This window comes from Micropterus salmoides, unplaced genomic scaffold (genome assembly GCF_014851395.1).
Source record: "Micropterus salmoides isolate LMB-PRFRI ecotype aquatic unplaced genomic scaffold, ASM1485139v1 Ms_hic_scaffold_6, whole genome shotgun sequence".
Taxonomy (NCBI): Eukaryota; Metazoa; Chordata; class Actinopteri; order Centrarchiformes; family Centrarchidae; genus Micropterus; species Micropterus salmoides.
The window spans coordinates 2388696-2459031 of record NW_024044348.1 but is presented as its reverse complement, the minus strand read 5'-3'; the positions used below and the strand labels follow the sequence as shown (position 1 = coordinate 2459031).

The following is a 70336-nucleotide window of genomic DNA, read 5'->3' as shown; positions in this document are numbered from 1 at the left end:
CTTTTATACAGTATTTTATACTTTGTTGTAAAGTAGAAAGATCCAACGTTACCAGATCATAACAAATGCTTCTGCCAAACATGAAGCTGAAAAGTGGATTTATTTTTACTTTGCGTTGAACTTTGAGTAACTGAATCGGTTTTAGTTATCTGTTGGTGATTCGGCCGCTTTGACCTCCAGAGGTTAAACAGCTCTCCGTAATCGTGTCTGAGAGTCGAGCTGGGTCTTGAGTTACACTGAGAAACTGAAGCTGCTGGCTCTGGTTACCTGTTACCTGTCAAATACCTGTGGACGTGACAGCAGCAGAGAGGACGGGACAAGGTTCACAGGTGTTTATCAGTTCTGTGGAAATGTGGTGTTGACTGTGACGGGGCGGGACTCAGGACAGAGGTGAAACAGGTGAGAGTCTAATACAGAGCGAGAGCGAGGGGATTATACAAACGCAGCACAGCCGATGAGCTTTGTTCAGCTGGGAGGAGAAATATCTGGAGGACAGAGTTCTGCTTCTTCACGCTGAATTTCAGCCTCACAAACTTTGAGGATGTGAACGAGACACCTGCGAGCTCCCACCTGCGCCGGATCGACACATCCACAGAGAACAACCTTCAGTCTGAGCAGTTCGACGTGAACTGGACGCGCGGGACGGGGTCATGTACGTCCTGTGCACCCTGGCGGTCCTGACCCTCCACAGCCTCCTGAAGAGCTGGAACAACAAGGCCGTGGGGCCGGGCGGGAGGTCGGAGGGCGCGGGGGAAAAGGTCGTCTGGAGGATGGAGCTGTCACTGAGGCGTTCAGGCCTCGGGGTAGTGGGGAAGACCGCAGAGGACCGAGGAGATGTAGAGCTGATGTGAAGAGGAGGCGACGAGGAGGTGGACGCAACGCCCCGACAGCAGGAGGCGAGTTCTTCAGGTGAGGACATGGAGATCACAGGATGAAGGCTTTTAATTAAAAAAACAACCTTAAAGAACGGGTGAGAAACTTCTGAACGATGGAGCGAGAAACCATCGAGGAAAATACATTTACTCAGAGATTGTACTTACATAAAATTTGAGGTACAATACGGCCAAAAATTGTGTCATGATAAAACATTTCATTTCATTCAGTATCGATTTAATTATCAGGGTAAAAGTCAAATTATTATTTCTTCAGTTTAAATTCAGATTTTTGCTCCTGAGTGAAAGTTAATGTAGTTTTAAACTTCTTTCTGGTCAGAACAAACACTTGATGCCAAACAGAGGATGACTTCACAAATCTGAAGCAGAACATTCATAACTATTCTGATAAAATCTGTTTTCAATAATATGCACGAGGAAAATTAAATAAAATCTTTTCCTTTTTATTTTTTTGTCTTTTTCCTCTATAAAATATCTTAAAAGACCAATTAAGTGCTAATTTGTTTGACTCAAATTATCAAAAATTTATTGAACATTTATGTTCAATTATTTTTAGTTAAATTATATCAATTATTTTTCCTGCTTCTAACACATCAACTCTGAGGACACAGTGTTCACCTGCTGCCTGATAGATCCCGCCCACTGACACAGATATTAAATAATCAGTGTTATTCACTTCACCTGTCAGTGGTCAGAGGGCTTATCGCTGTGTGTGTGTGTGTGTGTGTGTGTGTGTGTACGCACACTCCCATAACATACTGCATTCAAAATATTGGAAACAAAATGTACTTAAAGCATCAAAAGTTAAAAAACTCAATGGAAAAATTTTTTGACGACTGGGTCAGAACCTCTCCAAACCGGTCTGCAGGGGTCGGTACCTACGTATGTAGAATTCCCCACAGAGTGGCGGTTTTGTGTGGAGCGGTTTGTGGTGGTGTTTTCTTTGCCTGTGAAATACATTTTCTTTGCTTTTGGATGAAACACTGATTTAAAATGGAAACTCTGGCTGCTGCTGTCAATCTCGTTATTGCTGTGTTTATTTGCATATACAGTACTCTCATTCAAGGAAAGGGGAAGTTATGTCTAAACTTTTGACTGGTGCTGTAGTTTGGTGGTTAATTTTAAAAAAGTGGGTTCATGACCGGGTGTAGAACACGGACTCATGAATCCATGGGCGGGACTGATCTGAATAATAAGTCACTGAAACCCTAAACATATCGGCATCCGCAAGAATTAAGATCATCAGATTTGACAGTAGCAGTAAAAGTTGCACTGAACATTAAACCTTTCTATGCTTTCTCATTGGCTGGAAGCTTTATGTTTTTAAAATCATCTGTTAATGACAAACATGGTCCAAGTCAACAGTTTAACCAGCGCTCCAAATCAGAGCTAAAGGTGTGTTAACATGTGGGTGACCATTGACTGACTGAAGGGCAGAGACCCTGACGACGCTGTGTTCCCGACGGCCTGTTCGGAGACGGCGTGTCCCCTGGTTAGGGTCGCTGTGTTCCCGACGGCCTGTTCGGAGACGGCGTGTCCCCTGGTTAGGGTCGCTGTGTTCCCGACGGCCTGTTCGGAGACGCCGTGTCTCCTGGTTAGGGTCGCTGTGTTCCCGACGGCCTGTTTGGAGACGGCGTGTCCCCTGGTTAGGGTCGCTGTGTTCCCGACGGCCTGTTTGGAGACGCCGTGTCTCCTGGTTAGGGTCGCTGTGTTCCCGACGGCCTGTTTGGAGACGGCGTGTCCCTGTTAGTGTTGACGTGTTCCCGACGGCCTGTTCGGAGACGGCGTGTCCCCTGGTTAGGGTCGCTGTGTTCCCGACGGCCTGTTCGGAGACGGCGTGTCTCCTTGTTAGGGTCGCTGTGTTCCCGACGGCCTGTTCGGAGACGCGTGTCTCCTTGTTAGGGTCGCTGTGTTCCCGACGGCCTGTTCGGAGACGGCGTGTCCCTGGTTAGGGTCGCTGTGTTCCCGTTAATCTGATGTTTCTGGATCTCAGCGGTTCTCTGTTGGTCAGCAGAGGAACGTGAAACATCAACATTTAATCCTCCGACCTTCTGACACGTTGCATGTATACGTTTTGGTTTGAGTCTCTGTCAGGCAGATCAGGAGTTATGAACCAGAGATTATCATCATCTGATAATCTGACCACTGAGTGCCGACAGGAGAACTCTAACATACTTACCTGCTGCCGGACGGTTCAGTCCAAATGGTCGGGTGGTCAGGAAAAGTCTTCTTGACATTACTTTCAGCTCAACAAAAAAAAAAATCATTTGTCTTAAATTCAACATTTCATCTGTTATTGATTGGGGACAAATGTCCGTTCAGAATTTGAAAGATCTGGACTGTGTGAAAGTGTATTTGTAATATTTCCAAGCTAAAGGCTTTAATATAATTATAATATATTAAAGACAGCTGAGTGTGCATAAATTTACTTTTGAACCCTACAACGTGTTACTGAGATTTTAGGATTTGTTTGTCTTTATATTCTTGACTTTAAAAACTGCTCATTCAAGGCTGTTTTGGACTAAAGGTGAGAGGCGTGTATCAAACACTAACTCAAAACCAGTAATCAAACTGTATAAAAGTTTATTAAATCAGATTTTATTATTTTATATCATTGTTCCTTATTTAAGTCGGAACTTTTCAAACTTTAGACTATATTTTATTACACTTAGATTTATTTCCACCGATGCATTGATAAGAACGTGTATAAAAGTCATTGTTAAACGGACCCGCCCAGCTTGATGGAATGAAACGGGTGTCTGTTTTGTTGTCTGTCCACAGTGAAGTCAAATTTAATCTGCGTCTCTTCACCAGACAGTCGGTGCTAGAAGTTTGGTTGTGACTCCTCACAGGGTCGACGGCTAACGCGCCAGGCGGCAGGAATCGTGCTCGTTCAATAAGCTGCATCAGCGTGACGTCCTCCCGACAGTTTCTACTCTGACAGAGGAGCTTCATTAAACCCTGATGGCTAATAAGCTACGACAGCTGTTAGGACGGTTTGCTGAGCTGTTGGAGTTTGCTGTAGCTTTCTCTCCTTTTTGGCTTGTTTTATTTTTGGCTTTTTGTGTCTGGCGCCGCCGGCCTATAAACACAGGAAGTGTTTGTTGTTTCAGCACTTTCAGAAGCATTTTACCTCCTTTTAACCACAGTAGAGGGGGAAAAAAGCATTAAATAACATGCCAAAATCCTGCTGCTGCTAGAGTGGATGCACAGAAAATGAATCTGCAACTATTTTCATAATGAAATAACCTTTTGGAGCCAACACGTCCTGGCTCCAGCTCCTCCAGTGTGAATATTTACTGGTTTTCTTTGGGGTTTTTTTACAACCGTAAAATAAATACCTTTTTGCTTTTTAGACTCTGTTGGACAAAACAAACAATTTTAATGTGAGAATTTGAGCTGTGAGAAATTGGAGAATTTGATTTGGCATTTAGATCACTAGATTTTTTTTAACCCTAAAGGGAAACTGCAGTTTTACAGCTACATAACAAAAACACATGAAGTAGGTGTGATTTTTAAAAGGCTGAATTATGTGCGGTAACTAAAATAGACTGAATGAAATTTAGATGTTCCTTTTAATGATTAGATTTATTAGAGGACTGTAATGTTACATTTATAGACCATGATATATTGAGAAATAATTACACTCACTCAGGGCTGTTGAATATTTCAGTGGGGGAGGAGCAGCTCCTCACGCTCCAGTTGAGGCTGAAATATTTATCTGGCGACGGGTTGGAGGGAGGAGGGGCTGGAGGAGGTGTGATGCTGCTGTGCTGTTGCTAGGGGAACAGAGGGAGGAAGCTGTGTGTGTTTGAGGGGGTCGGCGGGCGGCGTTGACACTGATCCTGCTGCTGTGTGTCGCTGTGTGTCGGTGTGAAGCTGCAGCAGCGAGCGGCAGGATGCGGCATGATGCGGACGGCGAGGCCGCAGGGAGGGAGGTAAGAACCGAGCCGGCGGACACAAAGAGGGAGAGATGGAGGGATGGCGGTCGGGGGGGGGTGGTGGAAATAGAGGCTGCAGAGGGACAGACATGTTGAATAGAGACGGGGAGACGATCCCGTGGCTGTAACCTGATGCAGAGTGTCGCGTTTCCTCTGGTGACCTGAATACGTGCCGCCTCGTGTGAGAGGACGGCTGCCTGAAGCTTTATTTCTGTTTTTATTTCATTCCCTCACTCGTCCTGATAATCCTCTTTTGTCTGGGTAATGTGTTTTTCTGTTTTTATTCTGCCTCCTGTGATCATCAGCATCCCACAATTCATTTCTGCTGCAGGATTTAAAAAAAAAAAAAACAACCCAGCATGCAGAGGAGAAGGAGTTTGTCTGCACGCTGACGTTAGCAAGCTCCAAAGATTTTCATTGATGCAACATTTCAGTCTTCAAGGTCTCGGTCATGCAGCGCAGGTGTGGGCGGAGCTACAGGCAGGTACTGTTAGCGGCCAGCAGGCCTCAACATGTGTGCAGATAAATGAAATGTGAACGTGTGTTGCACCAAAAACTACAACGGATGTCATTTTCATTTTATAAACTGCCCACGTGAGTCCGAAAGGTGATGAATTTAATCTGACAGTTATTTTCTTCGTTAATCGTTTGGTCTGTTAAATGTTACCTAAAATCCAAGGTGACGTCTTCAAAATGACCAATTATTAATTCTCTGTCACGTAAGTCGTCCTCACAACTCTGCAGCCTGAACTTGTTGAGGATTCATTTTCTTTTCCTTAATCGACCGATGGTTTCATCTCTAATCAGAACCCAGGAAAGCTGCCGGAGCTCCGAGTCCTCAGGCTGGTCATATTTTGGTCCGAATGTTGTTTCAGAGGCCTTTTAACCACGAAACGATAAATCTCAAAGGTCCGTCTGAGAGGTTCCAATCAGGAAGCCGCTTCACACAGACGCATCGGATTTCTGCAGATCCTCTGGGAAAGATTATTTGTTTTTGTTTTGTTTTTTCAGCCTGATTTGATCGAACAGTTTGCTGCTGCAGCTCGTCGACGTGTCTGTGCTCTCAGGAGGAGGAGAGGAAACCTAGAAGAGCTTAAACTTCAGAGAGATATTAAAAAATAACACAAACCTCTGAATGTTTGACCTGATAATTATATTTAGGCTGTTTTAAAGAAACTTTATACAAAGGTTTAAATGGGATCATAAAGTGTCTGTGTGTATTACATTGCTGCTGGTTGTTTATGAACTTTTGTAAACATCCAAATCAGTTTACAATTTTTTTCCATCGGCGCAATAATGTCACACAAATACCCTTGGACATTTATGCGGCAAAACTAAACTGTAGTTGTGAACTTTACAGGACAGACGGAGGAAAGTCTGCAGAGGAAACAGAACAATTTAGAGGCACTAATGGAGCTCAGGATTGATCAGGAGGACGGCTGCTTAACTCCAAACAGTTTCTCTGGACTGTGTGTGAAACCTTGAGGATGTGAGAAGAACACAGAACATTCATTAATGTTAGATTCTGATTGATCCTTTCGGCGGTTCGGGAGATTTAAACATTGAGTTATTCTGCTGTGCCTCGTGCATAACTTCCGGTTCACGACAAACAACCAATGCAAAGTTGAGGAATAAGATGTATACACTCGTATTTGAATTTCCGATTTCTATCTATAAACATGTCAAAGAAAATCGGATAACGAAATTGTTTTTCGTTTTTCTGTTCGTTTTTGTGGTTCTTTTTTTCGTTTCAAACCGAAAATCCGTTTGCCGCAAAGCACACGTCCTATGTCCGTGTGGCAACTCGGAATTTACGTATGTTCCACACAAAACAAGCCTAATATATGAGGTTAAAGACGTGCGCACCGGACCGTTCCGAAAGTCCTGTACCGACTACTGTACCGTTACAGCCCTATAGACCTACAGATAGTCGTGATGGACGATTAATCGAAAAGTAATTCGAAAACCTTTAACCGACATAATTTTACCGTCCTGTTAATATTTCCCACACTGTGTGCTCATGTACTAAAAACAGGCTACGGCGTGTGTGGTCACGTGACTCGGCCCCTGAAGCTCGCCTTCACTTCCCAGCAGTTCGGGAAACGACACACAGACTTTTACTATCACACTGACAACTAACTTGCTCGCTCGCTCGCTCCAACCGCCGAATAAAGAGGGAACATGTCTCGGTTACGTGCACAGACCTCCTGGCGCTGCTGAGTTCAGCCTTTTACTTTCTGTTAACTGTACGTGATCAATTAACACAATCTCACCTTTTTAGTAGCTGTGAGCATATTTACAGTACAAACATGAGGGCGAAATAAACTAAAACAAAATAATCGTTCATCAACTGTAATCGAGGTAAAATGTTCAATTAATCAAGATTTTAAATTTTAGGTCATATTGTTTAACCCTAACAGAAATATATATCGTTCTGTACATTTCTATCTCATAAACTCTTATCTGTCCAGCTACAGTATGTTTAACCTAAAATGACTGTAATGCATCTCTCTGTGTGATGGTTGGTTGTTCAGTCGTGTGTGTTTGAGCACATGGAGACTGAAAACATAAAGAGCTGATTTGACCCAGTTTAGAGGAGGAGGATTGAGTCTCCCCAGGAGGTAAACGGAGCAGGAGAGGGTGTGATGTATTATCAGTATTTTAATACTGCGACGGGGTGTTTTTCTTAAGCAGCATGAGACTGTTGCTGCTGAATAAAAAAGATCCTCGACCTGCCTGCTGCTCACCATCATCATCTATCTGAAATATGAAGATAATTAATCATTAATAATAAAAAATATGATTGAGGGTCAAATGTAGCTGAAGACTGAGATGACTCTGCTTTTATTCATGGTTGTTTCCTCTTTATTTCTCTTAATTTTGTGGCGTTAAAGCAGAAATCAGCTGTAAAATATTGACATAATATTGACATTTGAGGTTTGTCCGTTTAAAGTGCTCCGCATGAAACGTGTAGCTCGATTTTTGTGAAGGGTGTGAAGCCAGCGTGTTGACTCAACGTCTCATTCAGTCGCTTTTAAAGTACAAAGGCGCTAATTGGCGAAAGCTAGCACGCTAACATTGCTAAAGCAAGGTTCAAAGGCTCTTTCTCAAACGGCTGGATCCTTCGCAGCCCCAGGTATCCCGACATTCATTGTGCGCCGGTTGATTGTCCCGGCGTAAATAATGGCGTCGGCTGTGGCGTTGAGCCCCCCGGATTTTACCTAAGTAAGTATTGGATTTCAACTAACTTCAAAAGCCAACTACACAAATGTAAAAACTAACAAGAGGCATAAAAGCGCAATGTGTCGTTTAAAGAATAGGATTTTGGAAAAAGTGAGTTAAGTGATTAGCTGGCGAGCTAACATTACCTGAGGTTATTGATGTGCTAACGTTAAATGCAACTCGGCTGGGCGCAAGTTACAGCCTAAAAAATAAAGCCTTTAACGTCTTCACTTAAAATCGAGTCAGACATACGTCGTACTGAGATTGTGGCGGTATTATACATCACTTATACTTCATATTATGTACATAAAAATACCGCGTAACGTTAGAATAATTTAACCTTAGACGGGTTGTGAACGTTGGTAATGGTTACAAAAACCTTGGGATGTAGTACACGGTTAACGTAACTAGGTACTTCTGTGATTTATTCTGCTTTTTGTTTGGTTATGTGAAGCAAAGGAGCAAACTGGCCTCTTTGATGGGGAACATTTATGCTTTTTGATGAATCAGTCTGTTGATTTACTCATTAGTGTAATTAAAAAAAATAAAAATACTCACGTGAGGTACAAAGGTGTGGTGCACCTCCAGCGCTTGCAGGAATATGGCCCAGAGCCTGGTCTTCTTCATCCTAAAAGCACGCTCTATAATGGAGCGTGCCCTGGAGTGATGGCTGTTGAAGCGCTGGGCTCCCACACCTTGTATTGGCCTCTTGTAGGGAGTGATGGGGGGGAGTGGGTGTTGGAGGCACGGGTACCCTCCGTCTGCTAGGATGAAGTGCCCTGGAGGAGGGTAGAGTGAACTCCTGTACAGTGGGCTGTAGCGGAGCACTCTGGAGTCGTGGTCCGACCCAGGCCGGCCCACGTAGGTGTCAATGAAGCGGCCCTGATGGTCACAGACAGCCTGCAGGATGATGGATGGAAACAGTTTCCTGTTCCTGTAGCACTGACCATCAGGGCCGCTCGGTGGCTTGATGCGGACGTGGCAGCCGTCGATTTCTCCACCTGCTTTAAAAAAGGCTCTGTGTCCTACCAGCCCTGCAAACCCACGGGATATCGGTTGTAACTCATCCTGGGTCTTCGGTAGGTGGATGACCTTGTGGCGAATGGCCACCACCTCCTCAGTGACTCTGGACGATGCGGTGGACAGTGGAACGAGGCATTGCAAACACTCAGGAGACCACCCTGCATGATGCCCCGATTGCCAGCAAGAAGAGAAACACCAGGGTCTCAATCGTGGTTTAGGAGGCCCAGTAACACTCCCAGGGCCTCCCTGCTCAACTGGATATCCGGCCGTGTGTCCTGCTGGCTAAAAAACCCGTCCAGCACAGGAACACTAAGATTTATCCTGCAGTACAGGGCCGGGCCTGGTTTAGGGAGACGAGTATGAAGTGTAGAGGCTTGTATATCTTTCTATTCAACTTGCTTTAGCTGATCAATGACAAAAAGTGTCAATATTTTAATATTAAAGTAAGGTTAGGTTTTCTTTAAATATGAAATTATGTTGTTAAAGTGAAATGGCAGTAGCAATAAACTACGTTAACTGTGGTTAACATCACTGTTGGCTTTAGGAAGCCTATAGTGCCTAAATACATATAAAATGTAACGTTTCTTAGTTACTTTCCCCACTATTTACCGCAGACAGTGGAGACAGTAGTTTGTGGAGATCTGCCAGTAACGTTGTTGTTCGTTCACTATAAATGTTCATTTCACCCCCCCCCCCCAGATCAGAGGCTTGGGTGCTAAGTCGATGCCAAAAATCTGACAGCATGATTCGTTTTTCTAGGTACCGTTAGTAGCTTTAATATTTGTCAGTTTTGGCAGCCGTTTCCTTCAGCAGCTCAGAGTCACAGCCTCGATCTCTCCCAGTTTTGGGATCTGTTGGAGACGTTTCACAGTTTGGATCAAATCTAAATCACCATAGATGACGGTGCAGTTTGCAGCACTAAGTACTGTGTTTTTTTATTTTTTATGCTCCTTTTTTATAGTGTCTCATTAGAAAATGTTGATGGAAATTATTGATTTTGCAAAAGTTTTTACGCTCGCTTGAGGTTGTTTTTGTTGAAAAAGATAAAATGGGAGATATTCCCATAATGTGCGGAGACATGGACGTTAGCAGTTTGCCCGCTTGAAACACATTCCTGAGGACCTCTCTCCATATTTCTCAGATCCTCGGTCCTCAGGTTCCTGCGACTGGTTTTGTTTCTGGTGTGGAACCCAGACGTCTTGTTTATTACAGCTATGTGTAACGGAGCTAAGTCAGCTTAAAATTTGCATGACGACTAGATGAAACCGTGTCTGTTCAACGCACCTGTCTCTGCAGGAGGAGTCGGGGACCGTCTGAAAAGATCACTGTGACCCATTTCAATCATCAATAACTGTTTTGTTTTCCAACATAAAAATCTAAAACCACTGCCAGTACAGATGGAGACAGACCGCCCTTGAACATTTCACACCTGTGAGTTTGTAAGAAAAAAAAAAGATTTAATTACCTAAATTACACCCTTGCACCGTAAGGGTGTAATTTAAACAGCCTGCTCACATCAAACCACCTCATCTGACCTGAACATCCTCTCACAGCTGTTTAGTTCTCTTTAATGTTTATTAAATGATTGCATGTTGATTTAATGTTTTTGTTTTTTACCGTGGGATCGAATTGGGTATTGAGAATCGTGGATTTTTTTTACTGGTATCGATTGAACCACTGGAGAAGAAGCGGCGTCTGTCGAGCAGTGTGTCTGATTATTAGTTACTGAGGAGCATTTTAAATTAAGCCAACAAGTCAGGTGTCATCGTTGGAGGTTATTTTTCTGATGCATCCAAATTTAAACATGCAGCACGACTCTTCTGCAGTAAAACATTAAATATTCTTATTGTTACTTGACTTGCATTGCAGAACACGCTGCTGTGTACAGAGACAGGAGGGTTCATGGACCGTAATAGGAGGCAGTTACCACAGGGGGGCGTCATGTTGCTCTGGCTTTCCCTGTTTTACCTGTTAACAGGTGTGAGCTGTGGTGTTCAGAGACCACAGAGGACGTCGGTAAACCGTGCTGAGTCGGTGTCGAGTTTTCCAGACGAGGCTGTTGGACTGTGAAGGCGTCAGACTGCAGCAGATGGCCGTCTGCTGCTTTTACAGCCAGGACACAGTCGGCTGCTGGAAGCTGGATGGAAGATTCACTTTAGGAAATCTAAACTGAGCTGTGAGACACAACTGGTCCTGCATGAAAACGCGTTGAAACAACACGTCGATTAACCGAACCAGGACCTGTTTCCCTCCTCTCTGCCGGAGCTGTGAGCGTGTGATCACAGGCAGTGTGAAAGGTTGACCTGAGCTCTGCAGTCTGCACGGACAAATGTGTCAGCAGCTGTCAACATTAATAATACTTTAATATACTGTGTGTGCAGCATGCCAGCATCTTACTCCGTCCTCTAATCCACACTTTCACAATGCTTCGTGTGTGTGTCAGCAGCTCCAGCAGTTTAATGCCTTCTTATCCTGGAGGTTTTTAAATATCAAAGGAACGTCGATGTGAGAATAAATCGCTGGTTGTGAAACGCAGAGAGCTCAGATTCCCTCACGTGTGTCTTTTGGACCGTTGGTCGGACGTAACGAGACGCTTGAAGACGTCACTTAAGACTCACCAAGTTAAATGAACATCATCTTAGTAAAAGCAGAATCTAACACGGGGGGGGAATCTAACACAGTGGCCACTGGGTTATTGGCATCAGCAGGGCAGTCTTTAAGGTGCAGTGTGCACGATGTGAGGTCACAGATTGCAACCAGCTGAATACCCCCGCAAATTACTGGAGCCCTGAAAACCGCAAAATCCTCTCACTAGTGAACGTCTGACCTTAAACCTGCGTCCTCTCCAGCAGCCAGCAGGGGGCGACTTAAACCTGCATCCTCTCCAGCGGCCAGCAGGGGGCGACTTAAACCTGCGTCCTCTCCAGCAGCCAGCAGGGGGCGCCTTAAACCTGCGTCCTCTCCAGCAGCCAGCAGGGGGCGCCTTAAACCTGCGTCCTCTCCAGCAGCCAGCAGGGGGCGACTTAAACCTGCGTCCTCTCCAGCAGCCAGCAGGGGGCGACTCCACCGGCTGCAGAAAGAAGTGTGATTGTATAGAAGTCTGTGAGAAAATGTTTCTACTTGTCAGCTGATTTATTCCCTCAGTAAACACTTTCCTGATGAGTTTCTGGTCTCAGTCGCTAGTTTCAAGTCTTCTTCAACACAGCATGATGTTCATTTAGTAAATTATGGTCCCATTTAGAGGAACAGAGACCAGGAAGCAGGGGAGGCTTTAGGGCGGGGCTACTGTGTACATTTAATGAGCCGTTAAACCCGTCTCAGGGTTTTGACCCTCTCGCAGCGTGTTTTCACTTCAACATCTCTAACTGAAACACTTTGGTCCTAAAAAACATCGCGTTCAGCAATCTGTTTGCACTAAAAGGCTTTTAAGTAGTTCGCTGGAAAGTTTTTTTTCCAGTAAGTACATTTTGTTTTAAGCCTGTTTGTCGTTTAACTCAAGTTAACCTTTTCCAAAATTAGCATTCCAGCTAACGTCACAGTTAACGTGAATAACGGCTGCACCTTGCTAACCAAGCTAGCTAGCTCCACCGCCTCCTGCAAATATGGTCATGTCTGGTTCCAAAAAAAACAAGATGGCCGCCAAAATGTCAAACCTGGCCTTAAAAAGAAGTCCACAAACCAACGGGTGATGTCACGGCGCCCACTTCTGTTACAGTCTGTGACGGGAGAGGATCTGCTCCCTCCGTACTCATTCTCATTATTTTCTGCTAATGACGAATGCTTATAAACATTATATTCCTTTTCTGCTAATAGATCTCCTGAATCCTCCTCACTGCTCCTGTCACACTCAAGAGTGACAGTTTCATTAACCACTTAGAGAGATCTGATGTAGGCGGGGCTGAACCTGCGTCCTGCAGAGGCCATCTGCTCTGAGGATTAGCAGATTACTTTCATCCTGACCGGCTCATCAGCTGGTCTGGGTTCAGGTGTAGGTAATCCTGATGTGAGGCAGCACAGAGCGTGCAGGTGGGTTAACTGACTCCAGGTCAGCGTCGCGGCGGGTTATCTCGGCTCAGCAGGTCACTGGGTCTGTGTGACGGGCTGAATGGGACTAGTTTGGAGGGCCGAGGATGTGAGAGTGCAGGATGCTGGGCTGGGTGGGAACTCTGATCAACAAGGGCTGGCTGGACAGGGAGCGCCACGGCCAGCCTTCAGCGCCAAAACCTCGCCGTGTGCGTGGACGGGTAAGAAAAGAGGGAACGGGCTCAGTTTAGAGGCTGTCGTCTGATTGGTGGGATCTTACAGGTGAGACCGGACGGGAGACCGTTGAGGATCGAGACTGGTGGAGAAATTAATTTCACAGCACTGACTTTACCTGGATCAGATGTTTGTGCTGCGCGTGTTGGCAGGTGATTCATCCGACTCAAAAAGATTTTCCTTATTTATTTCTGTATTTATTTTTGATTTTATTTTCTAAATAATTAAAGTTCAGGTTTGTCTGACCGAGTGGCGCGTTCACGTGCAGTCGTACCGTTTGTGGCCGAGCTGGCAGCTCTGTGAGGCCCGCAGAGTGACCAGACTAAACGCGGTGGTTTAATCTTCGCACCGCCAAACCCAACCTGCGATTTCTCACACTGTATGAACCAGAGTATAAATTTAATAGCAATAAACGGATCAAACTGATGCAGAAATAACTACAATGTAATGCAGATTTGTTAAACATATGATATTCATGCTTTGTCAGGTCTGTCAGCAGGACAACAACTTCTAAAATGTTTGTTTTCTGAAAGTTCGGATCGATCAGGGCTATGCTATGCTAACCTGTTCACAGTACAAAGACAGCTGGAACAAAGTTGGACACATATTTTCTGAACCTTTTCAGCTTCCTCTCTTCCTTTTCTCCCAGTAATGTCTGTTTTTATGTAAATAGAAAGTAGTAGTCCAACAGAGCTGTCTGGGTGCCAACCGACGCTAACAGCAACAGTGGAGGTTGGAAACAAAGCAGCTCGCTGCTGAGAACTGCGAGTGCAGCTAAATCAACGTTTTAATCCCAAAAGTAAAAAGTTAATTTATGAAAGCAGAATCTCCGTCACTCAGCAGCTGTCTGTCGGCCAACAGAGACTCACTCTGAAGCCGCGCAAATCCCTTTGCATCGCGGCCAGCGCGTCCTCCACATCTTTCATTGGCTGTATGTAATCAAACGCTTTGGTCTGAAAGCACAGTAAGTTGCAGAGCAGCGTGTTCAACCAAATGAAGGAAAATAAGAATATGGTTTGACCTGCAGAGGAGTCCTGCGGCAGGTTTTAATTTAACCTCCAGCGATGACGCCTGACCACTTGGTTTAAATTTAAAATGCTCCTCAGTAACAAACTACAGCTGACAGAGATGGGATTTTAAGACTGATACTGATTTTGATATTTGAGGATTTTTAAATCCGATATCTGCTGATCTCCTGGGGTTTTTTTTTTTTCAGAAACTTTATTTATGTGTAGTTATGAGATCTCACCAAGATAACATGCCGTTTTAAAATTAACTTTTCATTGTTATAAATAGCACTTAGAACTGAAGAACAGCTGATCATGTCAGCTGATTGCTGTGCTGCTGCAGAGCGCCCTCTGGTGGACAAACAGTGCAACGACAACACTCATAACGTGATTGAATTGGATCCGTCTTCGTCTCTGTTTTGTTTGTTGTCATTTTATCTGCTGTTATCAACACGATACTGATTTATATTTATGTCAGCCGATAATATCTGCACACTGATGTATCGGTCGGCTTTGTTCCAAACAGAAAGCATTTATGGAAACGTGTGATGTCAGCACGCCGTCTGGCGTCTGTACTGGTTGTCGGTTACTAGCCTTAGCGTCAGGTGTTTAATAGGCAAATGGACGCCTCAGAAATCCTACTGAACAAACTCGGTTGGTTAGTAACCGTCACGTCCGGATATGATGAGTCCAGTGTTTAGCTCCCGCTAACTTTTCAAAAATCAAAGTGAAAACTTTATTAAAAACTTATATTTGTAGGCTGAATTCGTCTTTTTTTGGTTCGCCATCTTGCCCATTCTCCGTGAGCTACTGTAGGCGCACAGATTTATGGGTAATAGGCAGCATCGATGCTGCCTTCAAAACTGACCGTTACAGGGTCGGTTTGAAGGCATCGCAAGAGAACAGCGCTCGCTGCCTCGCTGTCCTGTTAAACGCCTTCTGAGACGCCGTATTTATCCTTTTCGAACTCAGCCTAAAAGTCTGTCCCTGACTCCATGGCAACAAGACACTTCCTGTTTTACATGCACAAAGCATTGTGTGAATTGTAGTTGTAAGGGGGGTGACGGGAGGCTCTTGGGGGGACGCAGGTGTTGTGATTTTGTCGGACTTTGACCCCTGGCTCAGAGGGAGAAGATTCACTCTGCACATGTGAGCAGATCTATTTGCAGCCGGCTGATCGATTGATAATCCTACCAGGCTTTTCACAGCCAAGTCCTTTACGAGCACTTTCCCTCTTGGTAAATTGATTCCGGTTTTATTGTGAAAAGACGGGTCTAATGCTCTTTCTGCTTCCTGTGTTCCTGCAGCCGGTCCAGCGGTCCAGCGCTCTGCTCAGCCCGGCGGTCATGTTCAGCACAAGAAAGACCTGGGACCTCAGCCACGCCCCCTGCCTGCAGGAGCTCTGGAAGACAGACATCTCATTGGACGGTGAGTCAGACGTCTGTTGTCGCAGAGGAAGGGAAGGAGCTTTAAACCAAAAAAAAAAAAAAAACTCCACCAGCGTGGCTGCATTTTTGTTCTGACATCAGAGAGGGAGGAGAGGTGAGTCATACCTGAGAGGAATGAATGGAGCTCGGCACCGAGAGGAAGCAGGAGTGTGTGTGACGGTCGAACAGGTGAGCTGAAAACCAGTTTCTTTATTTCTGCTCGCTCTGTTTGCTTTTCTCAGCTGATCGTTTTACAGCCGGCGTCCCGAGAGACGACAGATCAGGTGAACAACACTGGAGCTTTTGTCAGAGAGAGAGAGAGATTCAGTGCTCATGCTTTTCTTTCTACAGCTGAGTTTCTTCTTCACGGTGTTTTTCTTACATCTGCAGTTTACCATAAAAACCACCAGCATTTATGCCAAAATTTAAGAAGTTCAGAGCTGCAGCAATTAGTCAGCAGCTGTTTTAGGAATCAGGTGTTTCTCAAATTTCTCGGATTTTCTACTTTTCTGTGTTTTATATCTCATTAAACTGAAACTGGTCTTTGGGGTTTTGGGCTGCTGGTCGGACAGAACGAAACCTCAATGGACGTTTCTCTCTGTTTTCTGACAAAATGATCGGTTTGAGACGATAGTCTGCAGAAAATAATCGTTAGTTTGAGCCCTCAGTTGGATTAGAAGTGGTGACAGAGCTTTACTAGAGGAACCTTTTTACATGTAGGGGAAAAATAAGAGCCTTATAGTTTTAGTTTTAAAGTTTCTTAATGAACTGAGTCTGGTTTATGATGAGGGATGAGTTGGTGCCTACATGTGCAGGTAAATGTTGAATTTGTTTCCTTTAGATCTTGGTTATATTTTGTTACTGTCCTCGTTGATTAATGAGCCGATTATTTTCTCAATTAATCAGTTGGTCGAAAGTGTCAGAAAGTCCAAGATGGCGTCTTAAAAGGACTTGTTTTGTCAGCTAACGGCGTCTGTGAGTCTGTTCAAAACACCAGCCCGTTACAGCGCTGCAGTACTGCTGACGCTGCATTGATCCGCCAAACCATCTCGCGCTCCACTTCACCCTCGCTGGTGAACCAGACCCCGAGATGCTTCAACTCCTTACTTTAAGGCTGCAACCACAGACTCTATATGAGAAGTGGACGTAGTCATGGTGACGTCACCTGTTGGTTTGTGGATTGCCGTTTTGAAGCCTCGAGTTTGGCCGATTGGTGCTGCTGGCTGCTGGAGAGGACGCAGGTTTAAGGCTCTGCAGCGGCTTCACTTCTGACTGGAAATATTTTCCTCTCGCCTTTTTTTTCATTCATCAAATGAAGCTGAAAGTGATTCCGTCAGTAGCAACCTGATCAAAGGCTGCAGACTCAGTTCATCCTCAACTTTTAAGGTCCCTTACCCAGCCTTGATTAGCCTTGAGAGTTATTGATCATTTGTGATCATAGAACAGTAGTTTCTTTAGTTCAAAGCGACGTCTTCACACCACTCAGTCTGGTTAAAGGTTGAGGAAGGTGACGGTGAAGAAAACTTTTAGAGAAAAAAAACATTCTCACATCCGTGTTTTTCAGCATTTTCTGTGTAACCTAGAAACGGTAAACACACAGCGTTCTCTCGTGTGTGTGTGTGTGTGTGTGTAATCCTGTGTGGCGGCTTAGTTCAGGTTTCCCCTCAGTTTGAGTCCACGTGTGCAGGTCTGAACACTGCTGGTAAGTTAAGTCTGTTTAATGCTCAGATTGTTCCCACAGAGGGCAGATTGTTCTCCGCTCGATAAGATTTGAGGCCTCGTAGAAAGCGTGTGACCACACACTGAAACACACACATACACAGCTTCAGCAGGTTAACGTGTCAGCGGCTGTTATCACCTGTTATCTGGTAGGACTGGTTTCCATGGTATTCAGGAGGAGTGCAGGTTTACCCAGGACCAGAAGGAGCTGGGAGCAGATTCAGGAACGGATCTCAGGTTGCAACCTCGCTATTCACTGATCACAAATCTGCTTATGGATTCTGTTGGTTTGATTTCTCCTTAAGAGACTTGCATTTCTGTACATCAGGAGGTCCGTTAAGTTCAGCACATTTCACCGACAACGCTCCACCAGCGTTTTTCTTTAGTATATTTTTAATACATTTTTTTATTCTCCTATTTTATATTCAAGTTCATATTTTATATTTAAAGGTTCAGTGTGTGAGATTTAGTGGCATCTAGTGGCGAGGGTTGTGAATTGCAGCCATCTGTCCAGCCTACCACTGCCCTCTAACCTTTCAAAGAGCGTAGGACAGCTACGGTGGCTGACACAGCACAAAATATGTCTCTTCTGAGACAGCCAGTCAAGAAATTAGGTTTCTTTAGGCAGATTTATTAAGAAATTATATTTACTCACTAAAACCATATGTTACTGTGACTTTGCCTCTGACAGTTAGCCAAGAGTGTGAAACACTGTCACTGTTTCTGCACCACAGTCCATCATAAACCACACGTTAGATAAAGTTTATACATACATTGACAATGGAAACACGTTCATTCTCTCTGTGATTATGGACCCTCGCCAAAACTGCCCGCCAACAGTAATATCAGGCCTGCTGCCAGATTACGTTACTTTGATAGCGGCAGAATATATATAAATATAAATAATAAATAAATACTTTGATGGCTGCTGAAATAGATCTCAGTCATGACAGCAACAGTTACTCACATAATCACTTCCTCTTTAGTGGTTTTGCCTACAAAATAAAAACGCGGGAAAGCTTGTTTTATTGCAATCTTCTATTTGAAGTTGAACTGAGCTTTTACTTTGAAAAACTCTGAACAACATTAAAAGAGTCTGTAGCTGCTTGACACACCTGTGAAAGAGCCCAGAAAACGTGATTCCTCTAAATGTCTGGAGACACTGGGGAAATGCAAAAGGCGACGTCCATGAAAGGGGGGACCCGCGGTTATTGAGATATAAATGTCTCCTTCTAAGGTAATGAAAACATAATGCTTTATTATGTAAGGTCTTTACGCACCACTGAAAACATAGTTATGGATCTTAGATTGCATTTCTGTCGATAGATCCTCAGAAATATTTCACACTGAACCTTTTAAGAATCTTTTTTAAGGTTATGAGTAAGAACATTTCTCGTGGCTAAGTGCAATAATTGATGACCAATGACCTCTGTACTATATATATATATATGTGTATATGTTTTACTCTATCTATTGTTACTATAAGCGGCTAAGATGAGATCGCTTCAACAGAATTTCTTTGTATGAACACATGCAATGACAATAAAGATCTACCAGCGTCTCACCCTGCAGTCTTTATGTTGAGTCGGCAGTCGGACGTGGTTAAAGGGCCAGTCTGTAATATTTCTGAGGATCTATTGACAGAAATCCAATATATAATATCCATAACTATGTTCTCAGTTCTTACACAATGACCCGTTATGTTTTTATTACCTTAGAATGAGACATTTCTATCTACAGACACCGCGGCTCCTCTTACATGGAGGTCACCATGCTGCACCGCCGTGTTTCTACTGTAGCCCAAACGGACAAACTGCGCCACAGAGCGAGTTTCGTAATAGAAGTCTTTCACTAATGTAATTGCAATGTGTGATTTCTGCAAAATCACACATTGCAATTACATTTTTAGCAAATGTGTATTCTGGTTGTAACGGTTAGTTCGCTGTCCATGCAGAGTGAACTGGATGTCTGCGTGTTGTTTATCTGCTCTGATCTAATCCAACACATCTTTGTAGCAGCGTCCGTGTTGATTCCACATTCTGACTTAAGAGCACATGAACACACACTGAAGTCAGACTTCACAACAGGAATTGGGACCATCCTGGAACCAGGTCTCTGTAGACAAATCCATCACATTTACACCGACAGTGCAAACAGGTGAAGGTCATCGTTGTGAACGTTGAAGTTATTTGGTCTGGAAACACTCGTCTGAATCTGAGGTCGCGACACCATAACTTGAACGTAGCGTTTCTGTAAAAAAAACAAAAACAAACATGTGATCAGAAGTACGTTAAATCTGATGGTGTAAAATTGGAACGTCTGCCTGGAAGCATGAAGTAGAAAGGTTAACAGGGTGGCAGCTCGCCGTGTAGGCAAACCGCGCTGTCTTTAGTGGCCCCTGGTCGGCCCTCTGTCAGCACGCCGACATTCAGGAATGTGGTGTTAAAACTTCAGTTTGTTTTGCTTTTGATTTGTGTCAGTTTGTTTGTGGAGCAGCTGATAACGGCACAGGACCGTCTGATAAAGCTGACGAGTTTAGACAGGTGTTTATAGATTATTACTTCTATGATAACGGCACGTAACGGGTTCCACAGCATCTCCGAGTCGTGTTTGAATGAATCTGAATGTGTTCGTGGGTGGAGGTCTTTATGGGTCCGCTCGGTTGCCAGAAATGGAGACTGCAGGACGGACCGGGTCTGGTTTTAAAAGAGTACTTCCTGTCTCCAGAGCGGGTTCAGAGGAGGAACAGTTGGTTTTATTGTTGCTATCAGAACCCTAAAAACAAACTCTTCAGGAACTCGCTGCTGCAGGAACTCTCCGGCTGTCGCATTCAAACTTTAACTGAAAGCTTTGCTGTCTCTGTGTGTCGCAGCGAGCTCAGTGGACTTCCTGATGAGTGATGGTGAAGACGATGGCTCTTTCCTGTCTCTGCCCACCGCCGCCTTCTCACAGCGCCCGTCTCTGACCGCAGAGCTGTCCGAAACAAACGCACCCAGCCAGCAGCTGCTCATCCAGGTAACAACGCGCACACACGCTGTTCACCCTGCAGATACTGTGTGTGTGTGTGTGTGTGTGTGTGTGTGCTGACCTCAGCACAAACTGTGTTTACCCCTCGGGACGACTTCCTGTCGACCTGCTCATCACATCTGGGACATCACTGTTGATCCGCTCTGATGTTTTAGTTACTCTGCATGATGTTCCTCACACACTCGCTGCTGCAGCACTCGAGCTGTAAGATCTGGTTCACGGTACCATGTAAACGTATCGGAGACCTACAAGCAGAGAGACGACGCTGAGTGACCTTCTTGCCAAGTTTACTGAATTGAATTCAGTGTCAATATTGACTTAAAGTGACCTCAGAGCAGCCTCGCACTGTGATTGGTCAGGTGATGTTTGTAGTAATATGTGAAACTGCTTATTGAGTCTGTTCCTTCTATCTGTCCATCTGTCTTGGTCGCTTCCTCTCTTTGTGCTGTCCTGCATCTCTTCACGCCGTCTGCAGAGGGTCACCTGGTCTTGCTGGTGGACTAATGCCAACGTAAAAACCTTCATTCTGCTTCTCGCTGCCTCGTAGTTTCTGCTGCTTTCACTCAGAGCTTCGTGTCCTCTTCCTTCTCTTTCTTACCGGCTGTCGTAGAGCTGTAGATGTGTGCTATCACAATATCTTAGCTCGTCAGTCTGAGATCCACTCGACTGAATAAATGTTTCTGTGTGTTCAGACTCTACAGGACAAAGTGTGTGAGTTTCAGGCTCGTCTTCGCTCTGAAGAAGTCGCTCGTCACCTGCTGGTCCAGCAGCTGCAGCAGCAGAGCGTTCAGGAGAAGACGTGTGTCGGTGGAGGCGTTCAGACGTCGACTTCACCCAACGGTGAGAGCAGATCCAGCTGTGCGGTCAGTCTGAATCCATCCACATGTTCTGTAGCTGTGTTGAGGACAGACACCGACAGGAGGTCTTCTGCCTTTGTTGGCGAACTAGTGTGTCCATCTGGCGCCAGCTCATGTCGCTCCTGTGTGCGCAAAAACACAGGTTACGTTGTTAAGTTTATTCTCTGCTAAACTTACTGTGAACTGTTGACAATAATGGTGTGTGCGTGTGTTTACAGGTGTGAGGGCGTTGCAGCCAGGTGACCAACCCTCAGCTCGTCTCAGCTGTCCAGAAGAAGAAGAGCAGCTCGTTACTCGGCTGCGCACACAGGTACGTCGACAGGAAACGCGTCTCACCTGTGTAGCTGCAGACGGGAGTGTGTGATGTTGGTTGTTCGGATTCTGTGAACAAACACTGATTGAACCTTGAGGCTGTGCAACAACTTTCACTGTGGTGAAGAATCACAGGTGATGCATCACCTGTCAGACTGATCAGCATCACATATGAAACCAGTTTGACAGATTTATTGTATTAGTGAAACCCGTCCGTCAGTCTGACCTGCAGCTACCTGTTTTAGGTTTAATTAGGTTTGTTGAGAAGTGAACTGTGTGTTAAAGGTTGAACGTGTCGGAGCAGGTTTACTGACGGCAAGAAGACGATGTTTTTTTCTAAAACTGCATTAATTAAGGTCAAATTGCAAACTGGAGTCCTACAGGTGTGATGAACTGGGTGAGGGTCAGTTAAGTACACAGCACGAGTAAGTTTTATTAAATGTTGTTATGTTTGCAGGTGGAGGAGCTGGAGGAGAAGCTGTTGAATCAGACTCAGGAGGTGGAGAGACTTCGCTCTGAACTGGTGAGACCCTGCTGGACCACATTCCTGAGGAACCCTGGGAAAAAAAACACCGCCTGAATATGAATATAAATACACACTCACACAGACACATGCAACTGCGATGCAAGAAATAAAATATATCTATCCGGCAAATAATTCAAGTCATACAAGACCACAGGTTGTTGTGTTCTGTTACGATGGTGTAAAAGGTCTTAAAGTGGAAACCAGTAAATTTAGAAGACTAATAAAGAGCGTGTGTCCTGTAGGGGGCGACAGACCTGGAGAAGCAGCTGGAGCTGCTGGTGGTGGAGAACCAGCGTCTGAAGCAGGAGCTGAAGTCATGCAGGAGCTCAGAGCTTCAGAGCCTCGACGCTGCTGCAGAGACCTGCAGCTGCAGCCACTGCCCTCACAGCCAGGTAACGCAGGCAGCCAGGTAACGCAGGTAACGCAGGCAGCCAGGTAACGCCAGGTAACGCAGGCAGCCAGGTAACGCCAGGTAACGCAGTCAGCCAGGTAACGCAGGTAACGCAGGCAGCCAGGTAACGCAGGTAACGCAGGCAGCCAGGTAACGCAGGTAACGCAGGCAGCCAGGTAACGCAGGTAACGCAGGCAGCCAGGTAACGCAGGTAACGCAGGCAGCCAGGTAACGCAGGTAACGCAGGCAGCCAGGTAACGCAGGTAACGCAGGTAGCCAGGTAACGCAGGCAGCCGGCAGCCAGGTAACGCAGGCAGCCAGGTAGGTAACGCGGGTTACAGGGGTAACGTAGCCAGCTGGGCAACGCGAGTTACGCAGGTATCGCAGGCAGCCGGGTAACGCAGGCAACGCAGGCAGCCAGGTGGGTAACACGGGTAACGCAGGCAGCCGGGTAATGCGGGTTACACGGGTAACGCAGGCAGCCGGGTAATGCGGGTTACACGGGTAACGCAGGCAGCCAGGTAGGTAACGCAGGCAGCTGGGTAACACGGGTAACATAGGCAGCCAGGTAGGTAACACAGGCAACGCAGGCAGCCAGGTGGGTAACACGGGTAACGCAGGCAGCCGGGTAATGCGGGTAATGCGGGTTACACGGGTAACGCAGGCAGCCAGGTAGGTAACGCAGGCAGCTGGGTAACGCAGGCAGCTGGGTAACGCAGGCAGCCGGGTAACGCAGGCAGCCAGGTAACGCAGGCAGCCAGGTAACGCAGGCAGCCAGGTAACGCAGGTAACGCAGGCAGCCAGGTAACGCAGGTAACGCAGGCAGCCAGGTAACGCAGGTAACGCAGGCAGCCAGGTAACGCAGGCAGCCAGGTAACGCAGGCAGCCAGGTAACGCAGGCAGCCAGGTAACGCAGGTAACGCAGGCAGCCAGGTAACGCAGGTAACGCAGGCAGCCAGGTAACGCAGGCAGCCAGGTAACGCAGGTAACGCAGGCAGCCAGGTAACGCAGGCAGCCAGGTAACGCAGGCAGCCAGGTAACGCAGGCAGCCAGGTAACGCAGGTAACGCAGGCAGCCAGGTAACGCAGGTAACGCAGGCAGCCAGGTAACGCAGGTAACGCAGGTAACGCAGGCAGCCAGGTAACGCAGGCAGCCAGGTAACGCAGGCAGCCAGGTAACGCAGGCAGCCAGGTAACGCAGGTAACGCAGGCAGCCAGGTAACGCAGGTAACGCAGGCAGCCAGGTAACGCAGGTAACGCAGGCAGCCAGGTAACGCAGGTAACGCAGGCAGCCAGGTAACGCAGGCAGCCAGGTAACGCAGGCAGCCAGGTAACGCAGGCAGCCAGGTAACGCAGGCAGCCAGGTAACGCAGGCAGCCAGGTAACGCAGGTAACGCAGGTAGCCAGGTAACGCAGGTAACGCAGGTAGCCAGGTAATGCAGGCAGCCGGCAGCCAGGTAACGCAGGTAACGCAGCCAGGTAGGTAACGCAGGCAGCCAGGTAGGTAACGCAGGCAGCCAGGTAGGTAACGCAGGCAGCCAGGTAGGTAACGCAGGCAGCCAGGTAACGCAGGTAGCCAGGTAACGCAGGTAACGCAGGCAGCCAGGTAGGTAACGCAGGCAGCCAGGTAACGCGGGTTACAGGGGTAACGCAGGCAGCCAGGTAACGCGGGTTACAGGGGTAACGCAGGCAGCCGGGTGGGTAACACAGGCAACGCAGGCAGCCGGGTGGGTAACACAGGCAACGCAGGCAGCCGGGTGGGTAACACGGGTAACGCAGGCAGCCGGGTAGGTAACGCAGGCAGCTGGGTGACACGGGTGACGCAGGCAGCAGCCTAGGAAATAATCGACGTGATAAAGTAAATAACTGTTAGCTGCGTATGTTGTTTTTGACCAGGTAGAAATGTCCTCGCGTCCTCACAGTGAGTGTTTTCCTGTGGTCCTGCAGGATGCGGAGGCCCTGCGGAGGGAGGTGTCTCGCTGGGAGAGCCAGGGCCGGCAGAGGGAGCGGCGTCTGGCCGAGCTGGAGCGAGAGCTGCTGGAGAAAACCTCCAGGGTGGAGAGTCTCCGCCGGCAGCTGGACGAGTCCACCCGGCAGCTTGACGACGGCCGGAGACAGCTGGAGGAGTCGAGGCGGAGGCAGGGGGAGGCCGAGCACAAACTCACCCTCCGACTGCAGGAGTGTGAGGAGGAGCTCGCCAGGCGGGTGGCCACTCCCCCCAGAGTCAAGGTGAGGAACTAAATGACAGGCGAGATATGAGGGTCATTGGGACAGACACTCGTATTCTGGTTCTGATCTGGTTTTGGGAGGATCCAGTTCCTGAACATTGTTAGTTGGTTCAGAACATCGAACACCTGAAACAACTTCAGCCGAACATCAACCTGGAGAGGAAAACAAACACCCGGGTTTCTCAAGTTCCGTGTGAAAACCACATCCCGAATACGATCAACAGCATGCACGGATTAAGCGGGGTGGTGATGGCGTATAGATAAGATGCCTGCCTTTGGTGTGGGAGACCTGGGTTCAATCCTCCACTGTGACCCATCCACCATTGTGTCCCTGAGCAAGACACTTAACCCCTCGTTGCTCCAGAGGCCTCTGACATGTACAGCAATTGTAAATCGCTTTGGATAAAAGCGTCAGCTAAATGAATAAATGTAAATGTAAGCCAATGTCTGCAGAGTCGTTCAGTCCTTCACGTTCTGGGCATTAATCAGACAGTCAGATGGATTTTTGGGAGATCAGAAAACTGAGAATTTGTGTATCAAGACGTTGAATGAACATGAAATCCAATCAGAGTTCTTGTTTTGTCGTTCAGTACGTGACTCAGGAGGTGGAGTCGGCCGACTCTCAGAGAGCTCTGGCCGAGCTGCAGACGAAGAACGCCGGCCTGCAGGAGCAGCTGTCCGTGCAGAGGCAGCTGCTGAGAGAGCTGGAGACGCAGCTGCACGAGTCTCAGAGGACCTGCGCTCAGCTCAGGACGCAGGTAATCAGTCAGTCTGCTGCACACCTGCACGTCTAATTTCCAGCCTCACAGGGACTCTGCCGCCGGGGACAGGAACTTAGCAGGCAATGCTTTTAGAAATCCTCCCGTTCGGTCTTCTCCAAAATCAGGTGTTTGTGTCTGTATCCAGTACAAACACCAGGTCCAAGATGTGTTTAGATTACTTAGCACAAAGACTGGAAGAAAGGGGAAACTACTATCCCAGCTCCATCACAAGAGAAAACCATATACTGTCGATGTTACAGGCAGACGCTCCCTCAGTGTTTTCACATCTGTTTCCTCCTGCTCAGACTCAAAAACCACAGCCGGCACATTTTGTAGAGCAGCAGCAGAGCTCAGGTTTTATTAGCTTGTTTCTAGTTTTAAGGAGAGTTTAGAAGCGTTTTGCTGTTGGATTAATGACGTGTTTCAGGTAAAAGGAGACGAGGAGAAGCAGAAGTACAGCCTCCAGGATTCTAACATGAGCACACTGTAGATTTTACAACGTAGATAAATAGAAAATTACGGCGCCCCTGAAGTCTCATAAGATGATTTTTTTAAATTAAATTTTTTTAAATCATCTTATGGGACTTCAGGGGCGCCGTAGAAAATAAATATTACACAGGTGCATCTCCAAAAATTTAAATAGCGTGGAAAAGTTCCTTGTGAGCCAGGTTCAGGTTTCGGAGACTGATGACGACCTAACGAAGCATAGTTTATTGAGCCCGGCCAAGGAGACACAGAGCCAGAAGACAACATGCCAACACCAAATCTGAAGGAGAACATCTTTTATGTTCCTGTAGGTTTCCCTCGTAGCTCTTCTTTAGCTGGCCTTTGTCGTGGAAATTATATTCCTGGTGAGGGGTTGAGCAATTGTTCTTTGAAGAATTTATTTAACAAAAGAGAATAAACAGAGAAGTGCTACAACAGAATCAGCTGCTCCAGAGGTTCTGTCTCCAAAGACAGTCACTAACGTCTGGCCCAGAGCAAAGGGCTGCATGATCATTTACACAGTCTGAGCATCTATGTTTTGGGGAACAAAAGATCCTTGACTGGTCCCAGATTTAAAACAATATATAAGGCATAATAAAAGGAGGAACAGCACTCTTTATAAGTACTTGCATAAAAGATTATAAGTGTAAGAAGAAAACTATTTTCTGCTGTCATAGCCTTAACCTAGAACAACAAATCTATCGGATGTTTGGACTCCAATGCTTCGTCGTAGTGGAATCTATTACAATCTGTGAGTTGGACTCAGTGAGTTCCCAGAGCACACAGAAATCTGCTCGCCTGAGCTGCTGTCTCAGTCTGTCCCAAGAAAAATTCTACAACAAGCACCAGAACCAGACTGAGTGTTTACAGGCAGGTGTTCTGAGCTAATTAGCTGATTAGAATTTGATATTTCTTCATTATAAATTCTTTATTCTAATATTTAAATACAGTTTGAGTTACTGGAGGTTTGATTTCCATGAGCTGGTTTGAAATATTTTACTTTAAATGTAATAAATCAGGAAAAGTTTCACTTTTTGACTTAAATTACAGAAGTTTAACATTTAAATTTAACTTTTTTTAAACGGTACCTTTATTTATTTAAAAAAATACTTAATGTTGGGGTCCTAGTTGTTAGTTTGGAGGTCAGAGACCCCCTCAAAACGGTTTCTTTTAGGGCGGGTTCACACCTAAAGGTCCGATTCTGACTCGAACCAATGAGAGGATGATGCCTTGTTTCAGATCTCCAGCTGCTCCAGTTTGCGTTCACAACGACAAAAACTCAAACGGTCCAGAACTTGTAAACAAAAGCCACGTCGTGGAAATATCATTCAGTCAGCAGGTAAAAAAAACAACAACAAATCCCTCCAAATACGCACATTCAATTCAGCTTTATTGGCATGAATGTCAAACAACAATATTGCCAAAGCTACAAATAAATTACAAAAGAGCAATTAATTTTATGCAGTTCATTAAATAAAGTAAAAGTTTGTGTTAATTAAAAAAAAATCTATCTCAAAACGGTAAGTAAAAAAACCAAATAAAGGAACAATTACTAAAATAACAAACACTGAAAATACTAACACATACTGCAGTACTTTGATGTGTTGGTGACGCAGTTTTCTTTCACGCTGCTCAGCAGGTCGCTGGAATCCTTTTCTTTATCACCTCAGAGTTAATATTATAAATAAATAATAGATATTCAGGAGGCAGCTCACCTCGTCTGAGTCCAGGTTTGTCCCCAGCTAGGAGACATTTTTAACCAATGAAATGACACACAGAACTCTTCCCCTGATTGGTTCAAGAAAAAATTGTAAAATGTTCCCTAAAGTAGGAAAAAAAAACATGGAGGGTTAATAAAATCTTGTTTGTTTAAACGCCACGAGTGACTGAGAGCGTCAGCAGCCGGGTGGAGAGGCTCACCTGAAGCAGGTGATGAGATGAATGGATGAATGTGAGATGGTGATAGACGGACCTGAGGTCAGTTTAACCTTCTTCTCTCTGCACGCGTTTGGCTGCAGCTGCTCGCCGATCGAGGCCGTCTGTGCGACCTCCTCTCCAAGGCCGTCGGCAGGGGCGACAGCGAAGTGGTTCGCAGGTTGTCCAAGGTTGGCCCCGCCCCCTCCTCTCTAATTGTGGCGAGAGTGACCCTCTCTGCCGACCGAGAGCTCAGGCTCCAAAGCTGCCACGTAAACCACACGTATTCCTTCAGCCAGCAGAGCGTTATTGATCACAAGGGTCAGGTTTGATTTCAGGAGTCCAGAAACACATTTAGATTAACAAGCAAATGGCAAATTTGTAACGTTGGCTGTGAAATGCAGGAAATAATGGGAAACCCCTGTATTATAATTTTGTACTTAATGGAAACTTGATACTTTCTAATAGATAATTACTGCCTTTACTCCAAAGGGATCTTTGCTTTACTTATTTTAACAGATGTTCAGGTCTGGTGTCATTTTAGGAGAAATCATATTTTGGAAATCAAAACATTCACTTAACAAAATTATAAATGCAACACTTTTGTTTTTGCCCCCATTCATCATGAGATCTAAGACTTTCTGTATGTACACAAAAGGCCTATTTCTCTCAAATATTGTTCCCAAATCTGTCAATCTGATGCTGATTAGGTCTTTTATCGTGGCCAGCCCAAGGCCTTTTATCGTGGCCAGCCCAAGGCCTTTTATCGTGGCCAGCCCAAGGCCTTTTATCGTGGCCAGCCCCATGCTGTCTGATCAGCATCTTGATTTGCCACAACTGTGAGGTGGATGGATTATCTCAGCAAAGTCTTTAGATCTTTGATTTCACCTCAGGATGACTAGTGGCGAAAACAAAAGTCTCCAGCCGTAAGGCAGAGCAGCCAGTATTTAACCTGAGGGTGCGACGAATATACATGGATTGATTGATGTAAGTGCGGCATTAAGCCAGTGGTTCTCAAACTGGGGGGAAGCAGAGCCAGTTCAGGGGGGTCATGGATATAGAGCGGACGTAAAGTTGCATGAGTATAATTCACTGGTGACATAAACAAACAAAAGTGCTCAAGGCTGTTCTGCTAACCTCAGTGTTGCTTATTTCAATCACCTGTACTGTTAATTGAAATATGCTGTTTACAGTAACGTCAGTAGAGCTAACGGGCGTCTGAGCTCGGCTGGTTTCACTGCATCTCTACATTTTTAACAGCCCGAAAATAAACTGCAGGCTGACGAAGCCCGACTGGACAGAGATAGAAAATAATAGAAAGTTAGTAAATAGAATATAAAGAAGCACAGGATCTAAAAATATAAATGAGTGCGGAGAATATTCAGTGTTGTTTCAATTTGTTTTATTTATTTATTTGATCAAGTTAAAGTCAAACAAATGATCCAAAACAAGTTTTGTAAAGTGAACCAGCTCATCTGAGCTCTTCTGAAACAGGTTTACTGCTGAAGTGGTCATGAAGAACATCAGGAACTGGTTTAACTGGGAAGCTTTGGAGCCTGTCAGACTCGGATGTTCCAGTCTGTGATATGAACCCAGTGAATCCCTCCCAGTGCTCCCTGTAGGGTCCCATTTAGGCTGTGTTCACACTGCCACCATGTTTAAAGCTCATTTTATTCAATCTATTCTCTTACGTGCTCACATCATGTGTTTCTATGCGGTGCTAACCTAGCTTAGCACAAAGACTGGAAGACTGGGGAGCTAGCTAGCTGCTAGCATGTCTGATCTACATGTTGTACGTGCAGCTAAGCAGTTGGTCAGCGTCCCGCTCTGTACTCAGCTGGTCACAACATCCACCGTTTCATTAGCCTAAATAAGTGATGAGCGTTGTATTTGTCCTCAAGTTAAACCAGACGTGATCCAAACTCCTTTTTTAATTTGGCTGAATTAACTGTATTGGTGTTAATAAACTGTAGAACAGCCTCATGTTTTTAGTTCTTCTGTAAATCTAAGTAGGTCAAGTCGAGTGAAAAACCTTACATGGTTCAAAAGTTAAAAATGTTTGTCACCAAAACAGACATTTACAGATCTAAAATTAACATTTAAATGAAGGAGTTTTATTATTTCACTGTAGGATCAACCGATGACCAGCTGCTCTGTCTGCTTATTATTATTATTATTATTATTATTATTATACAACAATAACTTGTATTTCTACAGCGGGACCCAGGGACGGTTTACACATAACTACAGACACAGAACAATAAGTCATTCAGGATTGAATGCCTTTGTGTTAAAATAAAAACTGTCTGTCTAATAATGTAAATTGAAGAGATTTTCAGGGATCAGAAATGAGTTAAAGGCTAACAGTTTCCATCTGCTTCCAGTCTTTGTGCTAAGCTAGGCTAACCCCACCTTGGGCTCTGCCTCTGCGCTGGACACAGAGATGACGTCTGCTGCCAGATTAAAACGTTGGAAACAAACATTAACCGTCGCTTTCGGCTGCAGTGTGAATGTGGCCTTCCTTCCCGTGTTTCAGGCTCCGCCTCCTCGTACACCTGTGTGATCACCTTTACCTGTGTGTCCACCAGTGAGACCAGCTGGCTTATTGTAGCAGCTGCTGTTGTTGTTAGATGTGTATATGATGTTTGAAGTGTAGAATATAAATAATGTACTAGCTGATGCACGGCTACATTTTGTTGCTCCACTCTGAGAAAATGACTTAAAGTGCGTTTTATTTTATTTTTTTATTTGTCTTCATGTATTAATCCGATGATCAACGTCACTGAAGCCTGACATGTTGGTGTTTATTTACTGGGTTCAACATGCATCAGAGTGTGTGTGTATATAATCCATCAGTAGCTCAGTCTTTAAACGCCACCTTACAACATGTTTAATATATAAAAATCTAAAATGTGCTCTGCTCTACCGTCACGCTGTTCTTGGTCATCAAAGTGTCTCTTCTGCTCAGGCAGTGTGCTACAGATACTCGAGGCCGAAGGCTTTAACAGGTTTCTAAAACCATGAGTCCGTTACGCAGGTGAACTGCAGAGTTACACCGATGCTGATGCGGAGTCGTCTGAATGCAGCCGGCGTTGCGTGTCCTCTGTAAGCGTGTCTGTCCTCTCTGATCACGTCCTGCTGCCTCCTTCAGATCCTGGTCTACGAAGGGGAGATGGAGCGGGCTCAGGGTCAGCTGGAGGTGGAGATGCAGAACCTGGAGGAGGAGAAGAACCGCGTGATCGAGGAGGCGTTCATCAGAGCCGAGAGCGAGATGAAGGCCGTCCACGAGAACCTGGCGGGTCAGACGCTGTTTCCTGTTTGCCGTCCTGCGTCACATGGTTTGGGCTCGTGTTGCTGACTGTTGTTGTTGTTGCTGCTGCGTTACAGGAGTGCGTATGAACCTGCTGAGCCTGCAGCCGGCCCTCCGGACCCTCACCTGTGACTACAACTGTCTGAAGAGGCAGGTGCAGGAGTTCCCCTTCATGCTGGACAAAGCTATCACAGAGGCCAAGCAGGAGGTGAGTGAGCATGCTCAGAAGGCGACCAGCTGCTGCTGCTTTTCCTTCTGCTGGTTCTGCGTCTGTTAAAAGGTTTTTTTAGAGTTAAACATTTTGATTTGAATGGCTTTTGATGACCATGTTTTTGACAGGAAACAGATTAAAAAGTGACAGCAGCCACGTTCACGTCTGTGTACAGCTCAAAGTAGTCGACAGATATTCAGAGACACACGTTTGATCAGGTTATGAAAGTCGATCCTTCAGGTGGAATTAAAAGAACCAGTTCTGTCTGATGGGAGGGTTTACATGTGTTGTGTGTGTGTGTGTGTGTGTGTGTGTGTGTCAGATCTGTCAGGTGATCAGCGAGGTGAGCAACAACAACCAGGAGCTGCTGCGTAAATACAAGCGAGAGATGAACCTGAGGAAGAAATGTCACAACGAGCTGGTGCGACTCAAAGGTCTGAAACTCTTTTCCCGTTCGGACGTCAGCGTTTTGTGTTTCCCTGTGTTTTCTGTTTGAAAACGGTTTGACAGGATGTTAGAAGCAGGGCAGCAGCCAGGGGTTCAGACGTTCTGAGGTTTAATTAGTGCCAGATTTTAAATAAACCCCTCTGGAAGTTGTCTATGAAGATTCTCAGTCATCCAGGTCATAGTTATCCAACGAAAGGGCAACTGGACTTGGTTGAAGATACTGGAAGACGTTTCGTCCCTCATCCAAAGGACTTCTTCAGTTCTGACTGACTGGCAGGGAAACTCAGCTATTTAACCTCAAAAAAGTTACAGACTCATAATATAAAATGGATGTTTTGTCCCAACATGAAGAGCTGCATGCTGGTTCAAAGCCTTCTCCAGACTACAGGAGAGCACCGAGTCAATACGAGAATAAATGCCAGGACCGGCCCTAAAATGTGGAATATTTTAACTGTAGTTTGGTGTGAACACGTACACAGGAAGGTTTTGTTGAAGTCAAAAGAGAGACACTAAAGCCCTGGCCCATGTTTCTGCTCCGTCTCCCAGGTAACATCCGTGTTTTCTGCCGCGTCCGGCCGGTCAGCCAGGAGGAGCAGGACTCCGCAGACGCCAGAGTCATGCTGAGCTTCGACTCGGACGACGACGCCGTCCTCTACCTCTCCAACAAGGGCAAGAGCATGACCTTTGAACTGGACAGAGTCTTCCCTCCTCACGCCACACAGGAAGAGGTGGGTGGCGTTTACATGACAACACACACCTGTGCTGATTTACTCGCTTAAGCAGGGCAGGTAAATTAGACCGTGGAGACTCTGTGTATTATAGTCCTGGAGATGTTCTGTTAGAACAGCGTTTACTGTTGCAGCAGCTCAGGTGCAGCAAGTTTAAAGGTCCCGTGTGGAATATTTCTGAGGATCTATCGACAGAAATGCAATATAAGATATCAGCCAGCGTAGCTGTCCTGCGCTCTTTGAATGGTTAGACTGAACACAACCTTCACCACTAGATCACACTAAATCTCACAGACTGAACCTTTAAATTAGGAGTTTTAATCGTGACCAAGTCTAAAAAATATAAACGTGCTTTACTTGGTTGAACCAGGATTAAAACATTTCAGGTGGCAAATAAAAAAATAAAAAAATACCAACAATAATATTAGATAATGATAATCTGTAGAGCGGGTTGCCCGTTGATCAGAAGATCGGTGGTTCGATCCCCAGGCGCTTCAGTCTGCGTGTCCCAGCATGGCCACCAGCGGCTGTTCCATCGCTGTGAGTGGGTGAATGTGCTGCAGTGTGAAAAGACGCTTTCCAAGCACAGAACATTAACGACAGACAGTAAGAAAAGTCTAATCTGCTTCGTGGTAAAAGTCAGAGCTTAGTAACATGTTGAGGAAGCCTGAGGGCCGGACAACAAAACAATAACAATAATCATCGTGATAGAATTATTTTTTCAATAATGATAAATGTTTAATTTTATTCACTTGAATCATTCACATTAGGACTTAGATGTTTGTTTTTGTCGAGGAAAAAGAACAGAAACGAGCTTTAACTTAATTTTACTCTTCTACCTTTAAACTTGAAAGAACTAACGATGATAATTATCGATATCGAAAGATATAAAACTTTTTATTGTGATAACATTTTTGGCCGTGTCGTCCAAGCCCTACTTGTGGTGACGTCGTCGCGGAGCTCTCGGCCGTCTTTAACTGGAACGTCTGTTGTCGTGTCGTCGTCCGACCGTTGCCGCAGACACAAACGGAGCATAAGAGTACAACACTGAGAAAACACCAGAGGTTTTACTGAAACTGTAGGAGTAGAAGCTGCAAAAACCAGAAATGCTCAGGTCTCAACAGCCTCTCTGCTCTCTGATTGGTCCATCAGGTGTTTCAGGAGGTCCAGTCTTTGGTCACTTCCTGTATCGACGGCTTTAACGTCTGCATCTTCGCCTACGGGCAGACGGGCTCGGGGAAAACCTACACCATGGAGGTAAGAAGAGGTTCCTCCTACTGCTCCCCTCGCCACACTCTGTTACTGCTTCTCTGAAATAATAACTGTGTGTGTGTTCAGGGCGTGGCGGACGACCCCGGCATCAACCAGCGAGCGCTGCGCCTGCTGTTCTCGGAGGTGACGGAGAAAGCTCCAGACTGGGACTACAAGATCACCGTCAGCATGGTGGAGATCTACAACGAGACGCTGCGGTGAGGAAGCTGCTAGCATGACGCACCCAGCTGTCAGAGGCAGAGTTGCATTGTGGGTAATGTAGGCGTCACGTTTTTACCAGGAAGAAGAATGTGTGGAATAAAACCGTGAAGCACCGAATGTTCGGCCAAAGAAATTAATGGGCCGAAAATAGCAAAATAAGATCTTTCGGCCTAATAAGTCAAAAGACAGATTAAATTTTACCGAACAGTCACGTCGACATGTCGGCAGTGTGGAAGCATTTTAAACTGGCTCCCAGTGTGTTTTAGAATGGATTTTAAAATTAGATTGATTACTTTAAAGGCTCTTCATGGCCTCTATACTCAGAGGGTGTAAAGGGACGAAGCGTTTGCAGTCGGGGCCCCGAGGCTCCGGAACAGCCAGAGTTTCTGTTATTTTTCTTCTCTTTTAACTGTATTTTATTACTGTGTTTTTATCTTAAAACCTGATGGTTTCACGACTTGTGTGTTTTATTTTCCGCGCTGGAGAAAAGCTCTTTTGTAAGGTGGATTTTGTGTTTCTGTGACGGTGGAACACTTGAGAACAAACCGGGCGCAGATTTCCTGCAGCTTCAGAGCGGTTACGTAAAAGCTGGGTCGTGTTAAATGTCATCTGTTTATCTCCAGCTGTTGTGTAACACAACATCTGTTTAAAGCCCCTCGGGGCTCAACATCTGGGCGCTGGACGGACAGATTTTGGCAGAAAAGGACCTGAACTCTGAGAACTTGAGTCAGATTAAACTGTCAGGTCATCAGTTTCAGACGGCTTCATCTGTGGAGGAACTGGATCTGACTCTGCTGCAGCTCCGGCCGAGTGTCGTCATCACTGAACTGCCGCTGTCCTGAGTTATCTGTACATGAAAAACTGCAGGTTCTGAGTATTCAGTAAATTTTCTCCAGCGAGTGCAGTTTTTAGGTATTGCACGGGTTTTATGGGTAAAATAATAAGCGTATAAATATTAGGGGTGTGACTCTCCAGAGGTCTCGATACGATATTACGATATTATTGCGATTTTAAACACATGTATTGGAATTAATTTTTCCAGCTTCAGATTATGATTCCAAAGGAAAACTTTTTCTACTGGACAGAAAACGCAGAAAGTAAAATTCTCAGGTACAATTTATATAATAAAAGATCGATACTTGGCGTCCGTGTATCGATACAGTATTGCCACGGAAAATATTGCGAGATTATGCTCTATTGATATTTTTATTTTTTCCACCACCCCTAATAAATATGTATCTGCTGGTGGTGTGTTGTGTGAGCCCTGCGTCAGAGTCTGCAGGCTGTAAACGTCTGTGTCGTTGATCAGGAACCTGCTGGGGGAGAATCCCACCGACAAGCTGGACATCAAGATGAACCCTGACGGCAGCGGACAGCTCTACGTCCCCGGACTGACCGAGTTCACCGTCCAGAGCCCCGAGGACATCAACAGGGTGAGGACTTCCTGCTGCGCTCGTCCTTTCAGTGTAAAACGCCTCCAGTCAGCTGCTGGAACCTGGTCTTTGTCTGATAATCGATAAACCTAAAGTTCATTGTTGGACCTCGGAAACATCATCTTTCATTAAAGCTTTCAGACAAAAAGGAAGGAAGAAAATAACGTTATCAAAGAAATAATCTGGCTGCAGTTTTGATCGACTATTACGTCACTTTTTCAATGAAAAAGTCCAAAAAGTCCCAACTGCTTTTAATGTTTTGGACTTTTGGTCAGACAGAATATTTAATAACTTGGACGTCGTCCTTTTATGGATCAAATAATTTGTTGATTAATCAAGAAAATAATGTTACCGATGACTTAATAATGAAAATAGATGAAAAAAGTCACAGCTGTGTGTCCGCCTGTCCTCAGGTGTTTGAGTTGGGTCACGTGAACAGAGCGACCGCCTGCACCAACCTGAACGAACACAGCTCTCGCTCTCACGCTCTGCTCATCATCACCGTGTCGGGATTCAACACTGCTACTGGAAACCGCACGCAAGGTACACGCACGGTTACTCGCCAGCTGACGCAGGCAGTTTATTCCAGGAGGATTTTCTGTTGTACTTTGGTACTGAGCCGTGCTCGGTGTGTTTCGTTTGCAGGTAAGCTGAACCTGGTGGACCTGGCGGGCTCGGAGAGGATCGCTAAGTCTGGGGCGGAGGGCAGTCGCCTCAGAGAGGCTCAGTGCATCAACAAATCTCTGTCGGCGCTCGGTGACGTCATCAACGCGCTGCGGAGCAAACACTCCCACGTGCCGTTCAGGAACTCCCGCCTCACCTACCTGCTGCAGGACTCTCTGAGCGGAGACAGCAAGACGCTCATGATGGTGCAGGTGAGTCCAGGCCGCCGACGCCGAAGGGTTCAGATCCACGAAGCCCGTTCACGGGTATTTAGTTTTCTAACTTCCAGCTCTGGTTTCAGTTCAGAGGAAAGAGTAGCTGTCTGAGACGCACGTGAACATGTGACGGTTAGTGTTTCAGGGTTTAATCGCCAAGAAAAGGAGGCCTCGCCAGCCCAAAATATTTTTTTTTAATTATCAGACAAATTAGACAAAACTAGAGAAAGATTATTTTCATTATCAAACAAAACCAGAAAATATTAATTATTATTACATTTAAAATATTTATTTAGATTTTCTGACAAATTAGATAAAAACGGCATGTGAATTAAAATTTACTAAATTACAAATATATTTTTTTCTGTGCTTTTGTCTCATTTGTCTGATAATAAAAATATTTAAGATAAGATTTTAAATGTTTGTTTTTCAGAGATTAAATGACAAAATAAATTTTTATTATCAGATAAGTTTGATTTTAAAAACTGAAAATATGATTGAAACATTCATAAATTTAAAAGCTCTCCTCTCTCTGGGCCCTCTGACAGGCTCATGTGAGGTAAACCCCGCCCTCTGAAAGCTTTGCAACCAATCAGACATGAGTAATAACCTGTACAGTGAACTGCTGGAGTTACAAACGAGTTTCCGCGGCGCTGCTTTGACATGTGAGCCTCAGTTTCTGTCTGATGGATCTCTGCAGAGTTTCAGAGACCTGATCTGAAGGGAAATCAATAAAAGTTTACAGGATTTGAACTGACAGACCTCCTGGGTGTGTGGGCGCTCCAGGTGATGATGGTGATGATGATGCGGTCCGTTCCAGCTGTTGGTTTCTGACCGCTTCCCTCCGTGTTGTGTTCAGGTGTCTCCGCTGCCCAGCAACATGAGCGAGTCGGTCTGCTCGCTGAAGTTCGCTCAGCGTGTTCGCAGCATCGAGCTGAGCTCCTCGTCCTCCAGGAGACACGAGAACTCGTCCACCTCGTCCTCGCCCACCCACGACAGCGTCGAGGTAACGGACGCCGGCTGGTGTTAAATTGTTAAAATATAAAGTACAAAAAATGAAACAAACAAACAAAAAAAAGTACTGAAATTAAAATAAAACATCAAAGACTGAATGTCCTGTGTGTCGACCTTTGACCTCTCCTCAGCTGGACTCTCCCCGGTGACCCCCGTGCCGCTCCCCATCTCTCGGGCCAGCAGCGCCGGCTCCACCCTCTCCTCCACCTCCAGAACTCCCAGCAGCTCCCGCAGGAGGTCCCAGTCCCAGCTGTCCACAGGTGTGTGTGTTGTAATGTTAAAACCTTTATCCAACTCGTCCTCCACGTTCACCTGTTTTGTTGACGGTGTCGAAAACAACAACACCGTTTTTATTCATAGATTATTTCCCGCTTCTGCTTCATCAACATTAATATAATATTTTAATGAGTCTGTAGCTCGACACATTATAGTGCAGGTATTTACACCTGGGAGCTGCAACTAATTTTATTTTTATCATTAGACGGAGAAAATACAATTTTATGAAAAAGGTTTTAAAAAAAATTAATAATTGAATTAAAATGGTAATTTTTATTATCAGACAAATTAGACATAACCAGGAATATAATTGAAAATTACTAATAATAATTTATAATTTACTCATTTTTAAATAAAATCTCCTGGTTTTGTCTTATTTGTCATGTCAACAAATGACAAATAAGACAAATTTGATTGAAAAGGGATTACGTGAAAAATTCTCATTTCTATCATCAGACAAATGTGAGACTGAAAAAGAAAACTTATATTACAAAATGTTTTTTTTCAGACAAGACAATAACAGAAAATATGAAAATATGATATATATATTTTTTAATAAGACAAATAAGACAGAACCAAAAAACATGACTGAAAAAGGATTACATGAAAAATTCTCTTTATTTTTAAATTTTCGTAAAAAAGAAACAGAATCAGAAAATATGATTGTAAAATATTTGTTGGCATTTTTCTCCCAACACGAATCTGCAGCTGTGAAATCAAAGCAGATAAAAAGGAAACTATAAGTAAATTATAATCAAGAACTCCTGAACGTCACAGGTCTGAACTGTGAGAGTGGAGGAGGGTTTTCCCAGCAACCCCTGCTGTCAGTCTGTCCTCCTCCTCCTTCTTCTTCTGTGTCCTCACTCTGTGGTCTGATTGGTTGGTTTGCAGACAGACAGGTAGACAGAGCCAGCCCATTGGTGGGGGACGGTGGGCAGGTAGGTGGGGGTGTATACTGATTGGTGGATAGCTTGGCATGGAAGCGCTCAGCATGGCATGGTGCCTCCCCCTCCCTCCATCCATCTAACACCCCCCACCTCTAACCACTGAGCTCCACCTGCTTCTGTCTGTGTGCCTGCAGGGCCGTGCGCAGGGCCCACACAGCCCGCGGACTGTGCTGTTTGTGTCGCCTGTTCGAATCCTGCTGTCTCGTCCTTATTAAACCTTCTGTGCACGAGTTCGAGTCACAAGGAAAACTGTCGACGTTGCAGCCTTTTAAAGGGACAGTGCGACGTTTTGTTTAGCTTAGCTTAGCGCAAGGACGTGAACGGGGGGGAACCGCTAGCCTAGATCTGCTGATTCAGTTGTTGTGAGCTGACCAGCTAGTCTGCAGTCCGTCCTGCGGTCACCTGGTTTAGTTCAGAGATCAAACAATCAAACAAAGCTTCTGGAAGGTGGATTTTTTTCTCTCTCTCTCTTTAGGCTAGCAGTTTCCCTCTGCTTCCAGTCTTTATGCTAAGCTAGGCTAAACGTATCCTCTCTGTGAACTGAACGCACAGAAACTGATGGAACGTTTTTTTTTTCTTTCTATTTAATTCCTGAATCTTTTCCTTGTGACTTCGGAGTGTGGTGGGTGATGTGAGTAACTGGATGGATTGTGGGATTTGAACCTCCATGTCCACACAGATAAATCTGAAAACACTGTTGGTATTTGTTTAAGTACAACAGGATAGTTTAACTGTGCACACTGTGTGTTAAACTGCAGGTAACCATAGCGATATATATATAAAAATAGAAAGTATTTGGGTCATGTGAGTCTATTCTTGTTTAAACACGCCCCTCCCCCCTTTTTAAACCTGAAATACATGGATTTTAGTTGTGAATCCTAATATTTCAGGATTTAAACTTCATCAGCAACTATTTAATCACTACCAAATACAGTTGGAATTTAAATCCCACTGAATTTATAGAACTGGAATATTTCACTTTGATAATTGTTTCACTTTTATCGATTAATGTTAATACACTTTGTTAATGTATGATTTACCAGTAATGTCAGCATGTAAATAAAACTTGTTGATTTGTAGTACGACTGAAGCTGAGAATGAGTTTGTTGCTCGAGAGGTTTTTAGATTTTTCACAGAGCGTGACGGAGACACGTCTGCAGGAGGTTTTAGTATAAACGTTAAACTGACTGCCGGCGTGGAGTTTTCACATTTATCGGCAGCAGTGTGGACATGCTCTGACCGTGTGACAGGTCACGTGACTACTGACTGACTGTCTGGTTTTCTCTGCAGGACGACTGAAGCTGACGGCCTGAGTGACCCGGAAGACGACCGCGGGGCGTCAGCCAACGCCCCGAGGCTTCTCCCTCGCCGGGACGCCACCTCTCTCCTCCCTCGCCGGATGTCTTACCCTCGTCGCCCCCTGACGGAGGCGGGATTAACCCTCTCCTGTTGTCGTCTGTCAGCAGAGAACGTGGCCAAATGTTTTGACTTGCGAGTCTTCTTGCTGTGATGACGGATGTTTTAAAAAAACTGATGAGAAACCACTGAAGCCGCGGACGTTTTCGAGCTCCTCCCGTCTGAACTGAAAACAGTATACGCTTTCCAATCACAGTATTTCTTTTATTGTTTCTTTGTAAAGTTGCACTTTAACTTCTAGATTAATTCCTAACCAACAGATTCCAGATGTGGTTGATTATAATATATGGTTTTATATTTATATTTGCTTTAATCAGTTTTTTTGGTGGAGAAAACCACATGAACGTTTAATCTTGATCAAAATGAAGATTTCTGTTTTTAGATTTTTGTCTTTGAATCCTCTGCTGCAGTTTCCTGACAGAGGCTGTCTTTGTGTCCTCGCGGTCCTCCTTTAACCAAACAGGGTACTCCACTGATCCCGAGCTGTCCAATAAGACGCGAGCAATACGAGGACACGCTGTCCTGTACTCGATTGTTGTTCGTTTTCATGCCGAGCTGGCGTAGCTTCGTCTTCCTTCAGCTCGTTAAAGTTTAACAGAAAGACGCTCAAAGTTTCGTCGACTGTTTCTCCTCGATGTGCTCCTGCTGTCGTCCGGTCACCTCTGTTAATAACCTAATGTAGGACGCCACAGGTGACCTTTGACCTCAGACAGAAGACACCCGGTGCTGAGCGTGGCGTGACGCAGGTGGAGCTGATAGTTAGCCGTAGTTGTAACAGGAATGCTTAGAAACGTGATGCGCTGCTGTGTCTGCTTGCTTTGTTGCAGCTGTAGATTTCTACAGTTGTTGTTTTTTTTTGTATTAACTTTTTAATAAACACTCCAAAACAAACAAACATGTAACTCTGGCGTCTGTGTTGACCAACCGTGAAATATTTAAAGGCTGGTTAATAAAACTTTTTGGGAAATGAACCTCATGTCTGTGTGTTTTTAGATGCGTATTAAGTCGTGAGCGCTGGAGGTGTTGGCAGGTGTGTTTTTTAACTACCGGTCTTTATGCTAAGCTAGGCTAACCTCGCACAGACACGAGACTGATCCCCGTCCTAACACTGAACTGTCTTTCAGCAGCAGCAACAGGTCTGTGTCTGACGTCGGGCGTGTTGCAGCCTCATGGATCAATATGGCCGCCGTGAAGAAGAACGCAGCGGCTAGTGGCGGGAAACTCCAGCGCTCGACCGACCACAAAAGTACTTTCAGTAAAGTAAAAATACTCCCTCACTAGCTTACAGGGTTGAAGGGTGGCACAAAAGTACTTTCAGTAACAATGAATTTAAAGTAAAAGTGACTTTAAATTGTAAGAGCTGTATCTTTTTTTAAATCCGACCCTGAAACTGACGGCAGCCGTCAGATTAATGTAAAGTTTATCTACTGAAGAAACTGTGTGAAGTGGTTTCTGCGCGGCCCTCTGCCGCCCCCTGCTGGTACAGACGACTCTGAACCCCAACATTAATCCCAACATGTACAACTTTATTTAAATAAACAGGACAGTTAAAATAGAGGCTCTAACTGTCTGGAGAGCTGAAAGTAGAAAAGAAGAGGGAAGGAAATATCTGAACATCAGAAAGTTCTTTGTGTCTGTTTTGGACTAAATGTGTCGATCACAGCGTGTTGGCGCTTCTTCTGCCCTCAGGTGAACTCAACACCTGAGACTTGTTTCTGAATGTCAGTCCGTGATGCTCACCAGCGTCTCTTCAGTTCGACTTCCCGTTTCGCTCAACGTTAATATTCCTGATTGTCTTTTCTCTCTCAGGGAGGAGAAGCGTCTGAGACATAATTCCCTCTGCCGTGTGATGGGCAGAGTTTACCTGCTCGCCACAGCAGGGCGGCGTCCCACCTGCCTTCGCATTACTCAGCATCGTAGTTTCACCTTGCGCCGCTGTCTGCTGCTCAAAGTGATTTAAGAGTACAAGAAGGTTAACGTCTTAAAATAACACCTTTTATTGACAAAGTCCTTCCCAGGCCGTGTGACGAGGCCTCTGAGGACGTGTCGCGCGGTGCAGGAATCTTTAAACAGACGAAGCTTCGGCGCCGTCGGTCTGCGGTCCCGTCAGGAAGCTGCCGAGTCTCAGAGCGAGTCGTCCAGCGGCGCCATGAGCAGCTGCAGCTCCTTGAAGACGCTGCCGTGGCGGCCGACCTGCGCCGCCTTGTTCTTCACCATGTTGCTCAGGTTCTTCAGCTGCTTGCAGCACGCTCTGCACTTCTGGTGTCTGCAGCGACACAAACATCATGAAAAGCAGAACTTAGAGAGCTGCAGAGGACAGCGGGGTCAGCGACCACTTTACGGAATCTAATCTTAATCGGTTGATCAGATTTGTTTTAGTGGCGTCCCGAGTCCGTCACTTGACTCCACTGAGTGAAGGAGGACACAGTCGTTCAGCTGATGCGAAGCTTCAACAGTCTGAGTTCATCTTCCAAACTTCTTCTTCCTCGGAGGAGGAACTCAGACTGTTGAAGCTTCGTATTTTCTTCAGCTGAACTTCAGGACGACGACTGTGTCCTCCATCTTTTAGTGTAGCCGAGTTATTAAGAGGAACAAACATTTGCTTACCGACGTCTGTCTTCATTAATGTCAGAGGGGTTTTTAGCAAAGTGGACTTTAAACTTTGACTGAACCAAACTGACAAGAGTCTGGTTCTTTTGCATGACGCAATATTTCCCTCCTGCTTCTGACACATTTCTGAATCCAACAGAAATAATGTGCAGAAAGCATCAGATCTATACGTCAAAGCCTGTTGTGTTCATTATCAGTAAGTGTTAGCAAATCAAACGTGTCGACAGCTGTGAGATCCGCCGGCGACACCAGATCCAGACTCACCGCTCCTCTCGCGTGATGTCGACTCCGACAGAGGGCGTGGCCTTCAGCGTGTCTGAGATCAGCATCCAGAAGTGTTTCATGATGAGCTTCAGGGACGTGCAGCCGGTCTGCATGTAGCTAAACACACACACAGTCAGGACAGAGCAGAGATATGGTCGCCTGAGCGCCGGCAGAAGAAGACGGCGTTTTCTTTTCCAGATTAAACAAAGAATCAATGAGGCTAAAAGTCAGGGGAGTGAATAATGACCCCCCTTAAAGGAGCAGGAGAAGCCTCAGGTCTGATTCTCTTCAGCTTTATTGGCATCAAAGTCAAACAATATTGCCAAAGCTTAAAATATAACAAAAGAAAAATTAATTTCATAGCTCACTGAATAAAAATAACGGGAAAAATGTGTATTTAAAAAATAAAAATGGAAAAATTAACTTGTGAATTTAATTCACATAATAAATAAAAAAGAAAAAGCGTTTGTGTGTTAAAGTAAATATAAAAATAAAACACTCACCTCTCATATTTGCTCTGCAGCAGTTTTTCGATCTGAGGAAGAATGGTCGTGCACAGGTCCAGTTTCCATAGAGACCTGAAACATCAACAATCATCGTTTAACGACTGCTTTAACGCGTGAGCTTAGTGCGCAAACGTTTAAAAATACAGAAATGGCCCTTTACAGAAACGGCTCTGGCGATACAAAATATATCGTGTGTGTTTGACTCACGGTTGAAGGTTGATGATGTTGAGGATGTCCACAACAATAGACAGGTCATTCATGGAGACGGCGGCGTCCAGAGCGCTCTGCAGAGAGGAAGCACACGGGAAGTGAAGAGGAGGGAAAAGGAAGAGGTATCGTGGCGGCTTTTCATTGGCTGCTGTGCGTCGTCGCTCACCTTGACGTCCTCTCTGGCCCACACGGCTCGGACCGTCTCCAGGTTCTTGTGACGGCTGCTCAGCATCACGCACATGGTGTCGTGACCCTTCTTGATCTGAGACAGAGCCTCCTCGTCGCTCAGAGCTCCGGATCGGTTGTTGGGCGAAGACTGAGGAGAATAAAAAAATAAAAAATACTTTACACAGCTGAAAACACCGAACGCGCCAGGATCCAGGCAGGAGCTTTAGTTGGCGACACCGACGGCTGCAACTACAATTATTTTCATTCTCTGTCAAACATCTTCGGGATGAATCGGTTGGTTGTTTGGTCTATAAAAATGGTGATCAGTGTTTCCCAAGAGGACGTCCTCAAATGTCCTTTTTTGTCCACAAGAGATTCAGTTTACTGTCACAGAGGAAACCAGGAAATATTCACAGGTGAGAAGCTGCAATCAGAGAATTCTTTTTTGTTTTAGTGGCCCAAAAGGATGAATCCATTATCAAAATAAATGAATAAATTAATTAATTTCATAGTTGACACCCAAGTCGCTCTAATCCACAGCTAGTCAAAGTTTTATTTACTACTTTGTGCATATTTCAGCCAACAGCCGACCTGCGTTTTAAAGGTCTGACTGCCTGAAGGCGACTGACTGAATACAAACTCACAGGCAGGAAGTCGGCCACGTTCAGGCCGATCGGCTCGTTCCTGTTGCTGAGGATGATTTTAGGTTGTGGTTTAGACTTCGCCGTGGTAACGGGAGGCTGAGTCTGAGGAGGAGGAAGAGGCGGGCCGGAGGCGGGGGTGTCGGAGGGCGCCGGGCTGATCACTGATGGGGCGGGGCGCTTCCCGGAGGAGACCACTGTAGGCTCCACCCTCTGGACAGGTGTGGAGAAGGCCAGCGGAGGAGCCTGTAACACACACACACACAACAAAAGGTCACATGACCGTCTTTATTACAGCTGGTGAAAGGTGCAGACGCCTTCACAGACTGACCGACTGCTGCTGCGTTCACTCACCTGCTGCTTCTCAGGAAAAGGAGACATCATGTCCTTCAGCTGGCGGCCGATCGCTAATATTGTCTCTAAGAAGAAGAAGACAAAGCAAACGGTCTTCACTGTGTCCTCCATCGCTCGGGACACCCTGAGCAGGAGGTTTAAAGATGCCACCGCAGCAGAGCAAGAAAACACCAGCGAGTGGTGGAAGACGTACGGAGATCCTTCAGTAAAAGTAGTAATACCACAATGTAAAAATACTCCGCTACAACTTCTGGATTCAAGGTGTTACTTAAAGCTGCAGTCTCTTCTTTGTTGGTTTACTGCGGGCAGCAGAACAAGCTGCAAACACACCTGACAACAATTTAATAGTTGACAACAACTCGATTAACCGCCGCAGCTCTGGGCTGTAAGGAGAACAGGAAAGCAGCAGTCGGACAGATAAACGCTGAGCCGAACGTCACTAAGAAGCGCCGTAAAGCCGAGAAGCTGCAGATTCAGCTGCTGATTCTCTCCATTGTTCATGAGCAAATATTGATTATAGCTGCTTTAAAGCGTGCAGTGAATGTGGTTAATGAGACGAGAGCTGTGATGGACTCACCGTCCTCTGGAGGAGCGGGGAAAGGCTCCGATATCTTGGGAGGAGTGCGAGCTGGAAGACAGGAGGACTGAGTCACTGACGACCAACTCGGATAAACGGCTGAACTGAGATCAGAAATCTGAAACATCTTGTAAAACTAAAATAAATCACATTAACATTTAAAGGGTATTTAGTGTGCAGCAGAAAGAAAAGTGAACCCTGATCCACACCGGAAACAAACTGAAGTGGAGGTCAGTAAAACCTGAACCCTGAACCAAACCGTTTGTCATTGTTTTCATTGGAGGATCAGCTGACTGCAGGTGTGACGCTGTGGTCGACCTACAGATGGCGTTCTTGGGCTGGAAAATCTCCTTGTAGTCTTCTGCGTTGTGGATTTCAGCTGACGACACCTTCTCGTCCGCCTCGTCCTCGCTGGGGCTCCGCCTCTCTCCTTCGGGGCTCCGCCTATCAGCGTCTGACCTCTGCCCCACCCTGGTGACATCACAACAGGTGACCCAAACCAGAATTTTACTTCTGTTTATTGTTTTTTTACTTTCCTTTGATAATATTTTTGTCGATTTCAAAGGAGACTGTTTCAGTCTCAACACAAGCTGCTCTACAAAAACTGTCAAAGTTATGACTCAAATAAAAAATATCTGATCAAAGGAAACGTAAAGACAAAGCAGTTAGCGGCGCCAATAACTAGTTTTGAGTCAATAATTAAGTCAATAAAATGTTAAATGTTACAAACGTGTCCAAGGTGACGTCAAGTGTTTTGTTTTATCCCAAAGAGATTTACTTCTTTAAAAAACTGGTCGATTACAACGGTTTTATTTTTAAAGTTTGAGCTACAACCGCTGAGCTGAGGATTTATTTACTGACGGCACTCTGTGACATCACTGCGTCGTCAGAGCAAACATCGATGCACGTGAGACGTTCGGCTCGTCTGGTGAATGAAAGAGCTTTTTTTACGCCCAGATTAGGGTTGGTCGATTGACGATGCGATCATCCGTCGGTGACGGCTGACAGACATCACCGCGTTGAGCGGGCATCGTGATTGTAAAACCCCGCCCCCTGCCGAAAAAAGAATCAAAATTTTTCTCACTATACCTCCATGTGAAAGCAGGTTTTCATCACAACGAACCTAATCATTCTAAAATTTAAATCCATCAGCAGCACGTTTTATAAAGTCGCCTAAAAGACACAGAACTCCGTATTTTTCCTCCCGCGTTATCACGGCAGACAGAACGCCGCCTCGGACTGCACAGGCGGCGTTCTGTCTGAAGGATGGTGGATCGTCGTACCTCTGGGAGCTGCAGGTGGTTGTGGGTCTCTCGTAGTTCCTGCGCAGAGCGGCTCCCTTGGGATCCTTCGGCTCCGTGAGCGGCTGGTTGTCCTGGATGATTCCCTTGATCACGGAGCCGCCGCTCTTCTTCACCCTCTTCAGATCCACCACGTAGGACGACACGCTGGAGAGCTGGTGAGACACGCCGATCTGACGGGCAGAGAGGTTAGAGATGAGGAGTTTTTATTACAGCAGTGAAGTTTTTCTCCTGGAGGCGGAGCTACGCACCAGCTGTTGGTTGCAGACGGCCAGGTCAGAGACTTTTCCCCAGCCCACCGGCACCACGTCGAAGCAGCGGTCGGGCTCCCAGCCAAAGACCCGCAGAGAGTCGGTGGACCCGCTGAACAGACAGCCGCCGTCCGGGCTGAAAAACACACACCTGAACACACAGAGGTCAGAGGTCACATTCCAGCAACACGCCGGCCAACCTGCTGCACTGAGAACACTCACCTGACTGGAGTCGTGTCGCCCTCCGTCGAGCCGATCATCGTGAACTTCTCCAGATCCCACAGCTTGACGGTCCTGCAGACAACACAGAGACAAACTCGCCGTCAACATCCGGCAGAACGCATCGTCCCCGCGGCGTCTGAAACAGATCCGAAGGGTGGCGTCCTACCTGTCGGAGCTGCCTGACGCCAGCAGGTACTCGTTGGGGTGGAACTGCACGATGTTGACGGGGCCGGTGTGAGATTTGAACTCCGTGATGGTCTTCCCCTGGGTCAGGTCCCACAGCTGAGAGACCAGAGAAATCACACTTCAACATTCACCGCTAATGTCGGCGTCACGTCAGCCACACGGAAGCAGAGAACAAGTCAGACTGCAGAGGACTGAAGGACGAGGTCTGTGGATTTGTCCTCCATTTGTTACAGACGTAAGGAGATTAGAGATCACTTCACGGCAACCAGGACAGCAGGGGTGATTACACACACCAACAACTCTTACAGCAGACAGAAAATACAGCCTGAGAGCTGATTTGCAGGACAAGTCTTCTTCTTCTTGTCCTCAAATCTCATGTTCAGACTGAAACAGACTTCCTGTCTGTGGCTCTCAGCTGTGAGCCCATTGGTTCCTGCTGAAGATGTAAATCTTTAAACAGATGTATAGCTGCTCTCTGTTGTTGGGGACTACTTTCAGCGGCGGATGAATCCACATGTGTGGTGAGTGTTTGGGGCAGCAGGTCGTGTCTGTGGGACCGAGTCTGAACATGAGATTTGAAAATAAAGTGGATAAATATGGATTTCATTTTCTTCACTTTGATTAAATTGTTTGAACTCTTAAAATGTGTGGCTTGTAAAAAGCGTTTGAGCCAGTTGAAGTCGCGGTGCGCTTGTGATCAGGGTGGGAGCGCCTCACTCTGAGTTTCTGATACTTCAGACACAGTTTGACGGCCGGCTCTCTCGGCTCGTACCTTGACGGTGCAGTCGTCGCTGGCTGAGGCCAACCACTTCCCATCAGGACTGAAGGCCACACTTCTCACCGCCTGAGTGTGACCCTGCAACACAAACACCAACACGACTTATAAGATATATCAAAGGGCATCGCACAAAACCTTTCTCCTGGATTACACTCCTTCTGTTTCAGAGGATGTTGACGTTTGATATGATAAACCTTTTACACATTTACACGGCTGTGACTTCTTTCACACATGCGACAACTTGAGGAAACTTTTATATCTTAAATATTATTAAACTATATTTTCAAATGTGCTTTGCAGAAAAGTATTTTGTCTTATTTAACACAGAGTGTACCCTTACCGTGTACCTGAACACATATCCTTTCCTGCGCACATCCCACAGCTGACGGACGGCACCGAGAGACAGAAATATTTCATCAGTGCAGATTCAGAGTAACATCACATCTTTTTACGCACAGGTTTGAACTTCTATACGTGTGACGACCGTCTTCGGCAAAACTGTAATTGCTCCTCACACAGACAGCCATGTAATCTCACACACTCCCGTTTGTACTTCTATACTTGCCCCAAACCTAAACAACTAAATGCCAAACCCAAACCCTGAACTGAACCTAAACCAAAATCAAACCTCAACCTTCAAACAACAACATCTTACCCCTCAAACAGTCCTTTTTGAGGACCGTGTTTGAGCTTTAGACCTTGGAAGTGAGGACATTTTTTGGACCCTCAAAGACACGCCTACCTTGATGTTTGTGTCCATGGAGCTCGAGGCGAGGAAGTCTCCAAACGGGTGGAAGCCGAGGCTGGTGATGTTGGCTTTGTGTCCCATCAGAGTCCTTAAAACTGGAGAAGACAGGAAGCGTCACGCCAACAGACAGAAGGACCGATGGTCGAAGAGTCAAACGGCCAGTTTGAGAAGAAAGAAAAAGATGTCTCCTTCAATCCCTCCTACATACTTGTCAGTGTTTCCCACACATAGACCTGGGCGGGCCGCCGGGTGCATTAACGACCGCCCAGGTATCTCTGTGACCCATTTAAGCATTTTGCATAGAAACACAAAGAGAGCGGTTGTCTGATATCACATTACAAGACGGGGACACGGTGGATGTTTAGGTAAAGCAACAGTGAACACACCAGAGCAGGTGTCACTGGGTACAACGCTGGTTTCACCTTCAATCTTTTCGATAGAATCTTTATGTCAGGGCTCACTGTATACACCTTATAACAGCTTTAATGTTAGAGCACATCCGTGTTTTCATGTTTTCCATAAGGTGAAACGCTGATCCTTTTGGTTTCTATGATCCTGATGTAAAAATGTTCATACAGTTTCATCTGCAGCACAGTTACTTTAACGTGGAGCCTGGCGTACAGACGGTGAAGAAAGCTGTTAAAGGATTTCACACTAAGAGAACAGACTGAGTCTCACTCTTGGCAGCCTCCATGTCCCAGACTCGTATTGATCCAGACTGTGAACCGGTGACGATCTGATCCTCCGACACGTTGAACTGGACACACTCCACCGGGTTCTTGTGACCGGTCAAACTCTGAGAGACAACAAACACACAAACACACGGTCAGGATACACTGCGGCTGTAGACTCCTTCTACGTGTGGAGGCTCATTACAAAGTCACAGGTCAGAGAGCTCCGTCTGTTCTAAGGTTTGCTGGTGGCGTTCAGAGGTGTCGTCGTGTAGCTGAGCTGCAGGGAGGAGGTCTCACCATGATGCAGTTGGCCTTGCTGACAGCCCAGAGGTTGACCCTGCAGTCCTCCCCTCCTGTGGCCAGCAGGCGGCCGGAGCTTTTGCCCAGAGCCAAACAGGAAACTCTGCTGGAGTGAGCCTCGAACTCCTCTGTACAACAACACAGGAGGACACATTTAGTTCTGCTCACGGCGGCTACGCCCTCTTCTTTTAAACTGGAGCTAAAGATGTTCTGTTAGTGAATCCAACATGAATTAAAACAGCATTCTTCACGTCCGGTGTGAAGAAGTGTCTGTGTTGGATGACTGCAGCAGTCAGTTTATCAAACAGTATATGAAACAGGAAGAACAAAGTTTGTACTCACGCAATCGCCACGAGATCTTGGTGGTGTTGGCGGCAGCCATACTGGTCACACTGTTTGAACTGCTGGACCGCCGCTGAGGTTAATTCATGAAGTTCAATCAGGATCAGCGAGGACACACATCAGCTTCACTCTCTGCACGGAGCTTCATTCACCTGCAGACACACAAAACACACAACGTACGAGTCAGATACGTAAACCTGCTGACCGCCACGTCAGGAAACCACAGGGAACATGTCCCCTCTTTCACACTGGAACAGTATTAGCACATTCATGCACTTTACTAGGCTGGTGAAAAAAAATTGATTCTTAGATGCATCGCGACGCAGACTATTCTGAAGCGATTCACAAATGTCAAAAATTAAGCGTAATACTGACGTAACGTAAAAGGCGGAACTCTGAAGTGCAGCGCCTGGACAGTCTGTGACGTGCAAATAGGGCTGGACAATAACACAATATCATTTCTTTCAATAACAATGTAAAAAATGTTCAATAAATGTTTGATTTTATTCACTTGAATCATACATGAATTAAGACTTAAGTTTTTTATGAAGATGTTAATTCTGTTGAAGAAAAAGGACTGAAAAAAGCTCTTACTTAATTTAACTCGTGCACATTTGTTCACAAAGATTTTATCATAATAGTTTTGAATGTTCTATGTCAGATTTGTAAAGTGTTCTGACCATAAAGAAGAGTTAAAACCACAATTACTTTCCCTCAGGAGCAAAAATCAGCCTTATGGTGATAATTATCGATATTGAAAGATATGAAACTTTTTATTGTGATACCATTTTTGGCCGTATCATCCAGCCCTACGTGCAAATAACGACACTATAATGCACAATAATGACAAGATGGCTGAGCGAGAAGTCTGACCAGCGTCCTTTGCAATAAAGCTGGCGTATGGAAGGACTTTGGAAAAGAGCCACACTGTATGCAAGTTGAGTCAAACTAAACTAAAATATTTTGGAAAAGCAACAAACACGTCTGGTTTTAGCTGCTGCCAACCAGAGGACCATCGAGCACGCCATGTCAGAGCTTCCACCTGACTTGGGAAGGGAAAAGCGAATCACAAACTCTATCGCAGCTTTTACTGCCAAGGACTTCTGTCCATACTCAGTCGCTGAGAAGCCGAGCTGTCACGCACTTACAGCCGAGATACGACGTCCAGTCTCCAACATGTACGCTGCTGCAGGCACAATTTTCGGTTCCTGTTAGTTCTCTGCTATGCTGCGATTTATGCTGGCAAACGTAACCTTCCACTGCAAATGCTTCCATTTGTTTTATTAAAAAAAGATAGTAGCGGTAAATTCATTAGGGATCATTACAAATACTTTTCTTTAAGGAGTCACACAGTGGGAAAAACGATTGCTTTATAAAAGGGGCCTCTGAATCGTAATCGAACCGTAGAGTGTCTAGAGATTCACTCCCCTACTTATTACTAACTTCGCTTCTTCCCTTTCCTGTAGCTTTGTGCTTCTCCTCTCTCCTTCTGTCGCTTTCTGCAGGTGTTTGCACATGTGGCAGGTTTCCTCCTGCTACAATTATTAATATTAGTCCTATTATTATTACTATAATTATCTATACCATTATTGATTTTCAGTCTGTTCAACTGTTACCTTTACTGTCTGTACACACTGGCCACACAGTAATAAAATAAACGTAATACTGCGAACTTTCTGCAGCATTCGATATGATACTGTGATAACGGAACTGAGTCAAAGTGTATTATTGTTTGTAATGTTATGTACATGCATAATATACAATGAAATGATTTATTCAAAAGGTCACACATTTTCATAGATTTGGGTGTACAAATATTTCTGACCTGCCAGATTCTGTAACACCAGAGGACGAAAAAGCCAAAGTGTTGAAAGATACGAATGTTTGTACTAAAACTATCTGAATATATAAGCTCAGATGGTTTTGGTTTAAAAGCTTTCCTCTTTTGAGAACCTGTGTGAAAGAATTTTGTCAACCACTTGTTAAAATCAAGTGATAAACAGCTGACAAGTTAATTAAAGAGAGATTCTCAAATACACTAACAGCCTGGCAGGAGACAAAGGCCTGCTGTGAGAGAACAGGATGAAATAAAACAACATAAACAACAGACCGAAGAAGCAAACAACAACAAACCTTAAAAACCAGGTACAGAGACACCCGGAGAGAATAACAAAAACTAATCTACAGAGCGCAGACAACAGTTCCTGCTGCTCAGCTCACAGGATAAACGGCTAACTTCAGCTAACTTGATGCTAAGTTAATGTTTAATAAGCTTATTAAGAAACACCTTTGATCTTAACGTCACTTTACAGATTAGCTGTCGTTCAAAACAAATTAAACGACGGAGAAACAGCTGAGACGTTCAAGTTAGCTGGTTTTATTAATTAACTTAAATTAAATTTAAGGATTCTTAGTTTAATGTCACTAATCTCTGGTGGTGAACTAGCTAACGTTAGCCGCTTAGCATGGGTTAGCCTTAGCTAATTAAAGCTAGTTGTTGTTGTTGTTGTTGTTGTTTCCGGTAGAAACGCGTTCACGGTTTACCTTCGTCTGTCCGCCGCGAAGCATCTGACCGAGCGGGTTAAAGTGTGAACGTTAAACCGGCAGCTGGTCGGTGTCTCCGGTGTCTCCGGTGTCTCCGCCGCTGCTGGCAACTTGTTGACAGTCCGGTTGCTCCTCAGCTGCAGCTTAGCAACTGAGACCCGTCACTTCCGCTCACGTCATATATTTACAGTTTGAAACAACTTTATTAACAAATATTTTTTTTAGACCAAACATCATTAATAAACCTTATAAGCTGAAAGTAAACAACAATAAAAGCTTTTTCTTTTTTTTTTTACTTTTCCGTTTGAAACAAATTTAAAACAACAATCAAGGTAGTTTATTAGTCATTATCTATTTTTGCCCCCAACTTTCCTCATATTTACACACATATTACTTAACAAAGCTGAACAAACATAAATAGAAGCTGTTTTTGAATTACGGTTGACGATGGATGGATGTTTCCGCTGACGCCATAAACTTACTGTTTGAAATAACTTTATTGACGACTACTTTTTTGGAAGCCTTTTCTCCCATTTTATTCAAATAATAAAAAAAAATACTTTACAAGCTTAAAGTTAACATAAAAGCAGCTTTTTTTTATTGCATTTAAAAAATATTTTTATAAAATTATTGTTTTTATTGCCCCAAATTATTTGGGCTCATCTCCGGTGGGGATGAGACTGAGCGTCTGGTGACCTGGTGCAGCCAGAACCACCTGGAGCTCAACGCTCTGAAGACTGTGGATTTTAGAAAGAGTCCGGCCCCACCCTCCCCCATCATCCTGCGTGACTCCACGGTCGCCACTGTGGACTTTTTCAGCTTCCAGGACCTCAATGGGCAAAACCATGATGGTGCACTTCTACACCGCCATCACTGAGTCCCCATCCTCACCTCCTCCATCACCATCTGGTTCCTGCTGCTACTGCAGGGACAGCGGCAGGCTGCAGCGTCTCAGACGCTCTGCAGAGAAGGTGATCGGCCGCAATCTTCCATCTCTTCTGGACCTGTACGCCTCCAGGACCAGTACCCCTCCAGGACCTGTACGCCTCCAGGACCAGTATCGCTCCAGGACCTGAACTGCTCCATGACCTGTAACCCTCCAGGACCAGTACTGCTCCATGTCCTGTAACCCTCCAGGACCTGTACGCCTCCAGGACCAGTTTTGCTCCAGGACCTGTACCCCTCCAGGACCTGTACCCCTGCAGGACCTGTAACCCTCCAGGACCTGTACCCCTCCAGGACCTGAACCCCTCCAGGACCTGAACCCCTGCAGGACCAGTAACCCTCCAGGACCAGTACCGCTCCAGGACCAGTACCCCTCCAGGACCTGAACCTCTCCAGGACTCTCACTCCCTTCTGAGGCTGCGGGCCATCAGGACCAGAACCTCACGCCACATACTGGCCACACGTTCCTTATTATTCTATTATTATTTTCTGACCATGTTCTGTTCAATGTTTACAGGAAACCCTGTGACGTGTTTGACAGCAGGGGGCGGTACCGCTGCGGGTGGACGCACAGGAGGAAGGAGGAGGAGAAGAACCCGGACGTGGTTTGTCAACACCGCCTCTGGAGAACTAACTTTCTGACGCACCGTGACGTTACAACCCGGTTTAATGAGTTAACGCGTTTCTCTGATAAACCGCTGTTATTCAGAACCGGATCCAACATGGCGGCGGTGGACGTGGAGGACGAGAGCATCCTGGCGTCGATCTTTAAGGACAGCTTCCCGGACAGCAGGAGGGACAACCCGGACTTCGCGGCCTACCTGTCCGAGCTGAGCTCCTTCGGGCTGGACAAGCTGGTCCGGGAGCCGGAGCGTCTGGCGGAGGAGCGGGCCCAGATCCTGCAGCAGACCCGGGAACTGGCCTTCTCCAACTACCAGACCTTCATCCGGACCGCAGACTGCACCGAGCACATCTACCGGGACTTCGGCCGGGTGGAGGGCAGCGTGTCCCGGCTGCTGGACAAGCTGCCCGGCTTCGGGGAGAGATGCAGGTGGGTGCTGCTGGTGAACAGGTTCAATAAGGCGACAGTTAAATTGTTTAATTGTAAACATTAATTATTGTTGATGAGCGCCAGATACATTTAATCTGTGGGTTTATTGTGATAATAACCAGACATCATTTACAGAACAGTTTATCAAAATGTTGTTGTTTTTTCATGGATTTATTCAGAATATACCACATAAGGAAAAAAAAATAGGAGGATAAAAGATTTTGTTTACTTGCTTTTCGAGAATAAAGTTAAAATTTCGAGATTAAAGAGACATTATTGTCTCATTTGGACTTTATTCTTTCATGAAGGCTTTTTAAGGTAACTTTTAGATTTAAGGGGGAAACTACCTGGCAAAGAGCTCCAGGTTCAATAGTTGGTTATTAGTGTTTTTGCAGATCTGTTTTATTACTGAACTGAAATAAATTAATGGGGCATTAAAGCAACACCTGCATGACTGCCTGATTTTGAGGCCCCCTCACATTCTGCAGTGCATTTGTTTTAAATTTGCATCTTGGAGAATGGAAACCGCAGCAACAAGACGATAGTCTGGTTTCACCTTTAAGTTAAAGTCCACTTCCTCTCATCTCGCCGGAGTCTTGCTCTGACAGCTCTGAACATGGACCACCTGCCGAGCGTGATCAGGTCTCTCTAAAGATGTCGGCTCAACAGTCTCTGACTTCAGTTGTTTGGCCAACATGAGTCCCATTTTGTCCAGACTGGACCTTTAGGAGCAGCCTTAAGTCCAAGGTGGACCAACATGGCTCCTGTCCCGGCTCTCTTTCCTCTCCTCTGAGCGATCACCACGCCGTGGTACCTGGTCCAGTTGATCTTGTTCCCATACTTCTTTTTTTGTCTTTGTCTAAACTGAATATCTTGAGACAGCGGGGACCCAGTTAAATGTTTCCAGGGGCCCACTGAGTATCTGGGAACCATGAATTAGTTTGCCATGTTACAAGTTAAACAGGAGCACAGAACTGTGTTCAGGACGTTACCTCTGTGACCGAGGTGGAGGGGACACCAGGGCTCAGATTAGAGGTGTGACGACACTAAACTCACGAGACGTGATGATCCACGATATTGGATTCATGAGAACGAGACGAGAAGATAGTTTAACACTCTATTCAGTGCTGGGGGTCCTCTCATAGAAAATTTTCAGCATTAAACACCTAATTTTCAGCAATCTGCACCAATTTTTGGTGAAAATGTTTTTATTTCTGTAAAGGGAAACACAAAATTTAGGCCGCAGGTAACAATTCAAACTCTTAAGTCAGTGCAGCTCTCGGCCATTCTGTGCTGCTTTCAGATCTGTCTCTCCTGTAGATCAACTATCATCCCTGGTGTGTCATGAGTTAGTCTTCCCCTCCGGAAAGCCAAAAAGAAACTGTGTCAGGAAGAAGTTACTGATCAGTGCACAAGTCATCAAGTCAATTTATAATAAGTATCTTGTTTTTGTTTTTTTAGCTTTTCATTTCTTAGTTTACATTTTTTTTGTTGTTTTTTTTCCAGAACACTTTTAACTATTTATGCTTTCAAAAGTGACGGCCGTGTCTCAAGGGTCCCCAGTGTAAATGACACCTATCTCTGTGACAGTCAACTTCAAATAGAAGCTCTAGACCAGGGGCCCCTTAACCCCCTCAGGCCCCTCGTTTCTGTGCCCGGTAGGCCCGTTCGGTAATCCATCCATGGACGCAAAACACGCCAAGACTGAGATTCCCAATCTGGTCCCAGAATAAGTCGAATGTGCTTTGAGTGTGAAACTATAGGTGTTTGTGTTCAGGGGGTTCATGAAGGAGGCGGAGGAGATCGGGGTCAGTCGCCGGATGAACAGCCTCACGCTGAACCGTCACACCGAGATCCTGGAGATCCTGGAGATCCCTCAGCTCATGGACACCTGCGTCCGCAATGGCTACTACGAGGAGGCTCTGGAGCTGGCGGCGTACGTCAAGAGGCTGGAGAGGAAGCACTCCTCGCTCCTAGTCATCCAGGTGAGTCCAGGTCCACCTGAGAAAGTGTTGTTATAAAGATGAAAACTTAGAGGTGACAGAAAATTAAGAGAGTGTCATCTGCATGGAAACTGAACATCTTTGAGTTTTGGAATTTTGAAGACGTCACCCTGAGCATTTTATGAACTCAGTAATTAATAGACATAAAGAATTATATAAATAAAATGATGAAAATAATTATCAGTTGCAGCCGTAGAAGGAAAAAAAAAAGATCCGAAGCTCTTGTTGCTGCTTGACGTCGTCAGACATTTAGTTTTGTTCAACCAACAGTCCAAAACCCAAAGATTCAGTTTACTCAGACGTTGGAAAAGCTTCCACCAGAGAATGTTTTTTACGGTTTTAACTTGAAAAATAAAATTATCAATCGATTATCAACAGTTGCAGATAAATTTTATGTTGACGCACTGATTAATCGACCAATCACAGCTGATCTGAGACGTCTTGTATCCTCAGAGTATCGTGCGTGAAGTGCGTCAGTCGACTCAGCTGATGCTCAACCAGCTGCTGCAGCAACTGCGCAGCAACTCGCAGCTTCCTGTCTGCCTGCGCGTGATTGGCTACCTGCGGAGGATGGACGTGTTCACGGAGGCGGAGCTGCGGGTAAAGTTCCTGCAGGCGCGCGGCACCTGGCTGCACTCCATCCTCGCCGCCATCCCTGAAGACGACCCCTACTTCCACATTACCAAAACCATCGAGGCCTGCAGAGTCCACCTCTTCGACATCATCACCCAGTACAGAGCCATCTTCTCTGACGAGGACCCGCTGGTGCTCCCCGCCAGCGGACAGATCGCAGTGAACGAGGGCGCCATTTTCCACGGCTGGGTGGTGCATAAGGTGTCTGAGTTCCTGGAGACTTTAGACAGGGACCTGCAGCGGGGCGTGGGGGGCCGTCTGGACTCCCTGCTGGGTCAGTGCATGTACTTTGGCCTGTCCTTCAGCAGGGTTGGGGCGGACTTCCGCGGGCAGCTGGCGCCCATGTTCCAGCGCGTGGCGGCGGAGACGTTCCGCAAAGCCGTGCAGGAGGCGGTGGAGAAGTTCCAGGAGGACATGAACCTGTACATGCTCACCTCCCTGCCCTCGGTGCTGGGAGCGACCATCCCCCCCGTGGCCCCCGGCACCCAGCCCGGCACCCTGCAGCCCCCGATGATGCTGCTGGACTTCCAGCCGCTGGCCTGGTTCCTCAACAACATCCTGACCGCCTTCAACGACCTCAGACTCTGCTGCCCCGTCGGACTGGCTCGTGACGTCACCACGTGTCTCGAAGACGGCCTCAAGATGGTGAGATAGGAAGTAAACAAGTTCCTGTCAGGTGACCAGGCATATCTGTACCGGTGTGTTGAGTGTCGCCTCTCTTGTTTCCTGTCAGGTGACCCGTCAGATTCTGGTGTTCCACCGGGCGGAGGAGTCGGCCTTCAGCAGCAGGGAGAAGGAGCTGTTCCTTCAGTTCTGCTGTTCGTACGCTGACGACCTGCTGCCGTTCCTCAACCGCTGTCTGCAGGTCCTGTTTCCTCCGGCTCAGATCGCTCTCATTCTGGGTGAGGATCCTGGTTGTTTCTCTCTCTGTTCTTTATTTTCCTCAAAACACTAATGGTTACAGCGATCTGGAGCCACACACAAACAGAATCCAGACCTCAACTTAAACCTCAGGCCGAGGTCCAGTTTGATTTAGAGGGTCTCATAAAGCAACATGTTCGGATAATATTTTCAGTTCTTCAGTCTCTTATCCCACATTAATATCACATCAAAACACAGTTTTAATCAGAGGGAGACAGTCTGTTTATATTTATAGTGAACTTTCTGATCAGCAGATGTCTGTACAGATTCCTTCTTTTAGCTCAATAATCTAAATCCAGATTATCCTCTGGACCCCTCTGGTGCTCAGTACAGCTGACAGCAGAACCTAAAGACCGAGACCTCGGTCTGTTCCGTGGGTATATTATTAGACGGAGGCCAAACCCAAAGATGGCGCATATTCAGAGAATTGCTCACCCGGCACATACGGCAGAAATGAAAACTTCCATGTTTATTGGGGGCGGGGGGGGGATACGCTGCAGCCTGACACAACTGGGAGAAATCCAGGATTTGACAAAGAAATGGCTGCGAAAACCGACCAATGTTAAATATTAAACTAACTTCACCCCGGCTTCCATACACGATGGCGTTGTGACGCAGCTGCATTTGTCACCGTCTTCCACTTGTTGGATCTCCGTTAGCTAGAAAAACGAGTCATGTTGTCCCAAGTATTGGATCTCGTAACAAGTGTGAACTTGTAGTTTTAGAGAAGAGCTGTGTGCAATTTGTCATTGAGCTAATTGAGTCTTTATAAAACTACATATTACAGGTCTATCGTTCTATTCTTTCAAAAACGTGACCTGATAAGTCGTATGATCTGCAGACTCAGGGGTCTTCTGGACCTCCATCAGACCAGAAGCTGAGGAGCCTTAAACATTACTTTCAGGAGTTTCTCTGAACTCTAACTGAAGATGTTTTACGAAACACGGCAGCAGTTTGCTGTGACATTAGTAGATTTTCCTGCTCCATCCAGAGCATAAATCCTAATGAGTAGGACTGAACGATTTTGGAAACTCATCTAATTGTGATATTTTTTTTAAACAATATGCAATTATTTTTTAATAATTGACATAAGGGAATAAAATTCAGCTAATTTAGGCACCATTTAATGTAATAATGTTGTCATTCAATGTTCGATATATTTACACAAAAACATTACATGCATGATTGCATGAACAAAAAGGACCCGTGTCTTTCAGTACATGACAATTACTCCACTTTACTTAACAACCAGGTATTTCAATTAAAGATGCACGATCGATCCGGTTTTATTACTGTATAAGTCAGCCATGATAAAATGGGTTGAATTATGAGCAATGGTGGAGAAGTAGTATCAAATTATAATAATTTCAGAGCAAGATAATTTGAGTCAAGTCACGTTATTAAATAATATAATATTAACAGGTAGGAATAACTACAGACCAGAAGATAAACAAGTTCAACAGAGTATTATAACATTATAGTAAGTGCTCATTACAAAACCCACAATTCTACCTCAAATTAATGAGTCCTTCTCGTTTTAATCTCCACGAGTCCATATCTCAACAAAAACCTCTTTTCTGGATCCCAGCAAGAAAAAACCTCAAGTTTGAGGTTTAATTCAGAAGTTGGCCAACGGAAGAAAACCAAGTGACGCTTCTCACGTCTAATAGACAAGCTCTGTAACTCTCCGACAACACCGGAGTCCCCCCGTAGTCGTCCGATGGTGCTGGTTAGCAGCGAACTGTAACTCGGGACAGACTGGGTCTCTTTCAGACTTGCGAGTTAGGTTTGAAACGCCGTTTCACAGATATTCCCCTGACCTGACTGGTGTCTTTCTGTTTTGCATTTTACCCACGGGTGGTGGGTACTAATTTTATTCCCTGTTTGACACTAAAGCTTCTGTCAATCCTGCAGACATTGTACAACAACTCACGGTGCAGCATAACCAAGTTGATGCTCCCTCTGCAGACGGCTTTACTTCCGTGTGTCATGTGACCATAATCGCAAATGCAATTAATGGTTCAGACCTACTAATGAGTATAGTGACCCAGAACCTTTGTAGTACCACAGGATGAGAAAAGAGAAAATGTATTCATCAAATTAGTTTTAGCCCCACAGCTGGTAGGAAGAAATCATCATCTGTATGTTCTTTACGTCCCAACACTGGTCGGCCACAGAGTTAAACATAAAGGCGTGCTTGAACCTGTTCTGTTGTTCTGCAGGTGTTCCTCCGACTCAGCTGCACAGGTACGGCAGTTTGGGCTGCATCGACCTCCCCGCAGTCCTCGAGCCTCTGCAGTTTGTGCTTCCACCAAGGGAGGTGCTACAGCCAGTACCAGATGTCGACATCGCCAGCGAACTGGGCAGCCTGACATTTGAGACACAACTCAAAGAACCAGTATCGGATCCTGACGTCACCGTGGAGGCAGGACGTCCAGACCCGGCGTCAACCCGGTCCGGCCTTATAGACTCTGAGCCGAGCGCTGAACTGACGGAGCTGAAGTCTGAGGAACGAGACGAAGAGTCGCTACAGGACGAAGACTTCTCTTTGGAGTAATAAGTTGATGGTGACTCTGGGATCTGGTGATGGATGCGTCTTATTTTGTGGACATTTAAATAATAAATTGAAATTCCTCTCCTTCGCTGCTCCGACCCTTAATTCAAGGTTTAGGACGGTCACTGTTGTCTGAGGCAAAATCAACAGAAATGGATCAAACCACAGCAGCAGGAGATCACCTGTGTGTTCGTCTACACAGGAAGCATTTCAGTTTAATCGTGATTTCAAGTCTGTTTATTTCCATTTTACACTACAGTGATTAACGCAGGTGAGGTAAAGCAAGATATTTTCTCTCACTCACCTTTTCAAGTGCCTTCGTTGATGCAGGTTGTAGTCCCAAACAAGTGTTCACATTCCAGTCAAAGAAACAGCGCTTTAAAAAGACTGACTGTGTTCAGACCAAAGAGCTCCAGGTGTGTTTAGCCTAGCTTAGCACAAAGACTGCAAGCAGGGGGAACTGCTAGCCTAGTTACACGAAGAGGAAAAACAACTGCAAAAAAACTCCTATTTTCTTTTTTAAGATCTAGATTGAAGGATAATCTGAGAATCAAATGTGTTTATGTAAGAGGGGTAATATTTAAATAAAGTGATTCAATAAAAAGACAATCTGCAACAGCTGAAGTGGATTTTAACATTTATTTGGGAAGAATATAGATACATTATATTGATACGTCAACATTCAAAGCTGATTTAACAAAGTCTCGTCTGTTGAAAATCTTTTGAGGGAGAAAATGCTGGTTTTGTATTTTAAGGACTGTTTCTGCATGTTTGACCTAGAGTTTGGAAAGCAGACTACACTCTGTAAGGTCCTTTAAATTTAATGTCAAATAACTCAGATGATGCGTTTTTATGTGTCCAAATCCAAAAGCTCTCACTTCTTCTTGACAAACTTCTTGTGAGTGGCGTTGGGGTTGGCTCGTCTCCTTCCACCCCCACTCTGGCCGTCTCTGATCTGCAGGTTGGCCGCTCGACTGTAGATGTCATTCTCGCAAAAAGGTGACGCTCCGGCCACGTAGTCCGGGTTGAAGACGTCGGTCTTCTGACGAGCTTTGCGGGAGAGTCTCTGCTGGGGGGCACGCTGGTCCTCCACCAGCTGGGGGTTGTTGCCGTGTTTCCCTCCCTGAGGCAGAGGCAGCGAGTGCTGAAACACACCACACAGAGGGGGTCAATAAGGCCAAAAAACACCACACAGAGGGGGTCAATAAGGCCAAAAAACACCACACAGAGGGGGTCAATAAGGCCGAAAAACACCACACAGAGAGGGTCAATAAGGCTGAAAAACACCACACAGAGAGGGTCAATAAGGCCGAAACACACACAGAGAGGGTCAATAAGGCCGAAAAACACCACACAGAGAGGGTCAATAAGGCTGAAAAACACCACACAGAGAGGGTCAATAAGGCCGAAACACACCACACACAGGGGTCAATGAGGCCGAAACACACCACACAGAGGGGTCAATGAGGCCGAAACACGCCACACAGAGGGGTCAATGAGGCCGAAAAACATCACACGGGGGGGGGTCAATAAGGCCGAAACACGCCACACAGAGGGGTCAATAAGGCCGAAACACAGGGGTCAATAAGGCCGAAACACGCCCCACAGAGGGGTCAATGAGGCCGAAACACACCACACAGAGGGGTCAATGAGGCCGAAACACGCCACACAGAGGGGTCAATGAGGCCGAAACACGCCACACAGAGGGGTCAATGAGGCCGAAACACGCCACACAGAGGGGTCAATAAGGCCGAAACACAGGGGTCAATAAGGCTGAAACACGCCCCACAGAGGGGTCAATGAGGCCGAAACACACCACACAGAAGGGTCAATAAGGCCGAAAAACACACAGAGGGGTCAATGAGGCCAAAACACGCCACACAGAGGGGTCAATGAGGCCGAAACACGCCACACAGAGGGGTCAATGAGGCCGAAACATGCCACACAGAGGGGTCAATGAGGCCGAAAAACATCACACGGGGGGGGTCAATAAGGCCGAAACACGCCACACAGAGGGGTCAATAAGGCCGAAACACAGGGGTCAATAAGGCCGAAACACGCCCCACAGAGGGGTCAATGAGGCCGAAACACGCCACACAGAGGGGTCAATAAGGCCGAAACACAGGGGTCAATAAGGCTGAAACACGCCCCACAGAGGGGTCAATGAGGCCGAAACACACCACACAGAAGGGTCAATAAGGCCGGAACACGCCACACAGAGGGGGTCAATAAGGCCGAAACACACCACACAGAGGGGTCAATAAGGCTGAAACACGCCCCACAGAGGGGGTCAATAAGGCCGAAACACACCACACAGAGGGGGTCAATAAGGCCGAAACACACCACACAGAGGGGTCAATAAGGCTGAAACACGCCCCACAGAGGGGGTCAATAAGGCCGAAACACACCACACAGAGGGGTCAATAAGGCTGAAACACGCCACACAGAGGGGTCAATAAGGCTGAAACACGCCACACAGAGGGGGTCAATAAGGCCGAAACACACCACACAGAGGGGGTCAATAAGGCCGAAACACACCACACAGAGGGGTCAATAAGGCTGAAACACGCCACACAGAGGGGGTCAATAAGGCTGAAACACGCCACACAGAGGGGGTCAATAAGGCTGAAACACACCACACAGAGGGGTCAATAAGGCTGAAACACGCCACACAGAGGGGGTCAATAAGGCTGAAACACGCCACACAGAGGGGGTCAATAAGGCCGAAACACAGGGGTCAATAAGGCTGAAACATGCCCCACAGAGGGGTCAATGAGGCCGAAACACGCCACACGGGGGGGGGGGTCAATAAGGCTGAAACACGCCCCACAGAGGGGTGAAAGAGGCGAAAACACAGGGGTCAATAAGGCCGAAAAAACCACCCGGGGGGGGGGTCAATAAGGCCGAAACACACCACACGGGGGGGGGGGGGGTCAATAAGGCTGAAACACGCCCCACAGAGGGTTCAATGAGGCCAAAACACAGGGGTCAATAAGGCCGAAAAACACCACACGGCGGGGGGGGGGGGGGTCAATAAGGCCGAAACACGCCACACAGAGGGGGTCAATAAGGCCGAAAAACACCACACGGGTGGGCGGGGTCAATAAGGCCGAAACACGCCACACGGGTGGGCGGGGTCAATAAGGCCGAAACACAGGGGGTCAATAAGGCCGAAAAACACCACACAGAGGGGTCAATAAGGCCGAAAAACACCACACAGAGGGGTCAATAAGGCCGAAAACACCACACAGAGGGGTCAATAAGGCCGAAAAACACCACACAGAGGGGTCAATAAGGCCGAAAAACACCACACAGAGGGGTCAATAAGGCCGAAAAACGCCACACAGAGGGGTCAATAAGGCCGAAAAACACCACACAGAGGGGGTCAATAAGGCCGAAACACGCCACACAGAGGGGGTCAATAAGGCCGAAACACGCCACACAGAGCGCTCCTGACTACACATGTCCTGGGTGTAAACTCTGAGTGTACATGAGTGTGTGTGCATGTCTCACCCTCAGCCCTCTCGGGTTCAGCACTTTGGGGTTTTTGGAGAAATGCATCTGCACGCTGCCGTCCTCGCTGAGCGTCACCGCCAGCTTCTTCAGCGTCTTGTTTCCACAGTGAGGACAGAACACTTGTTCATGTTGCTCGTCGTCCTGAATTAAAACACGCAGCTTTGAATGCTGATCAACATGTAACAGCGTCTATTTTATTTCACTCAGTTTCACTTCAATAGCAAAATCTCAATTCTTCTGTTTATATTTCACTTTTCATTATTTAAGTTTCTCTTTGAATTTCACATGTACTCACTTAAAGCAGGCGTGACACCTCAGGATGTAGTTCCTCGCCTGTTTGATCACCATCCCGTTAACAGAGAGAACGTGAAGTCCGATCTGAATCAGGACGTTCTGGAAAGATCAGAGAAAAGAGCTGAAATGATTGGCAGAATACCTGCAAGTATTCTAATAACCGTCAAACAGACGGCACTCTGGGAAGCATTTCACCTTTTTATGACATTTATAGACTCAATGATTAATGGTAAAAAATATAAATATATCCATCTTAAATTAAATAACGTTAACAGGATAACTTTAGTGGTGACATCACCGACAGGTTTGTTACCTGCATGGCGAAGTCGGTGGTCAGACACCCGACGATGACATCAGCAGGAGCCGTCCAATCAGCCGACTCCATCTTCACCTGTTTGATGTTACTGGGAGTGATCCAACCACCTCCGTCATCGTCATCCTCCTCCTCCTCCTCGTCTGATTGGTCCTCTGGTTCCTCTGTCTGCCGTGCTGCGTCCAGCCGGCTCTCTGATGGCGAGACGCCGTTCTCTTTCTGCGAACAAGAAGAGGTCAACAGTCAGGCGCTGCTACTGTCAGCCAGTCAGGGCCCAGACCCACAGTTTCTCTACAGTTTAAAGCTGCATCAGGACATTAACGTGCTGTAAACCTGCCGCTTCCACCTTCAGCAGACGCAGACCAGCAAGATCTCACCAGAGTCGTGTTTGTGTCCTGATCCATGCGGAAACTGACTCTTTCTTAAACTCACCAGTAACTCCAGCAGGTCGCTGTCAATAGACGGCAGCGGATCTCTCCAGAAGTGAAAGCTGTCAAACTCGTCACTGCTAGAAGACGGCTGGCAGGTGGTCGTCGGTTTCTGTTTGTTCCTCAAATTCAGAACCTCCACCGGATCCTGAAGAGCAAGAGCTTTTAAGTCAATTTTACTAGCGACCAATCCAGTGCTGTAAAGGTGGAGGCAGAAACCAACGCACAAGTAAAATGTAAACATTCACCGGCCACTTTAATAGGTACACATGTTGTTCACACAAATAGCTAATCAGCCAATCACATGGCAGCAACTCAATGCATTTAGGCACGTAGACGTGGTCAAGACAACGTGCTGAAGGTCAAACTGAGCATCAGAAAGGGGATTTAAGTGACTACTGGGATTTTCACGCAGAACCATCTCCAGGGTTTACAGAGAACGCTCCGAAAAGAGGAAACATCCAGTGAGCTGCTGGAAACGCCTTGTTGATGTCAGACTGGTTCAAGATGACAGGAAGGCAACAGTAACTCAAATAACCACTCGTTACAACCAAGGCATGCAGAATACCATCTCTGAACACAACACTCCAACCTCGAAGCAGACGGGCTACAGCAGCAGAAGACCACAGCGGGGGCCACTCCTGTCAGCTGAGAACAGGAAACTACAAAACTGGACAACAGAAGATTGGAAAAACGTTGCCTGGTCTGATGAGTCTCCATTTCAGCTGCGACCTCCAGGTGGTCGGGTCAGAATGTGGCGTAAACAACATGAAAGCATGGATCCATCCTGCCTCGTGTCGACGGTTTCAGGCTGCTGGTGTGTTAAGGCCTTTTCACACTTCTCTTGAAGGCGGAAGGCGGTCAATAAATAGTAACCATGGCAACGGCTTCTGTATTTCTTCATAGCCTAACGTTAGTCGATTCATATTCCTATAGCTGATAAATCTAGTCATGGAAACGCCGTCCGGTTAATGTCCCGATAACTGTTCAGTGAACACTTTGGGCCCCTCAGTACCAACCGAGCATCGTTTACACACGACAGCCTACCTGGATATTGTTGCTGACCATGTCCAGCACTTTATGACCACAGTGTACCGTTTTCTACTTCCAGCAGGATAATAAGCACCATGTCACAAAGCTCAACCATCTCAAACTGGCTTCTTGAACATGACAATGACTCACCAGATCTCAGTCCAATAGAGTGCCTTTGGTGCAACAGGAGATTCGCATCATGGATGTGCAGCCTTGTTTATATTTAGAAAACAGACTGTAGCCTATAATTAACATGAGTTACTGTTGCGTTATATTTAAATAAATTTGCAGTTATCCTTATGACCTTTTGATCTTTTTACCTGTTGAAGTAAATTTAAATGGCCAATACAGTCTATGTAATGCATTATTCTACTTGCCAGAAAGTGAAATGACTTGATTATATTCATGAGGGTTAGTTATATTTGACAGATTATAACTCACCTAGTACTTTTTACCTCTTAAAATACCTTCAAATGGCCAAACACACACAAACATGCAGTATTCTACTTGCCAGAAAGTGAAGCCTCTACTTATTGACTGAATGGTAGTTTCTGCCTCAAAGTTATTTTTGACAGATTATAAAACGGTAATTGTCCCCCTTTTTATTTCATGTATAATAACATTATATTTTTAATAACATACTGGCCAACAAACCAAAAATGTCCCTGGTTTTAATTTCAGAAAAGCTTAACCACCATGTTTTGTTGCGATGCAGTGAAAAGCCTGACTCTGTGTCAGGGGCGTTTTTAGGATCTTGAAACATTGGGCGCTTAGCCCAGCCCTTAAAACTTCATATCTTCACATAATAATTGACTCAAGCTGTTTTCACTGGTTGCTTTTAAAGGACTTGAAGGCTGGCAATTCTGCCTTCAGATGTTATGATTACTCGTTTGATCGTCCTTGTGGTGAATATTTAAGAACATTTTGATATTTTATGACCTTGCAACTGATTATTTATTTCCATCTTAAATGTGCAATTGTACTACTGCCTGCCTCGGCCAGGACACTCTTGGAAAAAGAGTTTTTCTGGTTTAATAAAAGTATAATAAATCAATTTAAAATCTAAAACTGTAACAGAATATAATGCAGAGCAGCTCTCAGCTTTCAGATATGTTTCTCCTGTAGATCAACTTTTATATCATCACTGCTGAATCAACACACGCAGACGTGACTGACTGAGGTACCTCTTTAAATGTGCATGTGGCACCTTTTTACCTCATCAATAATAAATTAAATCATTAATTCAGTGTTTCAGCAGATTTTCTGCTCATGTTGAAAGTTCTGCACGTTCAGAATCTAACTGGGTTCTCTGACATTTCCAGAATAAAGGATATTTTGAGAGGTCAAACATGATAAATCATCATAAACTTTGGAATCAATCCGCACCGTGTGGACGGGATCCATAGCACGGATTCTGCAACCCGTTGCACCACTACTATCCATGGTAGTGTGGGGATTTAATTCTTGCATGTTTTGTTGTGCAGGATCACAGCCCCTATGTGTCCACATGAGGAAAGGTTAAGATAGGCTATCACAGTTAAAATGTCTAGACTAGGCAACTTGATGAGTTTATTTTTTTAAGTAGCACATTAAAATATTCCTGCAAATGCAGTGAAGAAGCTGATTATCTGTAATTTAGCTATTTATGCAATATTTTCCTTTTTAATCTCCATGAAGGTGTTTATAAGACCCCATTAAAATCACTTTTGCTGCCAAGCCAACATTTGTTATCTTTATTATGCAGCAGCACAGGCTGCCAATAAAACTGATTATTCCTGAAGCATCTAAATAATCTTCACAACGCAAAGAATGATTGTAGCAGTAACACGGAGCAGCTCGTTGTTGAAGCAGGTAAACCTACATATAGAGGAAGCTGTGTAAAACCTAACAGGACTGTTATATCCACCATATTTTCTCTCTCTCTCTCTCTAAACTAAATAACAGCTGGTAGCTGCTGAGTGAAAGATTAGTTTCATGCGACAGTCTGTTTATGGACACCGTCAGATGATCGCTATAAAACAAATAGTAACCGATGTGTATTAAGAAAAGAAACAGGCTGATGTCCAAAGTCAACCAGGACACTTTTAAATATAGCTCAATCAATGCAGTGAGCATCTGACATAGATCTTACAGTGTGTAGTCTTCATTTGTTCTGCAGAGACTAACGATGCTTTTGGAAAGTGAAAGTGTTTCACTTGCCGTTGTTAAAGATTGCATCTGCCCAGCTCTGTCACTGTGTAACGCGCGCACACGGCCTGGATCACAGCTCATTTCGGTTAATGAAGCAAAATGCAGATTACGACTGGTTAGTTATAAAAGGTATGAATGGAAAAATGTAGTGACATTCAGAGTAGTCCTACATTAGATGTACCCACCCCTGCTGCAGACATCATCACTGCTGCCTTCAGCTAGAAGTAACAGCAGCACAAAAAGAAAGTCTGTAATATTGCGGCACTTTGCTGCACTTTTTTCCTCCCTCAACATTTCTACAGGCTACATTCTGTACATTCTGTTTTTTTTAAATCCTCAGATTCGGGGAGAGCGGCTGATTTAAAAGGCGTAAACCCATAGCTGTGTGTTGGGACATGTGGGCTGCCGTCATTATAGAAACAGATCATCAGATTGTGATGTTTACTCCCGCTTCAGCAGTAAAGTCCGGCTTCCCTTCGACACACGCTCCACTACTCACCGGAGCAAATGTCTCGCAAGTGTTGATAGGCTATTACTTGTGAGTGTAACCAATCAGATAGTGCCGTGGGCGGGACATTGAGTGAGACTACAGACAGAGAACTAGCTACATCAGAGCCAAAGTAGCGCATTTTACAATATATTCAACCCTAACAAAACCACGGAGCGCTTCCAGTTGGTCGACTCACCAGTAACTCCAGCAAGTCGCTGTCGATGGACGGCAGCGGCTCTCTCCAGAAGTGGAAGCTGTTAAACTCGTCACTGGCTGCAGGGTCTGACGACGTCTCCGTCTTTGTTGGAGTCTGTCGGACGTTCAAACTGTCCACGGCTTCTGAAGGAGCATCAAGGTACAGACTGGATTTTACTCTTCAATGACAGGTTAAATCAACTTATAGCGACTGCAGATGATCGTCCTTATTCAGAAACGACAGAGCTGGATAAGTCAAACTATCAAGAGAGTTTTACCTTGGAGGGGAAGTGAAATCCTGCGACGTTAAGCGGAGTCTCTGGGTGGCGCTTCGTGCTCTGGACTTTTACCTGAAACACAAACATTTAGTCCCCTGAGATAAAGAGTCAACCTGCCAAGCTCCATCAAAGAGACGCAAATCATACACTGAACAAAATCATACACACTTTTGTTTTTCCCCCCACAAACTCCAAAACGTGCAGTTCCATCACACAGCACGATGCCACAGATGTCACAAGTTTTGAGGGAGCGTGCAATCGGCATGCTGACTGTCCACCAGAGCTGTTGCCCGTGAACTGAATGTTCATAAGCCGTCTCCAAAGGCGTTTCAGAGAATTTGGCAGTACATCCAACCCGGCCTCACAACCGCAGACCACGTGTAACCACATCAGCCAGGACCTCCCATCCAGCATCTTCAGCTCCAAGATGGTCTGAGACGAAGCCACCCGGACAGCTGCTGCAACAATCGGTTTGCATAACCAAAGAATTTCTACACAAACCGCCAGGAACCGTCTCAGGGAAGCTCATCTGCATGCTCGTCGTCCTCGTTGGGGTGTGGACCTGACTGGAACTTCGCACAGCCAGTTGAGGATGGACCAACAATCCCGGCCACAATCAACAACCTGATCACCTCTATGCAAATGAGATGTCTGCACTGCGTGAGGCAAATGGTGGTCACACCAGATACTGACT

General features: G+C 45.7%; 4 protein-coding genes across 5 annotated transcripts; 2 read left to right on the top strand and 2 right to left on the bottom strand.

Moving 5' to 3' along the window:
• The first annotated feature begins 15650 nt into the window (after nucleotides 1-15650).
• LOC119890829 (kinesin-like protein KIFC3) lies at nucleotides 15651-41094 on the top strand. The gene is given in 22 exon segments (XM_038702255.1): nucleotides 15651-15771; nucleotides 20362-20504; nucleotides 21209-21356; nucleotides 21592-21683; nucleotides 22143-22208; nucleotides 22454-22603; nucleotides 24549-24830; nucleotides 25420-25587; nucleotides 31142-31289; nucleotides 31378-31508; nucleotides 31834-31945; nucleotides 32505-32686; nucleotides 33839-33943; nucleotides 34025-34155; nucleotides 35469-35592; nucleotides 36006-36135; nucleotides 36238-36467; nucleotides 37330-37476; nucleotides 37616-37622; nucleotides 37625-37744; nucleotides 38652-38698; nucleotides 39998-41094. Coding segments are annotated over 22 exon segments (2754 nt in total). The 5' UTR covers nucleotides 15651-15689; the 3' UTR covers nucleotides 40007-41094.
• Nucleotides 41095-41628: 534 nt separating this feature from the next.
• katnb1 (katanin p80 (WD repeat containing) subunit B 1) lies at nucleotides 41629-52957 on the bottom strand. Of its 2 annotated transcripts, none has more exons than XM_038702256.1 (20): nucleotides 52800-52957; nucleotides 50256-50407; nucleotides 49911-50041; nucleotides 49618-49735; nucleotides 48934-49034; nucleotides 48532-48573; nucleotides 48186-48269; nucleotides 47394-47509; nucleotides 47228-47299; nucleotides 47006-47156; nucleotides 46737-46927; nucleotides 45713-45924; nucleotides 45454-45504; nucleotides 44877-44941; nucleotides 44526-44768; nucleotides 43880-44029; nucleotides 43711-43787; nucleotides 43501-43575; nucleotides 42998-43114; nucleotides 41629-42389 (listed from the first exon to the last, which is right to left on the bottom strand). In XM_038702256.1, the coding sequence occupies exons 2-20, from the start codon at nucleotides 50293-50295 to the stop codon at nucleotides 42248-42250; spliced, it is 2178 nt and encodes a 725-aa protein (XP_038558184.1). In that variant the 5' UTR covers nucleotides 50296-50407; nucleotides 52800-52957; the 3' UTR covers nucleotides 41629-42247. The 2 variants fall into 2 exon arrangements, with proteins under 2 accessions (XP_038558184.1, XP_038558185.1); XM_038702257.1 differs by having other exon boundaries at nucleotides 45776-45924.
• A 1387-nt stretch (nucleotides 52958-54344) lies between these two features.
• LOC119890190 (conserved oligomeric Golgi complex subunit 8-like) lies at nucleotides 54345-60994 on the top strand. The gene is made up of 5 exons (XM_038701322.1): nucleotides 54345-54795; nucleotides 56573-56780; nucleotides 57252-58076; nucleotides 58165-58333; nucleotides 60575-60994. Exons 1-5 carry the CDS (start codon nucleotides 54467-54469, stop codon nucleotides 60907-60909), a joined length of 1866 nt encoding a protein of 621 aa, XP_038557250.1. The 5' UTR covers nucleotides 54345-54466; the 3' UTR covers nucleotides 60910-60994.
• A 532-nt stretch (nucleotides 60995-61526) lies between these two features.
• LOC119890587 (RNA-binding protein NOB1-like) lies at nucleotides 61527-69714 on the bottom strand (the record flags this gene model as incomplete). The annotated part of the gene is given in 9 exon segments (XM_038701916.1): nucleotides 61527-62050; nucleotides 64420-64541; nucleotides 64544-64563; nucleotides 64718-64815; nucleotides 65030-65248; nucleotides 65462-65605; nucleotides 69366-69508; nucleotides 69604-69610; nucleotides 69643-69714. Coding segments are annotated over 9 exon segments (1095 nt in total), but the record flags the coding sequence as incomplete, so codon positions are not given.
• Between the last annotated feature and the right edge of the window lie 622 nt (nucleotides 69715-70336).

What these genes read in the sequence shown, in the direction of transcription:
- LOC119890190 (XM_038701322.1), top strand. Translation starts at nt 54,467, where the DNA reads ATGGCGGCGGTGGACGTGGAGGACGAGAGCATCCTGGCGTCGATCTTT. An exon ending in CCTCGCTCCTAGTCATCCAG is followed by an intron (nt 56,781 to 57,251) that starts GTGAGTCCAGGT and finishes TTGTATCCTCAG; the next exon opens with AGTATCGTGCGTGAAGTGCG. An exon ending in TCGAAGACGGCCTCAAGATG is followed by an intron (nt 58,077 to 58,164) that starts GTGAGATAGGAA and finishes GTTTCCTGTCAG; the next exon opens with GTGACCCGTCAGATTCTGGT.
- katnb1 (XM_038702256.1), bottom strand. Translation starts at nt 50,295, where the DNA reads ATGGCTGCCGCCAACACCACCAAGATCTCGTGGCGATTGC. An exon ending in CAAGATCTCGTGGCGATTGC is followed by an intron (nt 50,042 to 50,255) that starts GTGAGTACAAAC and finishes GTTGTTGTACAG; the next exon opens with AGGAGTTCGAGGCTCACTCC. An exon ending in CTGCAGAGCAAATATGAGAG is followed by an intron (nt 43,115 to 43,500) that starts GTGAGTGTTTTA and finishes GTGTGTGTTTAG; the next exon opens with CTACATGCAGACCGGCTGCA.